This window comes from Dipteris shenzhenensis, chromosome 27, assembly GCF_047967505.1.
Source record: "Dipteris shenzhenensis isolate YYH24624 ecotype China chromosome 27, Dip_SZ_1.0, whole genome shotgun sequence".
Taxonomy (NCBI): domain Eukaryota; kingdom Viridiplantae; phylum Streptophyta; class Polypodiopsida; order Gleicheniales; family Dipteridaceae; genus Dipteris; species Dipteris shenzhenensis.
This window is the reverse complement of record NC_141622.1, coordinates 7,398,096-7,470,184: the sequence shown is the minus strand read 5'-3', so window position 1 is coordinate 7,470,184 and position 72,089 is coordinate 7,398,096. Positions and strand designations below refer to the sequence as shown.

Genomic DNA, 72,089 nt, shown 5'->3' with positions numbered 1-72,089 from the left:
GACAAAGGGAATCCCACTGATGTAGGGATTGATTCCCACTGATGTAGGGACTGATTGCCACTATGTGGGGAAGGTATTACCTTCTCCCCTTTTCTATAAGAGAGAGTCCTCTCTCTCTCACAATCATAATAGAGATTTCATTGTGCTCTCACACCTCTTGCAAGATGCATCTATTCTATCCTATAGGATCCTATAGATATGCTTTTGAATTACACCAGTAAACTTGCAAACCTGTGGAAGATTGAAGCAAAGAATTCATCATCTTTTATTTTTTATTTTGAAGATTCGCATGCCACAAAAACAGTATGCCACATGGTGTCCATATGGCTTCTTGCTCTCTCCTTGTGAGCCATCTCCCCCATAGTCATGAATCTTGTCGATCTTGTCGAGCCAGCTAGCCAGCCATGCATGACAATGCACAATGGCCTCCCTGTACAACTATGCCGTTGTGTTCGAGTGATGATTGTAAGGGGATTCAAATGCTGCCCTACCTTTACAGCCTACTACCTCCCACTTCTCTTCCACCTTTCATTACACCTACATGCCTCCATGGCAACATGAAATCTCTCTCTCCCACAAACACACTCTACTTCTCTTATATATCCCTAAGCTCCTTGCTACTACAGCTTTAGGAAGCTCCTTCCACTTGAATCCTTGCTTTGTGCCATTGGACACCCTTGAGTGTATCTCGCTATAATGGGACACTTTGCTATTTGTCTTTGCTAGATCTGATTTAGGTCACTGTCTCCCCTGGCACTTTTATTAGCTCCTTGTTTCATTCTTCCTAGTAGTGACAATTATTTGTCAAGTGGGCAGTCCGTAATCACAAATTTTATTTCCAAAAATGTATCTCTATGTTTTTGTGGTTGTGCAATTGGCAATCACAGACCAGAATCTCCTTGGCATTATGCAGGGGAGTTGCAGATGAGAGACTTGACACCAAACGATGAAGACAATGCACCAACGTTAACTGTCAGAGTACACATTAGAGGATGGATTGTTTTATCGTCAAACTGCCTTTACCAACACCCTTCCCTCCTGCCTTGCCCAACATGTGACTCCCTCCACTTAAATCCTTGCTTTGTGCCATTTCTTTCATCTCCTTTGCTCAGTAGCTCCATACAGCTCCCTTTATATCATTAAACCCCTCTTGATTTGTTAATATGCTAGCATCCAACTAGTATAGTTGGTGCTCTGTAGCCCTATTGTTGCCTTTGCCATGGTCATAATAATGATCTTCATTGCTATTCTCATGGAGTGCTTAGATCAACCAACTACTCCTGTTAGGCTGACCATTGTATTCAGCTCTCCACACCTGGCATAACTAACATTTACATAATTTGCATGCTAGCCCATGTTGTCATTAATCTACTATCAAGTTTGCTCATTAGAGGGATTTAAGAGCTATGTAAAATTGACTAGGTTGGAAAAATCATTAGCGACCATAATGACATTAGTAGTGGCGGTCCAATTTTGACAATCTCACTAGCATTGTGTTGTATAATTGAGTATTGAGAAGAATATGGCTATGTATTTCTTCAAAGTGCAAAAGATTGTGACTTGATATCCGTTGAAGGAGGGGAGAGTGGAGCACTAGAGAGCCTAGAGTAGGAGGGAGTGGCATGGAAGGGTAGGTGAAGAGGCTAGGGAAAGCAAAGAATGTAGGGTGAGAGCAAGAGAATGAGGTGAAGTGCCAAAAAAGGATCATCTCGACTATTTATGCAAAACACTTTCTATGCAAGCTTTAAATAAAAAAGGGAAAACCTTCTTTTGTTTGTACATATGAGATCATGGGACACACACACGTGCACACATGCACACGCGCACGATCTTTTTATAGTTTTTCCAAAATAAGAAAGTCCCAAGTATTTCACATGTTGTTTTTGCGTAACACTATGTTTAAGATCATAGTATTCTCAAAGCTGGTTGCTTCCATTGTAACATATATTTCTAATGTGTTATGTTATCATAGGTGTTTGAAGGATCCATTACTTGAGTCAACATAATAGATGCCTTTATGCTAACCTATTAGTAGCCATTGCGAGACCATATACTAGATTTGAAGTGTCCAATTTTTGGAGTCATCTTAATAAGGCATTGCTATCAATGGACATGCTTCCTACAATTTTTTGCATGGTGATCAACATGAATGCAAGAAAACTTTGCCCATTTAGCTACTAAAGACTTTTTTGCAATTACTTGGAATGTATGGACACATTATACAAAAGAATTAATTTTGAGTTTCTTGGCCTACTTCCTTAAGTGGAAGGTGATTAAGTATATCTTTCTTTGTAAGGAGAAGTATCTCTCATTTCCATTAAAAATTGATAATGCTAACAACACAAGTGCAATCCACTAGTTTTGGGACATCCATGCATTTACTTCTATAATTCTATGTAGATTCTTTGTTGGAACATGTAAGCTTGTGTAAATTGTCATAGGTAGTATATTTACGAATTGCAAATTGGAAACATTATCTACTAAGGTGGTGTCAAAGGCATATGTTTGGAAATTGGAAACATATTGATTGCATTGTTTGGAAATTGGGCATCCCTAAGTGATATAGATGGTCATTTTGAGTGCCCTAGACATGCATCATCACATACATTTCCTCCTCTTCCAAATACAAGCCAGCATTCTTTCTCCACTATAGGCTATCTAGATGAGTGCTTTGCTTTATGTATGTCCTCCCAATCTACCTACAATGAGTGTGCTAAGGACTATGTTGCCTAGATCTCCTATTTGAGAGACAAAGACTAGGTATGTCAAGCATTTTATCATGAGCTTCTTATGATGCACTACAACCATTTGTAGAGTTTGATAATTATTATTGATGGAAAAAACACATGAATTTTTATTGTAAAAAATTAAAAGTATTGATATAAGCATGGATAAAGCATCACTAGGGAAGACTTAAAAAAGACCATCAATTTAAGTGTTGATATATTAATATATCGATGGTTATACTAATGTTATTATTGGTGCACACAAGACATATAATAGGTATATCCATGCTGACAATTTGCAAAATTTCTTGAAGGGAAAATTAGGGCAAAAATAGCCCCAATTATACATACATACATACATAAATGTGTGTGTGTGTGTGTGTGTGTGTGTGTGTGTGAGAGAGAGAGAGAGAGAGAGAGAGTACAAAGATTCTCAAAGGCACATTCATTAGGGGATTTTTGGGGTCTCCAAAGGGCCCCCAATTAGTGTTTCCTAATTTCAAGGTATTAGTGAGGTATTTGAGGTGTACCAATGGGAGTGCTCCTTTTTTAAGGGCAATGCCATGTTGAGGTGGAGGGTGGCCAGACCTGTAGATAGCCCCTATTGACTACTCCTCTTACATTGGGGACCACTCAAACCACCCCCCCCTCAACCCATGCTTGACCCTCCTCCCATGTGCACCTCCCCCCGAATATCCTACAATGCATTCAAGAGGCTGTGGGATCTTTTGGACGAATTCCCCCCCCCCTCTCAGCTTGTTGCAGGCTTGCCCCCTCCTCTTCTCTGGTCCAGCTCCATTCTCTCTTCATTTTTCAAATGTGAGAACTCATTTGGCAGCTGCTCTTCCCCCTCCTAGTCTGGTCCACTATCTTTCTCCCTCTTCAACACCTCCTATAGTACCTACTCTTTCTCTCTCCATTCCTAGCTACAACACCTCCTGCTGTAGCTGCTCATCCCCTCTATGCTTTCTCCCTCCATTCCTAGCTACAATACCTCCTGCGTGGTTACTCATCCTCTTCTACTATTTCTCCCTCCATTCCTAGCTATAATACCTCCTGTAGTAGCTTCTCATCCCCCTCTACTCTTTTTCCCTCAATTCCTAGCTACAACACCTCTTGGAGCTGCTCTTAGTTGCACCCTCTATACCCACCCCCCCTCTAAGTCTACATTTTGTCTAAGATTTCTAAGTGTAACGAGTCAGCTTGAATTTGTATTTCGAAAAAGCACTTGTGCATAACAGATGTATTTCCTTTAGACTTTAAGGAGTGGGAACTAGTCGAGTGCTTATTAGGTAAGTTGGCTGCTATTCATGAGGATTTAAGAAGGCAAATGCATGCTAGAGAGAATTCCTCTACTTTGAAACATAGAAATATTTATTGGTATAATTCCAAGTACATTACTCCAAGGATGGCATCAAGCTATGGCAATCTTCAATGCATTGCACCACCACAACTTGAAGACATGGACACAAGAACAATGCAATCATACAAGGAAAAGATTGCAAGGATGTGGGCATGGCCATGAAGTTTACATTTCGCCCTAAATGGGTAAGGTTGTCTTGGTTTATGCCTATGCACATTTTTGCTTGTTTTCAAAATATCCAGATGCACAGAAAAAAAACCATGTGGTCATGCAAGCACCTACATGAGAATGCCCTTGAGGAATTGCTTAGGGTGAATTGGGGAAGCAATTCAGGTCAACAAAAGGGTGATCTGTTTCAATTCCATGTATATAAGGACAATGTGGTTGTCAAGTACCACATCTCCCACCAAATGCTATATTTAGCTTTCCAATATAGGCAATGGAAGAAAACAAGTGGCAATTGGCTCCCCCTTGACTCTAACAATGATGATAATATAGGGGTAAGTTTATGTATAGATTCTCATTTAGGAGATGTAAAGAATGTGACCATCACATCACAATGGACTCTCAAGGATGTGCAGGAACACCTATTGGTCATGGAGGATGGCATGTTCAAGTCCTTCCATTTTACCTTAAATGGTGAAAAGGTAGGCAAGCATGCAAAGAAACGCATGCATAGTGCCACGTTTATCCCTCCTGCAATATATATATATATATATATTATTGAATGTAGTATGCTCTTGTATTACTTAAAAGGTCCCAAGGGACATCTCATACAAAACGCTCTATAGGCAGGATCTTACAACCTTATCAGGCCATCATGCAACTAACCAACCAACCTGGGAGGTGATCTCCAAAACATCCTTTCTACATGGTAAATAAAAAATGCTAGGACTAGTAATCGACGCCTCATACCGCACAGTCCAGATCCTGTGTAGGGTAGAGTATTTGATGATATCCCAGAGGACAGACATATCTAAGCCAAGGTCCACTCCAAATATGGCAGCACCTTTGGATATGTATTCCAAAAGATTTTAGTGCACTTCGATCCAATAATCCCCCACAAGTTTTGGACCCAAGGGCAACCCCAAAACAAGTGGGTGAGGGTCTCTGCAGTAGCCTTGCATAGTTTGCAACAACAATCATCCATGTGAAGCCACGGGACATGGCTGCCGATAGGGTAGTGCCCACCCTCAATTCTCTAGAGAAAAAAATTACTTTGTCAAAGGGTGTGGCTTTCCAGACTCGTGATAACCTGCCCCTCCACGTGATTTCTAGGTCATCCCTCAACCATCTCTCATTTAGCCTCAGATGCAAATTCTCCTTGTAGGCTAGCAGCTTGTCGAGCAACTTCACAGTCATCTTGTTCAATGGGATAGAAGTTCCCCATTCCCATTCCTTAGCCACTGAACCTTTTGAGGGATGTGTATCGGTTGGCCAATCTTGTGGGATTCTGAGGATGATTTCTCCCACTAAACGGGCTTCCTCCATGGATATCCTAAATTTTTCCATCAACTGAGGCACCGACAGCCAGTCCTCTGATAATGGATCCCAAATGTCCTCCCATATATGGAGGCCCTTAGCATATAGTTTCCCTGCCAATGCCTCATTTCCAATGGCATAGCAGCCTCCTCCTAGCCATGCCACTTGCCACCATATTGATAGTCTAAGGGAGAAGTCAACATCAGCTGCAAGTCTGCCCTTCCATGCTAGCAATCCAAGACCATCTTTCCATGTAGCCACAAGCCTATTCAAGAAGTTGGATTTCAAAGAGAGGGGGCCCACTAAAAACACTTTGGTCCACATATCCATCCTTTGGAAGTGCCTAACAGCAGCCCTGCGTATAGTATCTTCTAGGAAGCTAGTCCACAGTTCATTAGACACCAAAAATTAGACCTAGATTTTCATAAGGAAAGAGATGGATCGTCTCTTCAGATTTGGGATGTCGAAGCCACCTAGCTTCTTAGGTAGGCATAAAAACTCCCAAAAAGAGCCACTTCCATTTGGTTTTTTTCCATATAAATGCCCTCAGCTCCTTTCCTACCATCAAAAGATGTGTCTTGTAGAATGCACAAACTGACAGGATGTAGAAGGAAGCAGGAGCAAGTATGTGCTTTACCACTGTACACCTTCCCAACATATTCAGTGGGACCTTGGACCAAGCCTCGATCTTAATCTTGAACTTTGCCCACCACCACATGAACCTCTGGTGAATAAAGATTCCGACCTCTATGGGGACCCCAAAGTGCCTAATAATCTGCCCTCTTGAAACCCACTGTAATCCTGTCTCCTTCATCCAATCTGTTGGATCTTTCCTTGAAATGAAAAGTGCCTACGACTTCTCCCACTATATCTTACAGCCTGAGGCTTCACAGTGCAATTCGAACAGGCCCAGAACTAATTTCAGCTGATCAGGACCTGCTTTGAATATGGAATTAGAGTCATCCGCAAATAGCTGAGTGAATAAAGGGGCATTGGATCCCAAGATCCTCATGGGGTAGAGTGAGCCCCTTAAGATTAGTCTTCGGAACATGTCCAGTAGGGGCTCGGTAATGATGGCAAACAATAAAGGAGCTAATGGACATCCCTGTCTAATAGACCTTCTTAGTGGTAGTCATCCCACTTCAGAGCCATTGACCGAAACAACAGCTGAGGCATTTGACAATAGTGCTCTTATTACAGCCAGGAACCTTTCCCCAAAGCCCATGGCCTAAATCACATTAGTTATGTAACCCCATTCCACACTGTAATATGCCTTATTGAAATCAATATTCAGCAAGATGATTTCTTCCTTGTTGGTCCAGGCATGTTCCAAAGTAGAGATGACATTCAGCACATTGTCTTGGATGTGTCTACCCTTGACAAAACCATATTGCTAGCTCGACACTACTTTTGGAAGAATATCGGCAATCCTTGCTGCCACCATCTTGGCTATCAGTTAGTATGACACATTCAATAGAGACAGGGGTTTCCAATCTCCAAACTTATCTGTGGGGAATCTCTTGGGGATCAAATGGATATTCACCCTTGGGGAGATGGATTCCCTCTCCCAAACTGCATTGGCCATCCTTGACGAAGGGTCCTCTGATTGTGTCCCAAAGAGCCAGGTATACTCAAGCTGGCTGACAAACCCATCCGGGCCTGTACTTTGTTCTTCTTCATTTTGATGAGAGTTGCATCTGCCTCTTCAACTGTAAAGGAACACCCAAGTGCCTGCATTTCGTCCTCAGTGATTTTTTGGTCTAGGCAATCAATCAACATTTGCCTCGCCTCCATCTTGCTTCTTGTCTTGGATTCTGCCGCCCCTAGGATAGCCTCAAGGGAGGACGTGATGTGCTACGTAATGTCATCCTGCTCTATGAGCCATCAAACATCCTCGTCTCTGATCCTGCAAATGTTGTCCCTTGCCTTATCTGTTTTCAATGTTTTGAAGAAGAAGGAAGAGGGGGCGTCCCCTAACGCCAACCACCTAGTTGAGGACCGGATCCTCGCACCTTCCACTTTTTGCAATTCCACCTTCTTGAGGGTGGCCTCACAATGCTACATCTCCTTCAACTCCTAAGCATAGTGAGTCCCGCTATCTCAAGGATCTCAGTTTCTCCCTTATAGTCGAGTCCATGGCTCTCACACTCTTGGCCTTAGCTTTTCCTAGCCTTCTCGCTACACGGGCTACTATAGCTATCCCCTTGTCAAAGGCCACAATTGGGCCTAGCTCCCCATCTGCACTCTGTTTCCATGCATCTGCCATGAGTTTGCAGTTTTCTTCATCGAGGAGCAATGCATTGAATTTGAAAATTTGCTTCCCTTTCCTTATTGGTTTGCTGCCAACCACAAAGGAAACTAGACAAGGCATATGATCTGAAATGGTCTGAGACCGATCCACCATTCCCTCCTAAGGCGGGCATACCCAAGTTGCACCACTACTAAACCAACAGAGGTCGAGAAGAGCTGAAAGCACACATAAACCCCTCCTTCTGAACCAAGTCAGTTTGGTGTCGAGCATGCTTGGTGAGCCTCTACCATGGCATTCCACTCCTCCACCGTCGCCTTAGATTTTCTCCAGGATTTGGAGTGATTGAAATCTCCCACAACAACAAGTTGTGCACCAAGGTCCTGTTCGCACATCCATTCCCAGAAGTCATCACATTCCCTTGCATCTGTGGGGGCATACACTGAAACGACATCTAGCTCCACTCGTGATATGCCAGGGTGACCATTGTGCATTTATGTCACCGACTTGTTAGTTGCAAATGCGGTTGGTACACCGCCCATGAATAATAGCTGGATGACAACTATCTTTATGTACTCTAGTTAGTGGCTCAGTTAGTATGCCACCTACATTAGCTGAGTTTGGTTTGAGACCCAGATATAGAGTTCATCTATTCCTTTTGTACTGAGAGAGAGTTCTTTTGGCTTTCACAACTAAGAAGAGGAAAACTGTTTTCAGCCTCCACCTCTATGTGTATTCCCCCATTGTGTATGTGAGAAAGCTGCAAATGAGACTCCTTACTTCTCTCCCACTCTCTTCACATGGTATCAGAGCTTAGTTCATGGTAAGGAGCTCAAGAAAGCAAACCAAGTTCGTGGTGTCTTGGTAAGAGGATTAGTGTTGCTTTCCTTTTTCGAGTTTGGGAGTAAATCTCTACAGGTAGCCACTGTCTCAGATTGGGATGCCCTTCGTGGTGTGGCAAGAGGGAGTAAATTCAAGGCCATTTTGGGGCCCATTTTGGTGGTGGAAGTTTTCCATAAGCACTCAGAAAAGTGCCCTATTTTTGCAGTGCGACCACTATTCTGCAGGTCGGTGAAAAGTTGCCATAGAAATTGCACCGTATGCCTGTGCGTAGAGATATTGGGAGTGACATAATCATTCTTATTTCCTATTGATGCAAACTTGTCACTAGGATGTGACTGTGTGGTCAAACACCACTTTCGTCAGTTTTGCAGATTTGCTCTTGTGAGGCAGATGTAGTGACATAATATTTTTGTAGTGTTCTATAATGGCGTCTGATGCTCTTTGATAGATAGTCACTGAAAATCTTGACAAGAACAACTTCCAAGCATGGAAGTTTAGAATGACAAATTTTCTTAAGAAAAAAGGCTATTGGGAGTTCATTACTGGAGCTAAACAAGAACCAGTTATTCTTAATGTTCCCAATCAACAGGAGTTGCATGCATTTAAAGGCTGGCATGAGAGAGCCAGAAAAGTTATGTACTGGCTATCTATTAGTATTTCAGATTCTATGATTGTGTATATTCAGGATGCAAGCACGCCGAAGGAGGCATGGGATACTTTGATAAAAATGTATAGCACAAATACACAAGCTAGGAAAATGCAGCCTAAGTAGGAGTTGCATAATGTGCAGAGAGAAAATATGAGCATCAATGACTACCACATGAAGGTGAAGAAGATTGCAGATGCACTTGCTTCCATTGGGTCGCCAGTGGAAGATGATGATTTGGTTTCTGTGACCTTGAATGGTCCAGGAAAGGATTATGCACAATTCTGGACATCCATTGCTGTCCGTGAAAAATTTCCTGATTTTGAAGAATTGATTGCTCTTCTAATTTCTGAAGAGCAGAGAAATGGTGGTGCATCTTCTTCAGGAGGAACTTCAAGAGAAGCTGTCTTCTACTCAAATGCTGGAAAAGATAGAGGCAGAGGTAGAGTAGGCCGATCTAGAGGCCATGGCAGAAATCAAAATATGCATCAAATTTAAGAAAACGAGTCCTATGGAGGAGGATGTGGTAACCTTAGAGGCAGGGGGAGCCAAAGAGGTCGTGGTGGATGGCAGAGAGGCCAAAATGTAAACAGTAATGTTGAATGCTACTACTATGGTAAAATGGGTCATATGGCTAAAGATTGCTATAAAAAGCAAAATGACATCATGACTGGAAAATTGCAGCAAGGCAATTATGCATCCTGTAGTAGACAAGGTGATAACAGAAATGAGCATTTGTTTATGGTGCAGCACATGACCAATTGTGTGACAAGTGTAGAAGAAAGCAATGATGTGTGGTATGTTGACTCAGGTGCATCAAACTACATGACAGGTCATGTAGAATAGATGCAAGATGAAAAATGGAAAGACCAGAATTTGTGGAGACTGGTGATGATACTGCACATCCTATTGTGCAGATTGGTAAAATTCCTTTTGTCTATGCAAGATGGGAAAAAGAAATACATGTCTGATGTATTTCATGTCTCGAATATCACCAAGAACCTAGTTTCTCTTGGTCAAATGGTTGAGCAGGGCTTGCAGGTAAGATTTAATCCTCATGGATGCTTTGTTGAGGATATGAAAAATAAAGGTTGCTTGATAGAAAAAGGAAAGAAGAAGGGCAAGATGTTTATGTTGGATGCGGACATGCCTGAATTTAGTGCAGCAATGTTTGCACATGGGACGGGTGTAGTTGCAGATATTGATATCTGGCATAAACGCATTGGTCATGTTAATGTACGATGACTTAAATTAATGCAGGCCCAAAATATTATTGCAGGATTGCTTAAGTTCAAGGTTGCAGAAATGCATAAGGTATGTGAAGCCTATCAATTTGGAAAATAGGCAAGGAAACCGGCAAGGAAACCATTTCCTAGACATGTTCAAGAGAGTAAGAGGCCATTGGAATTAATCCACTCTGATGTGTGGACTACTAAAGCCGCATTTATTGAAGGCTGTCATTATTTTGTCTCTTTTATTGATGACTACAGTAGAAAAGTTTGGGTGTATTTTATGAAAAAGAAAAGTGAAGTGTTTGGGCATTTCAAAGCTTTTAAAGCTATGGTCGAGAAAGAAACAGGCCTACAAATAAAATGCCTAAGGTCAGATGGAGGGGAAGAGTACCTCTCAAATGAGTTTGCAACGTTCCTGCAGGAGCATGGCATAAAGCAGCAATATTCATGCAGTTATATCCCATAGCAAAATGGACTTGCAGAAAGGAAAAACAGGCATATTGGAGAGGCATCTTGTGCCATGCTCAATGAAAAAGACCTACGAGATTATTACTGGGCTGAAGCAGCTGCTACAGCAGTCTACATAATGAACAGGACTCCCACTTTAGCAATACATGGCATGACGCCAGAGGAGAGGTATACTAGTAGGAAACCAGATATTTCTCATTTGAAAGTTTTTGGTTGCATTGCCTATGTTCATGTGCCAGATGAGTTGAGATCCAAGTCGGATCCAAAAGCTGAGAAGTGCATCTTTATTGGCTACTCTACAGCAACAAGGGTATAGATGCTATAACCCTTCTACTCGTAAGTTTATAGTGAGTAGAGATGTTGTTTTTTATGAGATGAGTAGCTGGTATAAACCAGTAAATGTGATTGATGATGTAGATGCACAAAATGGTAATGCTACACAAAATTCACAGCAGCAATTACAAAATATTAGTGGACCTGTAGTGTCTAGCAGTGGCTCACATACTTCGCCATGGACAAGAAGATTGAGATCAAAAGGATCTCCTCAAAGCAATGTAGATCGTGGTATGCAAGTGTCATAAAAAGGAAAAGAGAAAGTAGATCAGACCCCACTTGAATCTGTGATGTCGCTTTCACTTTCACTCTCTTCTTCAGTCCCACTTGAGTTGGCTTCACTGTTTTATTCCCCTTCTTCCTCTTCCTCTAGGAGCTTCCTGTCCACCATGCTGAACTTTTTTGTGAGCCCTTTTTATCTAACAGAGTAAGCGTTCCCTTCCCCCAATCCTAGACTGCTTTCACTAGTCTCAACCATGGCCTACCCAAGATTAGTGGAAAGGCTCCCATCCCAACTAGCATGACATGGCAATCAACTTTCAAATCAATCCCAAAAGCCCTCACATCCATGGCATTTAATATCCCCAAGCATTTCACCTTGGAATGATTTGCCAATCTGATTTTGTACCTTGATACTCCATTTAGTTTGAGGCCTAACCTTTCGACACAAGACTGTGTAATTACGCATACTTGAGCTCCACCATCAATATATGCTTCTCCTATAGATTTTCCCTTATGCCAAGCGTCAATCATACAACAAATATCAGGCAATTCTTCCCTTACCATTTTCTTTCTCCCTTGCTTAGGTGGGTTGACTAGTCACTTCCATTCTCTTCTTAGCCGAGGGCAAATCTCCATCAACTGGCCATATGAAATATCCACTTTCTTACCTATCAAATCCTTCTGAAGAGAGTAATTTTCTTGAGTTCCTCCAAGTGGTAAATCCCCTGTTTGAAAATGTCTTCGTGATCTTCCTTTGTTTCACCTTCTTTGCATCACCGTGTCCATTCTCAGGCTCTTTTTTCTCTTGCTCTTTTAGCCGGCATGAATTCAAGATCCTCTAAGTGTATCAGTGACACATCAAGCTACCTTTCATTTATCTGTCCTTTCCCTTTTTCATCTGGTGTTAACCCACTTGTACCAGGCATCCCCTTTATCTCTATTCCATAATCATTTGCACGATTATTCAAATTGCTCCAGCAAAGGAAACATGTCCCCTCCTCTACGTGGAGGCTTATCATAATTTGGACTGGTGTGACCCCAATCCCCACAATTGTAACAATTATAAGGTTCAAACCTTCTTTGATTAGCTCCTCTACCTGCTCCTGGATCCTGCCTGTTCCCTGGATTTTGATAGAGTGGCTTGGGCCCTCTTTCTTGTCCTCTTCCAGTACCCCCCAAAAGATTGAGACTAAGATTTTTGAACATGTCAACCACTTCATGCATTTCTTTACGCAAATTGTCATTCTCCGTATTCTTTGTTTCTCCTGGTGCAACCAAAGCACTCATAGAATGTTATTCCTCCCTCTTCGGTATTTGCTGTACTCCTGTAATCAGCTGCTCCATTATAATCATCTTCCACTCTTTTGCCTTTGCCAGATCCACAACTTCTTGGAAATTAGCTACCGGCTTCACTTCCAGCTTCATCCTTAAAGGGCCTCTAAGTCCTGAAATAAATTCTCCTTCTTCAACATGGCAGGTGGCTGCTCATTCCCTAGTGACACACCCCAACAGTCCCACAAGCGGCTGAAATCCTGAATATATGCATCAAGGGAACCTTTTTGCACAAAATTTTATATTTCATGCCACAACTTATTTGGATCCTCTACCCTCCTATAATGCTATAAAAAAGCATCTCTTGCCAATTCAAAAGTTACCTCCACTGGTAGATTAATTGCTGCTTGAGCGGCTTCATAAGCATGAAACCATCTCCTTGCTTCATCCTGCACACAATACATGAAGATCCATAACATGAAGGCTGCATCTTGCCGATTCTTGATCAAACAAGTAATTTTAAACTGTTCCATAAACTTCTCAGCATCTCGCCTGGCATCCCATGAAACAATGAGAAGTCTTGAGCCATGATTTATTGATGATCAACCACAAATGATCTCAGTCTTGTAAACTGAAGGTCCGGCCCGATCCTCCGTGGAGGCACCAAAAACATGATGAGACTAGCACAGATACACTCAAATGCCTTTATAGCTAGATGAACAGTCACGTTTGCAAACACACCAAGAGGAAACACAATCCCAAGATGAACTCAAAACACCATGAACTAGGAAAATATTGGAAAATACCATATACTTATAGCCACCAATAACTGTAGAAAATACAAAGATGAAAGGTGTAGAGATCACAACCTCCAAGCAATCATGAACTCATAGATAGAACCCCCTATAGAATCAGATAGAACTTGCTTGCCGAAATGAGCAACTGGATGCCCTGAAGCCTTGGATGGAACCTCGGACCTTGCTATTTAATGCACACTCCTTATCCCCCTTTGCAACCTTTTCCACGGCTTAGAATTCTTGAGTCAACTAAAGAAAACCTTTCTTCACAATTGCTATTGGTTACTATTGTCCATCATCATTCGAGGCCCTGTACCTGTCCAATCACATGCAATCTTCAAATCTGTGTTGTTGTAGGCTTGTAGGAGCCACCACAGAGAGCAACTACTAAGAGGCCGCCCTTGTGTATGTTCAACATCTGTCATTTGGTGGCCTTGATGTTATTTTGGTTGGTGACCTAAGCCAAATCCGTCCTATAAGAGACAAATGGATATTTTGTGAAGCATCAGCTCTCTAACTTGCACAGTTTTGGTAGGATTGCATTTACCAGTATGAGTTAACAGAGCCTATGCACCAAGAAGATCCAAAGTTTGTAACTTGTTTGTAAACATGCTAAACAGGTTCAAAACAGCAATGCAAAGAGATTACGACATCAACAACATAAACAACACTTGTTGCAAGCCTCTCCCACCTAACTCAACAATTCCTCATTTGTTCTATTATGTGAAATCAACCAAACACCACAATGATATCATCCTTAACAAAATAGCAGGAGATTCTTTTACATTTCATGCAACCGATATTATGGTCATCTTGTGCACTTGTGCTTTTGGCATGCTTTTTGCATTCATGCATTGCTTTTCCATTTGTTGCAAAGGTCTTACCATGAGCTTCATTTTGCTTCAATGGTAGTGTCTAATTGCTAACAATGATTCTAACTTGATAGGCACATAGAGCTCGAAATGACGATCACTTTTCCTTTTTGGAGCATGTGCAAATTCTTCTTGGATTGCAAGTTATAGCCTGTCGAAGTTTTTGTGAAGAAGAGGCCTTTGATGATGTGGCACAGGGATTCACATGGAGAACACGAAGTGTGCCTAGCAAGGGTTATGTGCTTAGGTGGCACTATGCCACATGGTAGAACTTAACCAAACCTCAATAAGCTAACCATGGTAAATGTAATCTAACAAGAAACTTAACGCAAGGTCATACTTAACCAAGGTCCAAGTCATTCAACCATGGTTAGTTTCTATCTTTGCCACGTGTCAATCAATGGTGACCTTAGCAAGGAACCTTGAAAACTCTAGGCGAGGTGAAATTTTGAGGTGATGGTGCTACGTGAAATAGAACTCCGGTATGGCAAAGACAGCATAGACAGAATTCACAGAGGTTGATCTTGCGAGCTAAGCTTGTTGAGATAAGGCCAGAGGGAAGAGGGATAGTACTGTGCACACCATCAAAATGATTGGCTCAGACCACCAATCTCCTGAAGGGTTGCAAATGGATACATGAGGTGTTATTGGCTGTGCATGCAGTCATGTAGGAGTCGCCTTGTTGAGATGAGCTAGCGGCCTTTGTGCTTGTAGGTCGTTGCTTGCAGGAGGTGCCTCATGGGTTGTAGGCTCTAAAGATCTCTCTCTTCCTCAAGGAACTCTTTCTTGATATAGAAATCTCTGTTCACTGTCTCAAAATAGAGACATCATGATCCCTCTAAGAACTAGCTCTTTCTCTCAATGCAAACCTTTCTCTCTCACTCAAAGTAATGAAGATGAACAGTCTCTTTCACCATAGATCTCTCAACTCAGAATCTTTCTATGGATGGAATTCCTTTTGCAATGGAAGAATCTCTCCCTAATGGAATGATGAAAATTTCTTTCAAGAATAATGAATAGAATGGAAGGAGATTAACAAAAATTTCTCAAACTCTCATGGATGAAATTTCTTCACTCAATGAATGGAATTTTCTATCAATAGATGGGAGTCTCTCATCGGAAGTGAACTCTCACAAGAACACTCGAGAGAACTCTTAATCACACTCTCTCTCAAGGATTGCAATGCCTCAAAGGAAGGTAAGCAAGAGATACCATGTGAAAGCAAGAGATCAAGGAGGCTCAAAGCATACTGAATAAGACATGAGAGGGAGATAGCAAATGTATATCTCGATTCAACAATACATGATAGGCTTCTTATATAGAGAGAGCCCTTTGAATAGTCAACACCAGTGGGATCCTTTGATCCACATATCTCCTTGTGAATATCCTTGATCCACATCTCCACATGCTACTTTAATTCTTTCCAATACCATACCTTAGCCTCTAATTATGTGCACATGGCACCATATCTCAATAGTGGCATGCTGACTGGGCATGCTGCTTATGTGGCATATGACATGGCACGACCATGTGAGCAGTGAGGTGGTAAATGATGTGTCATGGTGACATGGTTGCTTACGTGGTAGGTGACATGGCACAAGAGTCGATGAGTTGATGTGGCACATGCCAACAAGGATTAACTAATGATGTGGCCAATAGGTAGTCTAGTTTGCCATGTGTCAACTTTTGGTGAAGATAAGCAGGTGCCATGTGGTGATTTTTTGTGTGGTCACGCTCATGTTAGAGCAGCCGCAATCGTTTGACATTCTGGTGGAATCTAAGTAGATTTCATCACAGGTGAGGCATCAAAGGATGAAGCTCATGCATGGCATCATTCCTATGGAGAAGCATCTACATGGCCATTGCCAATGCATTGTTCGTTGGCCTATAGTGGCTATACAAGCATGTAGTTGCCCGTGTAGTTGAGGGGTCGAAGGTCATCGGGGTTGCATTGCTTATGGTTGCCTTAGAGATGCTCAGGTTTGTGTGGAGCTTCGTTGGAGGCGGCTCGATGTGGAGTGCCCATCATAGGAGTTGTTGTTTATCTTGTTTGGCACTGTGGTTGGAGGTGGACGTTACTCTTTGTGACCCATCATAGGAGTTGTTGTTTATCTCGTTTGGCACTGTGGTTGGAGGTGGATGTTACTCTTTGCGACCCACCATAGGAGTTGTTGTTTATCTCATTTGGCACTGTGATTGCAGGCCGGAGGAGGACGTTACTCTTTGCAACGCGTAGAGGTTGTTGGTCTTGGAGTTAGCCAAGTCTCGGTCCGCTTGAGTTGCATGGAGTAGTCACCATGGCCTGCCTTTCGTGATGGAGCCCATTAGGAGTAGTCGAGGCTGAGGACTCGTTTGATCTAAGGGCTTCTAGTTTGTCCTACTTGAAGCATTCAAGACACTAGGACCCACCCTACCGGCTGTTGAAAAAAGATGAATGAACGAAAGTACAAAAGGCTATGCACGTTTGGGACCTGAACCCATGACCTGTCCATAGACATTCGTATGCTCTACCACCTAGGACACACACACGCTTATGCACATAAGTGTCGTATTTTTAATCATATGTTTATAAACACTTATTCTGGTCACGCGAGCACCGTCGAAAAAGAGCTCTGACAACATAGGGGCTTGCTACATCTGCTAGAGACAAAGAAAGGACCCCTAAATTTAATTAGGCCATTTGTCCTTGTGTTTGCATGCTATGGTACAGTTAATGAGCCACGTAGTTGTTGGTCGTGGTGCTCGGTGTAGCCAGAGAGCTACCTTCATGCATGGAGAGCCTTTGTTGGTAATAGGCATCGTTGAAGGGAGACTGATAGTCGCCTCTGCCATTCAAAGTAGCCTTGAGGTGCTCTTTGCTTGGTGTTGTGAGTAGGCTCAGGTCATAGGAGAGCTATTGTCGTTGTAGGGCTGGTTGTTTGGTGCTATGTGGAGGTAGAGCTGCCAGTCATACTATGGTGTTGGAGCTTGTAGGAGGCTTGAAGTCAGGTGTAGTTAGCTGCTGTTGAAGGTTCTAGTGTCGAGCTCACACCTCCGAGTTGAGGTCGTGGAAAACAAGAGCTTTAGGCTCTCTCACAAACTCTTTACCATAAGACTTTGAAGATCTCTCTATCAAGACTATCTCTCTCAAAAACTCATGAAATGGACCCCTCTCTCTTCTATAGAAAACCTCTCAAGGAGGCAACCATACAAAGAGCTCTCAAGAAAGAATCTTAACCAAATGATCATATCGAAACACAAATGATCATATCTCAAGCTGTAGGAAACGGACTCTTGAGCTTTCTAAACTAAAATGGAGAATGAGCTCTACAATGAGAGGTGAAGATGCCTCACAAAGGAGGGCTTGTTGCCTTGACGAAACAAGGTCTTAGACTCTCTCTCAATGGAAATTCTCTCTCAAAGGATGAACTTCTTGAATCTTGCTCTCAAAGAAGGAGGATGCCTCATTGAAGGAGGGCTTGGTCCCTTGATGAGATGCAAGGGTTGGGAGTACTTGGTGCTCTAATACCATGATGAAGTGGGGAGAGAGAGAGAGAGAGAGAGAGGGGGGGGGGGGGGGGCGAAGTGCACACAAGATTGACTAACTATACACTATGTTGTATTGAACATAAATATGAATATACATATATATGTGAACCTCTTAGGGTTAGGGTTAGGATTTGGCCCTAATGCCCTATCTAGATGGTGCAATTTACACCATCCTTAACAACCAAATGAACCCCAACTATGTCAAATTGGTGAAGCCAAAGATTGGCCAAAGTAGGGTTCATCTATCAAGTCAACTTAAGCAGTGGATTGTTTCCAATCATTATTTGTGCCAAAGAAGAATGGCAAGTTGTGAGTTTGTGTTGACTACAAGAAGTTGAATGCAGACAATCAAAGACCCATTACCACTACCATTCACGGAACCATCTAAGATAATGTAGCTAGCTGCAAGATGTATTTGTTCATGGATGGGTAGAATGGGTAGAACCAAATCACACTGGCCAAAGAGGATAAAGAGAAGATAACCTTCATCATCACTGAATGGGGGGCATACTCAAGCAAAGTGATGCCATTTGGGTCGAAGAATAAACTGCAATATTCAGTGCTTCATGATGGTAGAGACCTTCCAGGAGTTCATTGAGAGATTTCTTGAAATATTCCTAGACAACTTCTCAATCTATAACCAGGAGTGAGCACAATTGGAGTACCCGGCATTCCAAAAGTGCACTAAGACCCATATTAGTGTGTGTTTTGTGTGTTCTCATGATTATTATTAAGGCTTACAATCTCCGATGAAGGCATCATCATAACCAAAAGGTCCAAGATAGATGCCATAAAGAAGATGAAAGAGCCAAGCAACATCAAGCAAGTGTGTTTGTTTGTGGGATTCCTCAGCTTCTTTTGATGGATTCATCAAGAACTTTGCAGGCCAATTCATTAGCTGGCAAGAGTAGAAACAAAGTTTGAATTGCAAAGCGAAGCATCCTAGATTATGCAACTAATGGGGATCAAGGCACTGATCCTTCAAAGACTAGATTGGCATTTGATATTCCATGCATGTGTCGATGCTTTAGAAATGGAGATTGGTTTTTTATTGACTCAACATATGCAAGCTAAATGTTCTCATTGGTAGAAATGAACTGCTCAACAACCCAGCTGGAAGTCCTTGGGATTTCGTACAATGTACAAAAATTTATTCTATGTGGTTCATCAAGCATTGTTGCACTTGACCAACAAGACATCCTTAAGCCTCATTTGTTTTTTTGGATGCTATTGCTACTGCTCCAAGAGTGGTCTTTGAGTGCTCATTTCTGAATGTTGCGGTTGTGCCATGTCTCCTTCTGCTCCTCCACCTTCTCTAATGGATTACACCTTGTGTCCACCAGGCTGCCCTCAGTTTGACTTTGTGGATTCTTGGCAATTTTTCGAGTCTATTCACAATGGCTTCTTCTTGGCCATTTGTGTGCTATACAACCACTTGGAACAATGGATTCCACTTGTACGATTGCTAGACTAGGGTATGCTGGTAGAGAATCGACTTTAGGACCTTATTTGTCACTTTGGCATGACCATTCAGACATGGGTACTATGACATCAATTTCTTGTGCTGAATGAGAAATTCCTTTGTCATCACGTGGATGACCGAATTCATGAAATGAACCCCTTGGTCGAACACGGTTTTGATGGGGCACCCAAATTGGTAGACGACGATCTCATACACAAACCATGTTTTGCTATGGGCTGTGTTGTCCCTAAAGTCTTTTGCTTTGGCCCATTTGGCAATATAGTCAATCGCCACCACAATGTACTTCTTGTTGGATGCATTGCTATCTTGTAGTCCAAATCCCCACTTTTGGAATGGCTGCCATGGATAGGTCAATTGCAATGGCATTTGTGTTGGAAGGTTGGCCTCTTGATTTATTGTTATGCATCATAGTTCTTGGGCAATGCTTTGCCATATCGGCATCAAGAGAGCTCCGCCATAATATCTCATTTAGGATTTTCTAAACTCGTGGAAGTGACCACCAACAACCCCTTGATGGGCTTCTTCCACGACGATTGCTCTTTCATGTGATAAGATGCATCACGGAGGATCATGTTTTGCCCTTTCCTATACAAATAGCTGCCTATGAGTGCATATTCCATGCCTTTAGTGCAAGCTTTTATCATTCATACTTCCATGCCTCTTCGAGGAATGTCCACATTTTAAGATATTGGATGATCTCTCTTCATGCTTGTCATTGTACATCAACACTACAAACAAGTTGGCATCAAGAAGACTTTCCTAAATATCTTCACTCAAATTTGTATCTTTTGGTGTGAGACACGTAATCTGCTACACACTATGATGAACCTTGCGTGTGGATTATACTACTCCACAATGGTCTATTGGAGCTGATGAAGGAAGACCTACAACATCTAGAAGGAAACAAATTGCCAACAAATCAATGGAATGAAGATCGAGTGTTTTGTCCATGGTGAAAATCAAAGTTTGCAGGGAAGTCTTGAAGGAACAAATGAAAGTAGTGGACCCAAAGGAGCCATTACACATCAAATCAAGATTAAGGAGCACCAAAATTGGGCTCCTAGAAAAGTACAGCCTTAATGGGTCAAGATCGTGTGTGGGATGGCCTAATTAGAGATCAATGAGGGCATTGTGAGCCCTAGACTCACACATATATAAACCCCTCAAGGCAAGAGAACTCATCTTTTGCAATCCCAAGCCAAGTGAGAGCTTAGTGACAAGTGTCCTTGGTCACGTCCACTTTCTACTACCACAAGCTGCATGACCCGTCTACGATGGAATTAAAGGTTGCCGCCATTAGGTCTGAAGGTTGGGATCTATGGTTGCCTTGAAATCGATCTTAAGGTTGGGACCTAAGGTTATGTTTAATTTCAAGGAACAAAACGAGCTCGACATAGGATCACCAAATGGGTCCAAGCTTTAGAACAGACATCCCCAAGCTTTGGCTTGTTTAATATATCTCTCACATCATAAATCTCCTCTTGGACGAAGACATTGGATCGTGCAAACTTAAGTCGAAGAGCCTTGGTTAGAAAAAGAATCAACTTATAGTTGAATTGAAACATTACAGAGATAACATAATATATGCACATAATTTTAAGGGCAAACAATGACGAACCATACTTATGAATCCTCCAATTTATGAAAGATCTTAAGAGCCATGTTAAGGTATGCATAATCGAAAATTATTAATGGTGACTTGCCTTCCAGCTCTAGTGCACATGCTTCAAGTTGCTTTTGGAAGCTACTCAGGTGATCATTTACCTACGTTCTACTTCCTTCTCAATTCATCCAAGGCCAAACCAAAGTCGTTTCAACCTTGCAACATAGAGCCCTTCCATTAAGTCAATTAAACTATAAGCTTGAGTGGGCTTGCCTCTCATCCTCTCTTGCATGGACTCTTCCCTAATAGTTGCATCTACTTCCCCCTCACTTTTTGTCACTTGCTTGTTTGCCTCCTATCTTCTTGTTCAGTAATAATCTCTAAGTCATTATTGGGATTCTGCTAAGGTCCAAACTTCCTTTTCATGTGCCCTCCACCTTTGTAGGATCTCCTTCCTTCTTTCTTTTGTTCTTTGTCAGTGGCAATCATCCCCTTCACTTACACAACTCCTTCAATCCATGAAAGATCAAGCCCGAGCTTTCATGGCTATCAAAAAGCCTCTATAAAGCTCGGGCATCATTCCAGCAATTAGTAATCATCAGAGATCCTTTTTGGGTAGTTTTGTGAATATCTTATGGCACCTACTTTCGATTATTTCGAAAACTTCCTTGACTTCGACGCCCAATGTTTTGTACCTGCCTCGTCCCATACAAAAACATAACCCCCCCATCTCTCTCTCTCTCTCTATCTTTTGTCTAGCTCCCCCCCTCCCTCTCTCTTTCTCTGTGTCTCTCTGTCTCTATCCTCTCTCTCTAAGGCTCACTCTCTGTCCCCCCTCTCCCCACCTTTCTCTCTCTTTCTCTCTTTCTCTCTCTCGCTCGCTTGCTCCCTGCTCTCTCTCTCTCTCTCCTCCCTCTTTGTCTCTGTCCTCCCTCTCTTTCCCCCTCTCCCCCCCCTTCTCTCTCTCTCTCTTCCCCCTCTCTCTCTCTATCTTTTCTCTAGCTCTCTTTGCTCTCTCTCTCTCTTTACTCTCTTACTCTCTCTACTCTCTCTCTCTACTCTCTCACTCTCTCTACTCCCCCGCCCCCCCTCTCTCTCTCTCTGTGTCCGCATGTTAGACAAATTATCTTGTTATCTTGCAATAGTGCTGTGTCAGGCACGTGTCACTTTGCCCGTGTATCATAGGTCATCATCCACTTGGTATGTGTAGTCCTTTGCTCTGCCACATCATCGTGCATCGTGTTGCTTCTCTTGTGCTTCGACACGTCATCTCTGCTAGTATTGTGTGGGCTGGTTTGTGCTACTGTAGTCTACGTCCCAAGTCTGTGCACCCAAGTCTGTGCTATTGCAGTCACTGTAGTGCACCGAAGTTCGCGTCCCAAGTCTGTGCTACTACACTGCACCCAACTCAAACTTCACTTCACCCCCACAAATCGCAGTGCCATGTGGCAATCCGCATCTTGTGTATAGCGACCCCTGCTATGTCCGCCACGTGCCATCATCGTTGGCTCGGTGCAAGCTTCGTGTTCCCAACCTCGCACGTTGCGTCTGATCGAACGGCCCTAACTCCATCCCGTGCCATCCCGAGCCTCCCCAATCCCTCCCTTAGCCTCGAAGCTCCCCCAAGCTCCCCGCCCGTCGCTCGAGCCTCTGTGAGCCTCCCTGAGCCACCCTTGCCTATTAGAAGCCAACCATCGCTATTTAAGCGGCCGTCCTCATGAGCTAAGAATCTTTGGTTATAGTTGTGAACCGATGGTTACTAGTGTTGTCTCTTGATTCAAATATGTGACGTCAAAAAGCATGTGGGATACACGTGGCGAGTGACGTGGTAAATGATGGTTGCAACAAAGCCCTAAGCCTGCGCGGGAGGAGAAGCGTTCTGATGTCTGTCGATTTTGCTCCTCTCTCCCTCCTCATTTCTACCTCACCGATCTCTCCACCTCGCACGTCAATCAAACTAGTCTCCCCTCGGAGCTTTTCCAGCTCAGGTAGGGGCCGTGGTTCCCTGCGATTTTTCCTTCCACTTTTCAGAAACAAAGAAATAGTCGTTTCCTGTGATTTTTAAGACAAGCATATCATTATGCGGCACGTCTGTTGCTGTTTGTTATAAGAGGGCGCCTAAGCTTATTTCAGCTGCGTCGAGCTCCCATTGTTGTTTTACTCCTTGTTGCCTGCAGGTGATCTTGTCCTTTCTTGCGCTCTCAAATAATGGGTATGGAACTGGGCTTCTTAACCGAGAATTTGAGAGACGACTCGTCGAGCAGACAAGGCATTGTGAGAGCTCTCACTGCTACTTCCCAGGTAGTACATGTCGAACCCTCGGAATGCTTTGATCACTTTGGTTGAGTCGCTCTTTATTTATTCATCTTGTTTAATGGAGTGGCATCTACCAGGATTATGAGGCGTTGCTTCTCCAATTGAGGGATTTGAAATTAGGCGATGCTACGAGCGATAATGTTCTCCAGGTTGGGACACGCACTAAAAAGTTTGAAGCGTTTTCTCATTCTGGGCGTGTCAAAGTCGTGTGGCTGTCTAAGCTTGGGGTTGATGTGTTGGGATTGTGGCAGTCGCGACTTAAGGCAATGTCACAGGCAGTTTCGTTTATTAAAGAGCGCGATCACGAAGTTCTCCTATCTTATGTGAGGCCTTTTCCCGAGCGAACTCTTGTTTTGGCTAAAAGCAGACATTTTCATGTAGAAATGTGTGCTGATCACGAACATTATCCCGATGTTCAGATCCTACGTTTTTAATGGTTCTCATGGATCTTGTAATTCATTTTTAATGGCTCTCATGGATCTTGTAATTCGTTATTTATTATCTCCAGGTTCTGGGCATGAGTTTATGGATGCACAGCCTCGAAGTGGCAGATGCTTTGACAGAATTTGTGATCAACTTGGTAAGTACAGGATGGAGTTTGCTTTGTGGTCTTTTTTTGGTCCAAAAACTTGTGAAAGGCTAGTCACAGCTCCTTGAAGAGTATCTGTTCTCTCTTATGGGAGGTGGGACCTGCGAGTTCTTAATTTCGCTGATTGTGGCAGGCCACTGTGAATGGAGGATGTGTGGTCCAGTGTTTGGATATGCTTGTACGTAATTTCCTGCCCCCATCGTGTGGGCTACCAGTCTTCATAGACTTTTTAAGTAGGAGAGCACTCATGAAGGGGATGTCTAAGGAGATGCTTCTGCAACGAAAAGCTGAGCACATGGAAAGAAAAGGTGATGTTTTGCAGCGTGTTCATTTTGCAATTGGGCGTATTGCAGAGCTTGTGCCGATGACAGCATTGCATCTGCAGCCAATAGTTCTTCAAAGAATGCCTCACAGAATTGTGGATAAGGAGGTATGCTTTTAAATGGATTCCTTCAATTGTGGAATGCTCCTTTGATTGGTTCCATTCATACAATCAAATAGCTATTCCCTGTAATGAAGATCTTTATGTTTCAGAGTTCTTATTGTGTAGCGTCAGATTGGCAAGGCTCATGTAACTTAAGATATTAACAAGGTGGAGGTGATTGCAAACCAGGTCACCGTTTTGGAGTTAGTAATGTTTGCTTTTAATTTATGGTCATGTAAATCAGAGAAAGGGACTCAAGAAACTCTGCATGGAGAAAAGCCTGATTCCTTTGTTTGAGGTGTTTGCACAGTGACCTGTTGGGAGTAGTCAGTGTCCCACCTGTGAGCTCCCATATGAGGATGGGGTAGGGCTTTTGCATGGACTGCGCCATTGATATTGACCAACCAGATTGTAATGGCTCGACCTACTATTGATCGACCCCACTCCCTCGCTGTGCCATGACGAGGAAAATGATTATTTTGTTAATTAATGGGCATTAGAACATTATTACATTATGCACCAACTTGGTGGTATGACAAATGTCTTTATTTATGATGGATACTGACGGAGGTTGTTATGGTGGTGGATTATCGAATTGGAGCCATTTCTTCAAACGACACCAAATTTGGATATGCAACACTTCTCTTAGGCATACACCATATAAAAAGAGTCTTGCATAAGACACCTAGCTAGATAGGTGTTACGCTCTAGCTGAGGTGGCATGACCTCGGAAGAATCAGTCGACATTTCCCTATAGGATCTACGTTTGTAATATATTTGTTTGCGCTTCATGTAAATGATCGGGAGGGAATCAATGTCAAGGTCCTAGGTGAGGGCTGATAGCACCAGACTAGATGGATCTAAGGCTAAGGGCCTAATGCAAGCAATGTGCCTAGGGGCAAAGGAAATTAAAGTATCCAAAGAGAGGGGTGAAAAGATGCATTAGGAAAGGCCCTATGATGATGACATGTGGCATCTAGATCCATCTAGGGAGATGGGGCTTGTTGGAGTTAGTGAGAGAAGGAGAATGGACCTTCACGTATGTTTCAGATGATGATTTTCTCTGTGTGTACTCACGCTCCAGCAAGGTTGGCTGGGAGGATATTTTGTGGTGCTACTCCGGTGATCTGCTATAGTAAGTAGGAAGTTCGTGTCATTTGGTATCAGAGCACGGGGAGGCAAGCTTGGGAAGTGATAGCGTGAGGCTTCACGGTGGCCAGTGTGACGTGACGTGAAGCTCGTGGATGATGTGACGACGTGACTGCATGCAATTGACGCACATTTGCAGATGCGGGAGGCCCGTATCCAAGGCGTAGGTACAATGTAGACATAGCGAATAAGTAGCGTGAAGCGCAGCTGAAGCGGGATTGCGTATATATTTGGTGGTTGAGCAGAACGAGCGGGAATTGACGTGAGGCGTTACGTGGGTCTGATCTAAGTGATCATGAGCGGAGAGCAGGAGCACGAATAGTTCGTGAACGTAGCGCAGTAGGACTGTAGATTGCTCGTTAGGCGGTTCGTGGAGACACGTGATGTGACGCAGCAGACGGGCGGAGAATTGCGTATGTAGAGCGCAGGCTGCCATCAACTGGCAGTGTAATCTGAAGCGATGTGTCATTTGGTGACGAATCGATTTTCGGTGGTCCTCCCGCGGTGGTGATCAGATCTCGGTGATGGTTGACGCATCAAAATCCTGATAGCCAGTGAGAGCTGTGTGCAGAGGCGAATCAACCAGGGAGCTTTCTTTGGCATTCGTCATCAATTCTGTGTTTTTTTTTTTCCCCGACCTTAGTCTTTATTGATGCTCCGCTTGCATGAAGAGGTTATCGTGGAATATTTAGTTTGCATGAAGGTTGGATGCCATAGCAGGGTACATAGCAAACTTGGGATTCTTTTGACTTCTTCAAATTCCTGTGGGCAATCTGAGAGACTATGCTTGTGCATATGCCTTTGTGATAAAACCAGTTTGTTTGCAGGAATCTCCCTAGTTTAGGGAAAGGCGGTATTTGCTTATATGCGTGTGTCAATTACCTAGTCAGTATAGTTGTCAGATTGCAGGTATTCCCTAGTATAGGGAATTGTGTCAGTTTGTAATACAGTGTTCTAGCGGTGTTTATTTATTAAAAAAAAAAAAGCAAAACACCCATTGACCTGAATGGAAGCAGAAGAAGGTGCTTCGAGGATGGACCTTGTAGAGTCAGGAGTCCGGCCGACCCAGCAAGTGTCGCGTCCAGTAGTTTATATCTGGCAGGATTGCATTACTTAAGGATGCCTTGCAACAGTTACAGGCAAATGCAGGGCAGTCTGAACTTAGAAGAGTGATACATAGTATGTCTGCCAGAGCTTCTCGAGATGAGAAAGGAAAGGCTCTGATGGAACCGGATTATGGAACCGGAGTCTAGTGTCCATACGGTCGAGCCTAGGAGGGCTAAAGTATCAGGAGGTGTCGCGTCCAGTAGTTCACACCTTATATCTGGCAGGATTGCATTACTTGAGGATGCCTTGCAACAGCTATTAGTGCAACAGTTACAGGCAAATGCAGGGCAGTCTGAACTTAGAAGAGTGATACATAGTATCTGCCAGACCTTCTCGAGATGAGAAAGGAAAGGCTCCGATGGAACCGGAGTCTAGTGTCCATACGGTCGAGCCTAGGAGGGCTAAAGTATCTAATATTGCCAATAATAGGCCGGAAAAGTATTTTGGTCAGATGAATGAACGTAGTTCCGATATCATTGAGACCTGGTTGCACAAATGGAACGAGGCGTTCGCCATTTGTGAAATCAGAAATGATATCAAGAAAATCCACGAGGCCACCCACATGTTTAGTGAGGCAGCGGATCGGTGGTGGATTAAACAACAGAAAGATGGTATTGCATCCACTACTTGGGAGGGGTTTAAAAGGGAATTTAGGAAACACTTCTTACCTCCTGACGAAGCATCCCGAGCTTGGGATCAGTATAGAAACCTTCGTCAGAGAAAATTGTCAGTGGCAGAATACACTAATAAGTTTCAAGAGAGCGTACTGAAGGTTGATGAACCCCTACCTCAATCAATCGAAGTGAAAGATTTCATATCTGGATTGAATGATCGGATTAAAATGGAAGTTCGGGCTAAGTACGCGAACATGTTGGATGATGCAATAGCCATAGCCCTGCACTATGAAGATGCCAAGGGCAGTAGGCCAAGTGGGTTTGCGCAGGTCGGAACCCAGTATGGGTTCCAGAAGAAATCTGGGTTTAAGAAGAAGTGGATTAGTAAACAGAGTGGTTCTCAGCCGAGTGGTCAAGCCAAGCAGGCAAAACCAGCTGAAACTCCTAAATCAAGTACCACCATTGGAGTGAAGAGGAAAGTAACACTAATGGCGGCCCGGGCTTGGTCAAAGTCTCCCTTAAACCGAGAGCAAAGAGAAAAACTGAGGAGAGAAGGCTTGTGTTTTGGTTGCCTTCAGCCTCATCAGTGGAAAGATTATCCACGAAATAAGGATCGTCGGATGGCCGAGATGGTAATCTCAGAATGCGACGTGGAAATGGAGGGAAGTCCCAGATCTGAACAGATGCAGATTCAGCTAGCGGGATCTTCTCAGAGGTCAGTACCTTGTTTGTTATGTGTGTCTGTTGCTAAGCTAGTAACGAGTGCACATGATAACATCCTATCTAAGCCCGCAGCAACGGGGTATACATCTTTTAATGATACGGAGTTAATTAAGATGAAAGGGTAAGTGGCTGATCATGATGTCATTGTGTTGTTTGACTCGGCATTAACTCACAATGTAATTAACTCCAAGCTGGTGAAAAGGCTGAAGTTAAAGACTAGCCCATCTGACTATGCGTATACAGTCAGGATGGCAGATGGAAGTTCAACTGAAGTATGGGACCAAAGGGTTACCCATTTGGAGCTTCGTATTCAGGACTATGCTGAGAAGCTTGATTTTGAAATGACTAAGCTTGCTCATGTAGATATAGCCCTGGGTAAGGTGTGGCATTCTAGGAAGAATCCAGCCATTGATTGGAAAAAGCACGTATATCAATTCAAGATGAATGATGTGCTGTATGTCTTACGAGATGAGAAAGATGTACCTCAGGGACCGTTGGTTTCCGTGATGGAAATCCGAAAAGCTCAAGAAGAGTTTTTATTCCTTTGTACAGCATCGGTAGAGCCGGTTAATGATTCTTCGACTAGCACTGATGTTGCGCAAAGTGGTGAAATGGCCAAGCTGGTTGATCTTACAACAGAGGAGTTCTCTGACTGTTTTAGGGATGAGCTATCTTATGGGTTACCTCCAGAGCGGAATGTTCAGCATAAGATCAAACTAATCCCGGGGGCAGAACCTGTAAATAGACCTCCCTATCGAATGAGTTTTACCGAAGAAGCGGAGGTGCGAAGGCAACTGGAAGAATACCCCTCAAGTTGGGAGAGATTCAACCAAGTTTTTCACCTTTTGCTTCCCCAGTGATATTAAAGAGGAAGAAAGATGATACTTTTCGCCTCTGTATAGATTACAGAGCATTAAATAATCACACTGTTAAGCACATGTATCCGATGGCTCGGATCGATGATTTGCTAGATGCATTGCATGGGGCCGTAATTTTCAGCAAGATAGATCTTAAGTGTGGCTACCATCAGATCCGTATTAGAGGCGAGGATGTGCATAAAACCGCTTTTAGAAGCAGGTTTGGTCATTATGAGTTTTTGGTAATGCCCTTTGGACTTACCAACGCTCCGGCTATATTCGTCATGCTTATGAACGATTTACTACGTCCGTATATCGGAAAGTTTGTAGTACATTTATTGACGATATTCTGGTAGTTAGTAAAAGTATTACTGAGCATCGCGAACACTTAAGAATGGTGTTCAGTACTTTGAGGAAAGCCAGTAGAAATGGATCCAAAGAAAGTGGCTGCCATACTAACTTGGCTAATCCCTCAGAGTCTGACCGCTTTGCGATCATTCCTGGGATTTGTCCAATTTTATAGAAGGCATATCAAAGGATATTCCGAAATAGTATCGCCATTGACTGATGTGACCTCAGATAAAGTAGCTTTTATATGGGGACAGAATCAACAAGAAAGTTTTAACACCATAAAACAAGCTGTGGTCATAGGACCAGTGTTAAAAATAGTTGATTCCTAGAAACTGCTGTTCTTGGAAACTGATGCAAGTGGCAATGCGGTAGGAGCAGTTCTCCTTCAAGAGGGGAGGCGAGTAGCCTTTGAAAGCAAAAAGCTTTCTCCCTCTCAAAGGAATTGACTAACTCATGAATTAGAGTTGTATGGTGTTGTCCATGCTTTGAAAACATGGCGACATTATTTGTATGGATCAGAGTTTTATGTGGATGTTGATCATGATACTCTGAAACATTTTTGTAAACAACCTGACTTGAGAGGCCGCCAAGCTAGGTGGGCAGAGCTCATGCAGGAGTTTAATTTGATGATTCGGTACCAAAGAGGAAAAGATAATAAAGTTGTTGATGCGTTGTCACGCATTATGCATAACATGAGTTTCACGGTATTAGAGAGTGCTCTAATGACCGAGATTAGAGAAACTCAAAAGGTGGACGAGTTTGTCCAGAGTCTTTGGCCTAAGGCTCATGTGTTAAAACCTGGGGAAAATGGAAAAGATGACCTGGCGTCCAGAAAAGGCCAAACATATGCAAGATATACCATAAGGGATGGTATGCTGAAAAGAAATGGCAAGGTAGTAGTACCTAATTAGAATGATCTCAGGTAGAGAGTCATTCGACAGTGCCACGATAGCCCATGTGCGGGACATTCAGGAGTCGAGAAGACATGTGATCTCGTGAAGCGAGATTTTTTTTGGCGAAAGATGAAAAAGCATATTCATGAATATGTTACACGTTGTTTTTCGTGTCAGGTAAGTAAGGCCGAGCGGGTGAAGCCACCCGGACTTTTACAGCCCTTGGAGATACCACTAAGTGGGAGAGCATTTCCATGGACTTTATTGTAGGTCTGCCTACGACACAAGGTGGATATGATTCTATCCTTGTGGCGGTTGATCGTCTTACCAAGATGGCTCACTTCATTCCAACTAGGGAGTCAGTTAGTGCCCCGCAAGTGGCGGATTTGTTTATTAGACATATATTTCGTCTGCATGGATTACCCAGATCCATAGTGTCAGACAGAGATGTCAATTTTACCGGTCATTTTTGGACTGCGGTATTTGAGACACTAATTGGGAATGAGTAGTGGGGATCATCCAGAAACGGATGGTCAGACAGAAAGAATCAACCAAATTTTAGAGGATATGCTTAGAGCATATGTGTCATTGAGGCAACATACATGGGACAAGTGGTTGCCATTGTTGGAGTTTGCCTACAATGATAGAAAACATTCCTCTACAGGGTTCAATCCATTTGAACTGAACTATGGTTATAGACCAACGAATCCAACTATAGTTGGAGTACCTCAGAAAGTGCCTAGTGCCGCGAACTTTGTGGTTCTGATGCGGGAGATGCTAGCCCTTGCGAGAGCTAATATCCGCCAGGCTATGGATAGAGCCAAGGCGTATGCGGATGAAAACCGATCTATAAGAGAATTTAAGGAAGGAGAAAAAGTTTTTCTCAGAGTTCCTTCGCACTTGAAGTCGTTAACTTCAGGAGAGTGTGCTAAGTTATCACCTCGATATTGTGGGCCGTGGTTAATTCTAAAGAGAATAGGCAAGGTAGCCTATAAATTAGAATTGCCATAGGGTTGCAAGGTGCATCCAGTGTTTCATGTTTCTCGTTTAAAGAAAATTTTGCATACTGGTGACTCACTAATCGAAGGTGTTGTTTTGTCTCAGGAGATAGAGGATAATGCAAGACGCAAACCAACAAGAATCCTGGACCGAGGAACAATGCAAGTGCGAAATCAGAAGATACCCACGGTGTTGGTTACATGGCATGGTAAGCCTCTATCAGAAGCTATTTGGGAATCTGTATACCAGTTGAGGAGAGTGTTCCCAGACTTTATCATCAAGGACGCTGATGTGTGAAGAGGGAAGGAATGTTACGCTCTAGTTGAGGTGGCATGACCTCGGAAGAATCAGTCGACATTTCCCTATAGGATCTACGTTTGTAATATATTTGTTTGCGCTTCATGTAAATGATCGGGAGGGAATTAATGTCAAGGTCCTAGGTGAGGGCTGATAGCACCAGACTAGGTGGATCTAAGGCTAAGGGCCTAATGCAAGCAATGTGCCTAGGGGCAAAGGAAATTAAAGTATCCAAAGAGAGGGGTGAAAAGATGCATTAGGAAAGACCCTATGATGATGACATGTGGCATCTAGATCCATCTAGGGAGATGGGGCTTGGTGGAGTTAGTGAGAGAAGGAGAATGGACCTTCACGTATGTTTTAGATGCTCGTTGGGGAGAGACTAAAATGAAAATGTTTAGACTTCACAAGCAGTTATAGCTTGAATGAAGAGATTTTGGACTACCTTTTGATTAGCCTTCTCCTTTAGTGCTAGCCTTCATCATGGCTGAGTCTGCCCTTCACCTCCGGAGTGCCGACAGAAACTCAGTACGAAGACTTTGTATAACTCGATGCTCAAGTATGTGTGGGTGTGTGGATTTGTATGTGTGAGAGCATATTTTTATACTATGGTCTACACCCACTGTTGGGCGCTGATGACATCAGTGGGGATGTCATAGTAGCTAGTCCCTGCTATGCATGATGGAGTTTATGGTTTTCAACCTTGTGAGTGACTATCATGAGATTGAAACTGCACTATGTTGTGTTTTTAGAGGATGAGTTTGGGAATGTTCCTGGATTCATCTAGGTATATGTTTCAGATGATGATTTTCTCTCTGTGTACTCTCACGCTCCAGCAAGGTTGGCTGGGAGGATATTTTGTGGTGCTACTCCCGTGATCTGCTGTAGTAAGTAGGAAGTTCGTGTCAATAGGGGAGACACAATAGAGTGCACTTATAAGATCCAAGATTTTAAAGGGGAACCTTAGTTATTTAAGTGGGCTAAGCGTATCTCAATTTATAAATGGGGTGGTACCAAGAACGTGAGCGATGTGTCATCGTGTGGCTTCTTGTCCACACTCGCTCACCTTACCTACATTCACTTCATATATGCGCTGCATGTGCTATGTGCTTGAGCAAGAGTCAACATAATATCAATCCAGGGTGCTCTTCCCCATTGGAGCTGTATCTTGTATTACTTTCTCTATCCCCACACTCTTTTCTACTACATCTTATAGGGCTGTGTGCCATGAGCAGGGCAGGTGGTCGGCCCTCTAGGAGCTGCCAGCCATTCCTTTATAGAGGGCAGAGGGGGGTCGGCCCCCTTGAATATGAGTCAGCCAGGGAGAGCAGCTGGTTGGCTCCCCTTCTTGCTGACTGACCAAGGAGAGGCTGGGGCTATTTATAGACACCCCTCCTTCGTGATTCACCATCTCTTGTGGAGCATATCATCACACATTGCAGGGGCTTGGCAGAGGAGTAGAGCCAGCCCAGTCTTGCACCTGAGGAGCAGGGTAATGGAGCAGTTCATCCACTCCCTTGTGCTTTCTTCCGCTTGGTTGTTGAGATGTGTGTTCTTAGCTCTCAAGCAGCCAGTTGTTTATGTGGTTTTCCCCCAGTTGTAGCGGGGTTTTCTCCAGAGATCTCTTGCAGTTCTCTTGTGCTTTCTCTCTCCTTTCTCTCCTAAATCAACTCCCAGCTTCCATCTTGCAGCAATTTTCTTCCCAGCTCTCTGGATGAGTTTCCTATGTGCTATTCGCATTAAATTGCCTTCTTTCCTCAATTGCCAATTGATCTCAGATTGCTGCAAATTGCTCTTCTTTGCTGGGATTCAAATTCCAGCATGCTCAATGCCCTCTTTCCAACATGCAAATTCACCCTGGTGCGGCGATTTAATCACAAGAGCTTAGTTGAAGGTCTTGTTTAAGGTTTTGATGGTATCGGAGCTCAGCCTCGCCACTTTCCTTAGTGACAATGATCCAATAAATACTTAAGACTCATTGATTTGGAGATATTCGGATCGGTAGAGAGATTTTCGAGGCCAAGATCTAGACAAGGAGTCCTTGTTTGATTGCGATTTTGAGCTCCGCCTATTGTGCTCGTGTGTTGCACGTCTTTGGATCTTCGATTCACTATTTGGTTACTATTTCTAGGTCTTGATTCCTCGGACAAGTGGTTGAACCATATAACCAAAAGCCACTCCCACCCTTAACTTCATCGCGCAGCCGGTCGAATCCCATCTTCAACTGTCAAGTGTTGGTCTCCTTATGAGGAGTTATTTTGACTCGGCCAAGCTGTGAATCTGTTAGGGTATGATTTTTCATCTCGTACATCAAGGTTTCGGAACATGGCTGTTCAACCACTAGATAGCCTAGTCATAGGCATCCCATAGGACCCGATGATAATGTAGATGAAGAATTTGTTAAGGCCATAAGCGAGGAGTATCAGTCGTTGAAGTAGATACCTCTATTTCAATACTTATTTGAGGAGATTATGTCCAAGCAAGCTACTTCCCTACCCAAAGAAGTTAACCGAAGGCATTCTTCTACTCCTCTTGCCTCAAAAGAATCCCCAAGAAGAAGGCGTTCCCAAAGCCCCATAGAAGATGGAGTAAGAAGTATGGGCAAAGATCCCCAAGTTTCAGCCTGCCCTAGTCTAACAGTTCTTCTTTTGCTTCTTCTTCTTTCCCTTTCTCTTCCACATTCAAAGCGTGTTCTCCCCATAGATGAAAAAGAAGGAGATCCAAACCCAAAAACAGAGACTTCAAGAAGGTGGTAGGTCCATCAAGTTCACAACTTTTGATGGAAATTATGGAGCAAGTGGACAAGCTTTTGATTCATCCACCAGTTCGACATTGCTCTCAAATCAAGACATTATTGGGAGAAGTTAAAGTGGAAGATTGTAAGTCTACATTCTGCCAGCGCATGATGGGAAGCTCTTTTTGTCGTAGATGGAGCACCAAAGAAGTGGCAAGTTTTTAAGAAATAGTTCTATGAGTAGTTTTCGCCTAAGAATTTATTTGATGATGTCCACACAACTTGGGAAGGGTGAGTATGACAGCTTCAGATATTGTCGAGACGTATAATCAGGAGTTTTGGTTTGCTTATCGTCAGATCACTCCCTTCAAGCATGTCTAAAAAAAGGCAAGCTTCAAAAGTATAGGGTTGGTTTACATCCTAGTATTCGTGCCCAAGTTAAGTATTGAATCCAAAACAAAACTTAGAGATTTGATGCTTTTCAGCTTTAATGATCGAGTTGATGAAAGAAGATTTGTTGCGGATGGTATCAACGTCAAAAGGCAAGGATGGGGACACCTCAAGAAAGATGTTCACTGTGGAGTGACCTACAACATGCGAACAACAGTTTTGGAAGAATGTTATGCCATCTATATGTAGGTCATCGTGGTATTTCTTCTAACGACACAAGCTATTGAGAGGTACTTCTTTTGGTTAGGCATACAGAAAGATATCCACGTGTATTGAATGCCTTCCATGCCAAAAGGTTAAGTACGATAGACAAAAGACTCCAGGACTCCTAATGTCGTTTGCGGTACCACAGAGGTCATGGGAGAGTATTGCTATCAATTTTATATTTGATCTTCCGCAATCAAAGAAGAGGAACTAGAATGCTTGGCCAGTTGCTAAGAATATTGTAAGTAACTAATAATAGGCCAGTTGATCTAACGGCTTAGAATGTGCCACATGGCTTCATTGGACTTTAGAGTTTCATAAAACGCTCTAGTGCTGGCCAAGTAATGATGGGATAAGGACCATAATCGATAGGTTTAGCAAGCAAGCCCACTTCATTCCAGTCACGATGACTATTAAATTACACCATATGGCCAAGTTGTTTATGGCACAGATCTTCAAGTACCATGGGATGTCCAAGTCGATAGTAAGTGACGAAGACTCAAGAATGACCATTTTATTATGAAGAGCACTTTTTGATGATATGGGTATGAAATTGGAGTTCTCATCTTCATTTTACCCTCATTTTACCCTCATATAGACAGCTAGGGAGAGAATGCTAATTCCATGGTGCTAGACCTTTTAAAGTGTTATGTATTGGAACAAATTTTTTTAGAACGAGGAACGGAAGGAGAGAGAAGCAATCACATGATCCACTAGATAGAGGCACAAATTGATGTGATCGACGAGGGTAATTAGCAAGTACAATAGAGGCTTCATTTATCGCCTAGTCTAGGCCTTATCTTCTGCACACGAACATCTCATAGGTGAGGTCACATAGGATCATATCTAATCTAAGACTTAGTCTACTTGAACAAGTGGTCCACTTGCTCAAGGATTCTTTACACCTACAAATCTCTAGGACTCTCATACATAGGCTTCGATATCCTACACCCCCCTTCGAAGCCAAAGTGCTTACTAAAATGCGTCAAATAAACAGAAGAGAAAGAAAACAAGAAATAAAGAAGAAAGGAAGCAGGCAACCAAGCAAAAATAAACAAGCAAGTCAAGAAACAAAATCTTCCAAAAAACTAGAATATCGCTCTCTCACTCTCACTCTCACCCTCACTCTCACTCTTATTTAAAACATAAACAGCTAAATGGTCCTTTACACTTATGTATTGTTTCCTACAAAGAGTCAAAAAAACATTTCTAACTTAGAAAGCATAAGCATACGCAAACAAACTCTCTTTTGAAACTAAAAGAAAAACGGGCTATTTTTGTTTTCAGCTTATGTTCAATCATTCTAAACATACCTAAGGCCGATACACCATAGATAAAAGACTAGAGGCAAGAGGGATTTTGTCCACAAGGGTGTGTTATGTGTTATGATGATCTTCACTGCCACCTGTGTCTTTGAATGGACCAATGTATAGGTATGAAGATCAAGCCTCTTATCAAGCTTGCCCTAGTGAGGAGAAGTAGTGGGTTCATACTTTCAACCTTATGGTCTCTTCCTAGTCCTTCTCTGCCCAAGAGACTCCGCGGGTCTTTAGAAACCTAGTATAGCTGCTTATGCTTGGGCACTGATGATGACATATGTGTTGCTTTGCTTGCTAAGTATGTCTTCCTTTTGTTTTTCTTAAAAGTTTTTGTTTGCCTCTTTTTTCTTCTCTTTCATATTCTCTTTTATTTTCTCTTTTATTTTCTGTGTAGATTTTTGATCTTTAGAACAACAAAAAATCTAAATTTGTATGATTGGACTTATTCTAGTCTTACAAAGGTATATATAGAAGATGTCATGAAGCGTTTAGAGGAAAAGGCATACACACAATCATTTTGGGAGAGGATCCATTATTGACTTAACAACATAAAACTAGAAAGCCCAAAAAGTCAGGGCTATCTTCCCCAATAGAAAGATCTGCCATGACAGTGAGAGCATTGTCTGTTGGGTTGTCAATGTTTTGGTTTGACTCTACCTCCACAAGATTCGCTTCTTCTTCTTCAAGCTTTTAAAGTTATCTAAAGCGTCCATTGGTCGTATGGCCAATTTTCTTAGCTTCATTAATACATCAACCATTTCTTCATATTTCATTGCACGAGCAACTCGAAGAACACCAAGGATATTTGCGTAGCTGGGGAGATTGATAATAAGCCCGTGAATTGAAAGTGTCACCAAGTTGTAAATACTCCAAAGTCAAAGTTTTAATTGATCATTTATTTGATCATAATTAAAGAGTCTCTCGTTTATTAAATTATGTTCAAAAAGTGATCGTTTATTGGTCAAAGTATTGACTTCGGTCAAAGATACTTAACCTTGGTTAACTATACTTAACCACAGTTAGTAAGACTTGGGGTATGCCAAGGGGGTTAACTCCGGTTAACCAAAGAACCTTTGACTCCGGTAAAAAAGAGTTGACTTCAGCCAAAGCAAGTGAACCTAGATAATTTCCGACTCCGATCGGAGAGTTCTAGCATTAATTAAGGTGCTTTGACCCTGGTCAAAGTCCTTAAGTACGGCTAGAAGGGTTGGCTTCGGTCAACCACAGAGTTAGTTATTTTATGTGCACATGTTTGCTTGGTGGGGATGCCCACAGTGACTAGGATTAGTCCACAGATTATTATTTGCATGCAAAGCACTGACCATTAATGGGTGCCATGGTTGTGCACTTTAGTTAATGATTGTAGGTACCAAGAGGGATTAAAGGCCCAAGGGATATGGAGCCTAGCAGGTGACCATGAGTTGCTCGCATGACCTAGTTCTATGAAGACCCCATAATTTGCCCTTTGAGGCATGTAATTTAAGTTAGTCTAGATTTTGGACAAGTGGCATGTTGCCAAGAAAGTTTGAGCTGGTGGGCTCTTTGTTAAAAAAAACCTATTAACGTATGTTTTTCAACCAAGCAGCCCGTGAGCTGAATTGTACCTTGTACTCATGATTTTCTGAATGAACAAAAGCCTTCAGGGGGATCCAGCCCGACATGTTGTCCTGGGCCCTAGTGCTGTGTATGAGAGAGAGAGAGAGAGAGAGAGAGAGAGAGAGAGAGAGAGGGAGAGAGAGTGATTTTCTCAGCAAAAGTTGCTCAGCCAGCAAGTAAAAGGTTTTGGTGACGCTGTTTTTACAAAGGTCTTGTTGGTTTGAGGTTTCAGAGAGCGTCTTCCTCAGCATCCGATGGGCTAGTGGTGGATGAGAGTGCACTCATAGATCACGAATAAAGTCGGGAGTAGGCATGAATATTACTTACACAAGAATTAGGAATGAGTTACATATGAGTCCATCTTTCTCGACATAAAGTCATAAGAAGGATAATTTTGAGAGGTACTTCCGTTGGCCTAAGCTTCTCAAGGAAGTTTCAGCCTTCGTTCAACAATGTCATGTGTGCCAATGCATTGAATTTAATACATGCAAGACTGTTGGACTTTTGCAACCTTTATCTATTCCCTCTGAAAGGTGGGAATATGTCACAATGGAATATGTATGAAGATTCCCCAAGGTTGGTCAGTTTGAGAAAATTCTCACTTTTAAAGATAGGTTTAGTAAGCAATCCTATTTAACCCTCTTGTAAAAAGGAGTTATCTGCTCCTGAGACAGCAAAGCTATCCATTAGGAAATTCTTTAGTCTATTGCCAAAATCTATTACTTGTGATGACGATGGCCGTTTCATTAGTAACTTTTGGACAACCTTATTTGGAAACCTTGGAACCAAACTCAAATTTGCTACAACCTTCCATGTTCAAATAGATGGTCAAAGTGAAATAGCCAATCAAACCATAACCACCTTCCTTTGAGCTTAAGTCTATGACTAACCTAGAAGATGGCCGGAACTGAGAAGTCTTACCCATGCTAGAGTTCGCTCATAATAACACTATACATACTTCCACTAAGAAAGCTCCACGCGAAATCTTTTATGTTTACCCACGCCAATAACACATTTGGGAGATAGGATTTTGGTTGCTGACCAATTTGGCGAGGATATGTTACAGGTTATTGAGCAGGTAAAAAGAAGGCCCCGGTTCAACAATCCAATAAGAAGAGGAAAATAAGTTTACTATGGCAAGAGATGATTGGGTCTTGTTGAAGATTGACAAAAGAAGCATCAAGTTAGTGAAGGGAAGTACGAGACATGTCAAGCTAGCATTGAAGTTTTACGGTCCTTTTCAGATTTCAGCAGTATTGTATCCAAAAGAGGAATCCCGAGCATATGAGTTGAGAATACTAGTTCACTAGCACATGATATTGTATTTCATGCTAGCAATTTGAAGAGATACCATAGTGATAATCAGATTAACCATTTTTAATAGCTTTTCTAGTGGAGATCATTGAGTTTGAGTATACCATCTCCAAATCTCAATCTATTCTTTTGCACCGACCGATAATATAGTGAAGAAGGTAAGTTGAAAGGTCATCTTCAGCTTATTAATGCGCACGTTATTCTTTTTTTTCCTAGTACACAGGTTCATTAGGGAATGCAACCATTGCACATCATTTTATTTGACACCTGCAATTCAGAGGCTGTTACCCTATTGATCTTTTTGCTTTATGCCACAAATGCCCTCAACTGGCTTAATTTTGCAATTTGTAATACGTAGATTAAGGGGGTACGGTAGTCATTTAAATTGGGCTAAGCGTAATTGAGTAAATGGGGTGGTATGAATAGGCGTGAGCCTATTCATGTCTCACCTCTCACGTGATGCACATTCACTTCATATACACGTTGCATCTGCTGTGTGCTTTAAGCAAGAGTCAACATAATATCAGTCCGGAGCGCTCTTTCCCATTGGAGGCCATATCTCTGCATTACTTTCTCTATCCCTACATTCTTGTCTGCTGCATAACATCAGAAAAGGAACAGATCAAGAAAGAGAGAGAGCTTTGCATTTCGGCCGCACCATCCAGCCCTCTAGCTGGCCGGATTGCTGCTCAGACTGATCAGACTTGGCCTTTGGGCATATAAAAGACCAGTTAGCCCTCAGGTGGGGTCTTAAACTCTGCCACGGGATTGTACTTTGCCCCTAGGATTGGCTCCATCAAGCTCATAGAGTCTTCTCTGGTGGGCCAACTGTGCAGCCCCATACACAAATCCGCCCATGCCCATGTGGCAACATACAATGTGACCACATGGCATGGCATCCTGTCACTAGTATGTATGTATATAGATATAGGTATATAGACAAGAATATAAATTAAAGAAAGCATAAAGATATACATGCGTGCATGCTTAGAGCTGTGGAAAATTGGTGCTGTTTTCAGTTTTTTGAAGAATTGTTGTCTTATGTAAAGTGAAAGAGGGATGAAGACATTGAGATGCTGGAACTAGACTTAGCTAAATTTTATGCCTTTCTGGGTTTATACATGATTTCTAGCTAATCGTTGTATTTTTGGGCAGTGGAATGTACTATACTTGGAGAACATGCTCCGTCTTGAACAAAAATCTACGGGGGAGTTTATCAGGAACAAAATGCTAATGGCAGTTGTGGACAGGTTGATTGAAATTGATGTGAGTTCTTTTACTTTTTACTTTTCATTCACCATTTTTATGCCATGTATTGATAAATCTTAGTACAAATTTGAAATCCTTTAGTTTTTATAATTAGAGTGAATGGCAAACCGAACTTACATACGGCTTTTTTTTGGGGTGGGGTGGGGTTGGGTGTGGTGGACATTTCTGTCGAATGAAGCATCTTTTTTGTAAGATTAGTCATAAATGCCGGTCGCTACCCACCAGGCCCCAAAAGTGGAGGACATGGTGGCAGTGCACCTGGGTAGGGGTAGGTAGGGTAGGAATGGGGTGTGGAGATCGCTACTGTTTGTAGGTGGCAGGTCTGTAGATCAGATGATGGCTGGAAAGAGGCTGTTTTGGCGGGCCTATTGCAGTATTACTGCAGCCGGTTTTGACTGCAATCAGAGGGCATATATATAGGGATAGCCGGAAACCCTCTTGGGGCCTAGATCCAGGCAGAGTTTTTCAGCCATCAGATCAGATCTGTCACATTGCTCAGTTGGTGAAAAGTTGAGCCTGCAGTGTGTAGGATTCCAGTTGGGCAGGTTTTGGGGGGTTTCCCCCTATAAATAGAGGTCTTTGAGGCCTGCTTCACTATCCCATTAAAGCCCTTAGCATAAAGCAACACATGTGTCGAGTCCTTGCATGTGTTGAGTGAGTATTCCTGCTGAGTCTCTTTTTCCTTTTGTTTGTTTGGTTTTACTTGTTAAGCAACTAGCAATCCCCAATTTCTGGGGCAAACATACCAGTTTGCAGGCCAGCCAAAAGGTCAGCCAGCAGGGGTCTGGCCGACCAAGAACTGGCCGACCAGCTGGCCGACCAGCTAGGTCAGGCCTATAAAGGCACTAGCCCCCACACTCTCAGGATAGGACAGGACCTGCAGCTGCTCCTCATCTCCTCCATCCTTTGCTGCAGCCCCGCCTGCTCCAGTTCTGCTTTCTGTCATCTTCTTCTACCTCAGGACAGGACCTGCAGATGCTCCTCATCTCCTCCATCCTTTGCTGCAGCCCCGCCTGCTCCAGTTCAGCTTTCTGTCATCTTCTTCTACCTCTGAACAGGACCTGCAGCTGCTCTACACCTCCTCCATCCTTTGCTGCAGTCCCTTCTGCTCCAGATCTGCCCCCCTTGCTCCAGATCTGTCTCTTCTGCTCCTCTGCTCCAGATCTGTCCCCTCTTGCTCCATATCTGTCTCTTCTGCTCCCCTGCTCCAGATCTGTCTCTTCTGCTTCTCTGCTCCAGATCTGTCCCCTCCTGCTCCAGATCTGCCCCTTCTGCCCCAGATCTGCTCCTTATCTTCATCATCATCGAGCTACACGGAGGACTGCGTTACGCTTCCTCTGCTGCTATCTTTTCTACTCTACATGGAATCATCTTTCTGATTCACCTTAGCCACGTAGTGCTTGCAATAGAAGAAGTGACTAATACAAGAAGTGGGATGGGTTTTGTCTAAGTGACAAAACCTTATTCTTCACTAACCGTAGTTAGTGAACTAACTGTGGTTAGGGGGAAAAACCTCTAAAAGAGGGAAAAGTGCCCCTAACCTACTTATTACATTACATTGGTCACTGCTAAATTATAATAATAATTCTAACACCCCCGTGCAGTGCCAATGTCATGTACAAGGAAATGATCAATCACCAAAAGGAGATAAGTTAAGGGCATTGTGAAATGCCTCAAACTTTTCACGTGGAAGTGCTTTGGTGAAGATGTCTGCAACATTGTCATGTGTTGACACATAGATCATACTGATCTCTCTTGCAGCCCAATCTAAGTCACTGTAAGCATGCATCTGCAAGTCACCTCCCCTGGGAAACATCAGGCCAAAAGACTTTGTACCTTGCAAGTAACGAAAGATGCGTTTTACAGCCTGCCAATGCATAATCTTTGGGCTGTGCATATACCTGCTCACCTAAGAAACTGAAAACTGAATATCAGGTCGTGTATTGCAGAGATAAATGAGGCATCCAACGGCCTGACTATAGAGTGTGACATCAATTGATTCACCCGCATCATGCATTGTAAGCTTCAGCCCCGGCTCCATGGGAGTGGACATAGGCTTGCAATCATGCATGTTGAATCTGTCCAAGAGCTTTTGAACATACTTGGACTCAGACATAACAATGCCACGTTTCTCTTGAATAAACTGGATCCCCAAAAAGAAATGTAACAAGCCCAAGTTTGACATATCAAATGTAGCTTTCAATTGGGCCTTGAAATCTGCAATTACTTCCTCATTTGATCCAGTGAGCAGCATGTCATCTACATAAAGAATGATGACCAAAATATCCCCCCCATCCTTCTTGTTGTAGAGGGTGCTCTCAGTTGGACTATTGTGCAACCCCTTGCTGGTTAGAAAAGCATCAATTTTGGCATACCATGCCCGTGGGCTTGTTTCAGCCCATACAAAGCTTTATTCAGCTTGCATACCTGAAGTGCTTTTCTTGAAATTTCAAAGCCCGGAGGTTGTTTGACATAAACCTCTTCCAACAAGTCTCCATTAAGGAAAGCTGTTTTAATGTCCAACTGATGAACATTCCATTCAAAATTTGTAGCCATGGCTATAACTGACCTGATGGTGGTCATCGTGGATGTAGGAGCAATAGTCTCCTCATAATCTATGCCTTTTTTCTGAGCATATCCTTTTGCAACCAGCCTTGCCTTCCTGATCAATGGATCCATCTAGCTTTCTTTTGACTTTGAAAACCCACCGTGTACCTATGGCATTCTTACCTGGTGGCAAATCCACAACATCCCAAGTCTGATTTTTATGAATGGACTGCAACTCATCGTGCAGGGCATTCATCCAATGCACATTATCTTTTGCTTGTTCAAATGTCTCAAAGCTCCTCCTCATCAAGAAGAGTACGTGCATAAGCTGATTTAATTGAATGAGCTCCCCCCATGTGCCTTACTGCACTACGAGTTCTGCCAGGCAATGGAGCTTCAAGCCTACGCTCCCTGGGAGTCTGAAGCAACCAATGCGGGACTGTTTTGGCTGCATGTATCTCTTGAATTTCTTGCCTGACAACTTCATTCACACCCTGAGGTTGTACTAATTCAGCTGGGGGCTGAATTTGTACTTGTGGAGCTGGCGGAGGTTGTTGTAAATTCTGAGTTTCAGCGGGGGAACCAAATGCTATAGGAAGCATCCCCTCAAACACATCATCTGAAGAGGCCGGAATCTGAAATTCAGCATTTATATGTGCAGAATTTTCAGAGAATATGACATCTCTACTAACAAAAATCTTGCGTGTAGCAGGATTGTAGAGACAATAGCCTTTGCTTTGTGAACTATATCCCACAAAAATGCATTTTAGTGCCTTATCTGACAACTTGTGTCCGAACTCCACAGGCACGTGGGCATATGCTACACAACGAAAAACTCTGAAATGGTCCAGTGAAGGCTCTCCCCCATGCCATGCCTCATAGGGAGTGATAGTCTTCAAAGCAGAGTTACGGGAAACGGGGAAACGGAAACAGGAAACGGAAACGGAAACGGAAACGTTTCAGGATTTTTGAGAGGGGGTGAAACGGGAAAACGCCACGTCATCAAGGGGGTTTACAAAAGGGGGTTTAGAGTAATGCATACACACATTTAGAGTGCTCTACCTTCAAAAAAAGTGCACAATAAGCTATAGCTCCACCTAGTACCATTAATATTGATTGTAACTTTGAACTTTGGAGATTCAAGTTTCATTGTTCAACCAGTTACCAATCACACAATGCAAACAATTATGCAAGGTGGGGTAATTTATAAATCCCTATAACAAGTTACAAAATGGAAAAATGATTCATGATTCATGATATTTAAGAAACCAATCATGATTCATAAATGGTAATTCAGCTTTCAAAGCCCAAATGTCATAGTAACAAAAAGAAAGCTGAAACCCGAAAAAGGCTACATTGAGGATGATATCATATATGATCAAATAATAAGCTCATCCTCATCCTGAGACTCAACCTTTGCCTCCTCATATCATTCTCCTCTACTAACAAATCATCATCATCAGGTGAGTGGGCATCATCTGGGCTATGAAATCCAATATATTTGTCATGCGTATACTCGTGTCTCATCTTGTTAAGCAAACACAAGTTTACATTAACAAAGACAAGATCATTGGCCCGTTGCGTTCGCAGACGATTTCTCTTCTTTGTGTGGATATGGGCAAAGCTACTCCACAAACGCTCACAAGAAGAGGAGGTGCAAGCTTGGCTTAGAATGCGGATGGCAAGCTTTTGCAACTCGGGGGAATCAGCTCCGTAATCCTCCCACCATGTAACAGCCCCAACTCGAAATCTGAAATTCCAAAACTCATAAATTTCAGATTTCTACATCTGGCCATCCATACATGCCTTCCTTATTGCGATAATTGGCAAGCTGGTCTTTTATCCTCCGCCGTCCATCAGGAGTTGGCACCATCTTTTGAAGAGTGAGGTCGCAACCACGAACAACCTCTGCATCACTCTGTTGTGCACTTGCCTTGTGTTGAAACTCCGGGTCCAACACAAAGGCAGTTGCATGCATGGGAGAGTAATATTGATTCCATCTGCTCACAGCCAACTCTTCCAATTCTCTCAACCTTTGGGAATCCTTTTCTATTTCTCTGATATTCTCAATCATCCGATCCATCCCCTCATCCACCTTACCAAGAAAAGGCATATCTCCATCAACTTCGTTAAGCAGCTTCACAATAGGCACACATAGATGAACAATGTGAGATGCATCAGCCCAAAATTCATCACTGCCTATGCACAAGTCATAACAATAAATTCCAAGAGCTTGCCTAGAAATGGGCCATGCATCCCACTCTGGGCTTGCCACAACTAGTTTCAGTGCAGGTCTCATTTCAAGGAGCCTGCGAAGCATCAATAAGTTGTATGCAAATCTTGTCTTTGCATACTTCAAAAGCTCCTTGTTGGCAAATTTACGGTACAAAGCAAGAGAAAAATTTTGTCGTGTGATGAAGTTAACCACTCTTTTCCATTGTCAATAACATTCTTGACCCAATCCAATTTGCCAATGTCTTTCAATAAATTATTCAAGCAATGTGCTACACAAGCACTCCACTGGATATGAGGATACTTTTGCTCCAATAATGCACCTGCTCCCTTATTGGTATTTTTCCCATCTGAAACAAGTTGCAAAACATTAGACGGCCCTACATATTCCACTGCATTTGCCCAACATTTGCATCAATACAGATGCTGTTTTTTGTTGCACTCCACACTCTATGGAGTGTATGTAGAGTGCAAATCCCCTACAATATGCAAGGATATCCTCTAGTGAGTGACTTCGCACATCACTCCATCCATCTGCAACCAAACTTACCCCATACTTTACCCATTTCTCTTTCACAGGTTTAATAGCTTGCTTAACTGCCACCACCTCATCCTCTAGAAGCTTGCCCCTCAAAGCGTCAAATGTGGGAGGGGTATATGTGGATCCAAATGTTTTGATTTCTAACACCATCTCTTTGAAGTAGGGTGATCTAGCAACATTGAAGCTAATCCCATTGGAGTAAAAAAATCGGGCCACAGCTGCATCTACTTGTGCCTTCCTTTGCGGATGCCATGATGTGTAAAGACTGCTCTGCCTATGTGAAGTAGACCGAGATGTAGCAGGAATATTAGCAGGAGCTCCATGTGCACTCGTAGAAGAAGAAGTCGTAGTAGCAGAGGGAAGAGGACTTTGAAATGCAGTGGCCTACTGAACACGTGTTGCATGAGCACCTGAAGAATCTCCTACACCAGTGGAAGCCATTGTCTTTGCTCTTTTTGTAGTGGGCAATACTTCAACCTCTCTTTGCAACCTTTCTTTCTCTTGTGGTGAGATTACGGAGCATAGCCCAATCCCCCCATCCTTAATGCCAAGAAGATGACATTTGACCCTATCAGGGTTCCCTCGCTCCAATCCACACCATCTGCATCTAAACTTGCGAGCTTCTCCTGTCTTGGAGTCATGCTTGCCTACCAAATCAACTTGGCTCCACCAATAATCCGATTGGGTGAACTCCTTCTCTTGCTGAGGGACAACGCTTTGTGAAGCCATATCCATGAGCAAAAAGAGCACTTGTACAAGCTGCAATAGATCAAATTTCAAAGGGAGAAGCCAAGAATCAATGGTTGCAGCCAAAAAACAGCAAGATGTTTGTGGCAAGAGAAGCATAGAGATTCGAGAAAGGAAATGTGCTCACCAGTGACCAAAGCCGAGTGTCCAAAAGAGCAGCCACTCGTAGGGTTGGGACTCGAGACTCGGGAGAGAACAGGCGGGCAAGAAATCGGGGGGGGAGAGTAGCAGGCAGAAGGGCAAAAACACGCGACGGCACGGGCGGCATTTTTATTGTTTTGTCCTCTTTTTAGGTCACGCTCGAAACGACACCCGAAACGGTGCATTTCGGGTCTGCAATGACGTTTTTGATCGTCGTTTCAGCCTGCGTTTCGGGTTTCGGGGCCGTTTTGAGTTTCGGGGGGTCTGGCACGGGGGAAACGGTGTTTCGGACCTTTGTTGCGCCGTTTCGGCGTTTCAGCGTAACTATGCTTCAAAGCCTTTGTAGGAGCCCGATTTAAAATATAGTTGGCACACATGAGGCCTTTAGCCAAAACCTATGAGGTAACTTCTTACTTGTGAGCATGCATCTATCCATTTCCATGGCGGTGTGATTCTTCCGCTGAGCTTTGCCATTCTGTTGAGGTGTAAGCCTCACTGTAAGCTGATGCATAATGCCTTTTTCTTTCAGAAATGTCTCAAATTCATGAGACATATATTCCCTCCCTCGATCTGTGCGAAGTGTCTGCACCTTGAGTCTTGTCTCATTTTCAACCATAGCCACAAAGTGTTTGAAATGCATAAACACTTCTGATTTCGCCTTGAGACCATAGACCCAAGTGTAGTTGGCAAAGTCATCTATGAATGTAACAAAATAGAGATAACCCCCAAAAGCAGGTGTCCTCATGGGACCTCAGACATCACTGTGAATAAGCTGCAATTTTCTTGTAGCTTTCATTGCACCATCCTCCTTGAAGGGAAGCCTATACATTTTGCCAAGAATGCAACCTTCACATGCATGAGGAGGAGGCGACTTCAAAGGAGGTAATGCATCAACCATATAATGTCTCCGAAGTGTCATTAAGCTGCCATAGCTCATGTGCCCATACCTGGCATGCCATAACTCCGCATTCTGCATCGCAGCAGTGGGAGTGCTAACTGATAATGCAAGATGGGATCTTTTTTCATATAAATCAAGCTGAAAAAGACCTCGATACAAAGTGCCAGACAATCTCAAAGCATATTCATTTTCTTTGTCTCTGACTGCACACTTGTCATCATCAAAAACAACCTGAAATCCTCCTCTATTGAGTGAGGACACTGAAAGCAAATTCTTCTTTATGTCTGGCCTATAGAGTACATCTGAAATTCTGAAATTTGTGCCATCAGTGGATGTGAGAATAATGTCTCCCACTCCACACACTGAATAAGAAGAATTATTTGCACAAGTTACCTTCTTCTTGGTGGGTGAAGAATGCCGAGTTACAAACAGATTTTTCTTGGAAGTGATGTGCTTTGAAGCACCACCATCAAAATACCAAGTATGTAGTGTCTCATCAACGCTGAAAGAGCATTCATTCTTTGAAGGATCGTAACTGCAAGTCAAAAAAGCATATGGGTCATCATCATTAGTGGCTGTAGTATCTGAACTACCCACTGAAAAATTTGAAGTGCAAGACAAAAAGGCATAGTGCTCTTCAACTAAGTTGGCTGCAACATCTCCTCCATCATGGCAATGTGGACCTGATGCATCTAATACAGTCGTACCGGAATCCCTTTTCTTTTCTTTGGCTATGCGCTTCTTGCACTCTCCAATATAATGACCTGGCTTCTTGCAATAATGACAGATGCCCTTCTTTTTCTGCTTGTTTGTATCACTCTGTGCCTTATAAGAAGGCTGTCCAGAATCAGCTTTATGCTGATGTGTGGGCTGATGGGCATGTGGTTTTTGCTGCCCTTTACCCTTGGGCTTGGACTTAGAGAGCATAGCATGCTCGCCAGCCCGGGTTGCCATATTTTTGCGTGTTTGTTCCTCTTGCAACAGAAGTCCTACCAACTCGTGAAAGGAGAGAGGATTGCTGCCCTTCGTCAATGACAAATTCAGCGAGGTGTGGAAACCGAGATAGGACTCAGGAAGAGAGTTCAAAGTGGTGGAGATCTTCTCTGAATCCGGAATGACTTCATCAATGTTCAGCAATTGTTCCCTGAGATCCTGAAGCTTTGTGAGGTGAGAATTCATGGAATCTCCCTCCTCCATATATGTATGGGAAAGTTCTCGCTTCAGAAAGGAAACCCTGGCATCGTTCCTTGCTGCAAACATACTTTCAAGTATTACCCAAGCTGCCATAGATGTCTTGCATGACCGAATATGAGGTATAATGAACCTCTTGACAGAAAGAGAAATTACTGAAAGAGCTTGTGCATCTCTAGAGTCCTATCTTTTTTGCTCTGTTGTGGGAGCTCCTAGAGCGGTTGCTCCAATCACTTGCGCTGTATTTGTACCTCTACCCCTGCCTCCAGCTGTAGGACTGACAGGTATAGGCATTGTATCTGGTCTTTCTTCATCTCCATTGACATAATCCCAAAGATTTCTGCCAACCAAGATATTGCGAACCATGAAACTCTAGAAGGAGTAGTTGGTGCCATCCAACTTATCCTCCTGTGTGAGAACCCCGAACACCTCATTTGAGTTGTTTTGAGCCCATTTTCATCAGATAATCTCAGAAAAAATACAGCAGACAGACCAGGTGAAATCCCTTCCTGGGATATAAAATGCACAAGTAAAGTCTGCAAAGAATAATATGCCCACAGTGACAAATACTGTCATAGCCTATCAAAGGCTCAAAATGCACCACACTGCTCTGCTCAATGCCACAAAAATCTGCAAATAGAATCTGCAAAAAGTGGCAAAAGTCTGCAATTTGACTCGTATTGAGTCCAAAACTGTTTGCAAACTTCCAAAATGCTCGTTTATTTGCAAAATTGCAACTCAAATGCAGAAGCCCCAATTTCTTGTGGGAAATTGCATACAAAAGAGGGAAAAAGGTTTGAAAGCCCCAAATGTTGCACAAATTGCACTTTGCCTGCAAAAGCCCCAAATTTCACTGCAAAATTGCAATGTAATTGCAAAAGCCCCAATTTCTTGGACAACCTGCAACCCAACTGCAATGTCTGACCACAAATATAGAATGCCCCAAATTTTTTCAAGATAAGCCAAACAATGGCTATCTGCATATAATGTCTGCGAGAAAACAACTGCTCCAGTACCTGAACAGAAATGCAGATGCCAACCAAAAGTACACGAGCTGCAAAATGTATGGAAATCCGTACGTACGGTGTACAGTGTACAGAACTTCGGAGAGCTATACGGAAGAAGTACGGTCACACGTGCGAAACAGATATGGATTGTGTATTTGTACGGAACCAGTCCGTACGATTGTACGGAATGTACGGTGATAGTGTACGACAACGGTATGGTGCTATACGTAAGGTGTATGTTAAGTCTACGGAAGCAGTACGGCAGTCCACACGTGCAAGTACGGTCGTCGTACGACAAATGTACAGAATTAGTACATTGTACGGTGACTGTACGGCAGATGTATGGATTGCGGGAGCTTCGTAAGCTTGTACGGCTGTATGGACCTGATGGCGTTGCAAGTACGTACGACGCAGGGTGTACGGCACCTCGAGAACTGAAGCGTGGGCTGCTGTACGGAATCAGTCCGTACAAAATTGTACGGACGAGAGCAGGGAGCTTGGAGCAAGAAGGTCTTGCGAGCAAGGAACGGGGAGTTGGGAGCAGGGAGCAGGGAGCTTGCGGGCTAGGATGCAAAGAGCAGGATCTTGCTCTGATACCAAATGTTAGACAAGAGAGTGTGAGAGCAAAAGAGCTGAACGTGGTGCTTGCAATAGAAGAAGTGACTAATACAAGAAGTGGGATGGGTTTTGTCTAAGTGACAAAACCTTATCCTTCACTAACCGTAGTTAGTGAACTAAGTGTGGTTAGGGGGAAAAACCTCTAAAAGAGGGAAAAGTGCCCCTAACCTACTTATTGCATTACATTGGTCACTGCTAAATTATAATCTAGAGTTGATTTCTTAGCTAGATCCTATTTGAATAAACTTCACAATTGTGGGTAAAGGTCTATCAATTGGTCTAACTTTAAGTCGATATTGGTTAGTACATAGTATACAAATAACAATATAAGTTCCTCAATAAATTAAGACGCCTTAGGAGTAAATGTCTTTGCAGCCCTCAAAACCTCAGTTCTATTCGTAATACCCAAGTAATCTATGCTATAGCTCATATACCCTAGATACGATGGATGATATGTGCCTCATGCCTTGTCATTTCATTTAGGAATCATGCATTAACCGCTGTCAGTTCTTTGACTTTAGAATGTGTGTTTTTTTAAAACTGGCTATTTCGCTAACATAGTTTTTAATTACTGTAAAGGTTGAAATAAGATGGGAAGACATAGTGCGGGAGGATGACAGCAACAAAATATTTGTATTTGATATGGATCTTGATGATATTTTTGAAGAAAGTGAAACAGGTTTCCTGGGTCCTGGAAGTGAGGTACGTTCCGAACAGGCAGACGATCCTTTATCTGTGGGATTATTGAAGCTCTTGTTTGGAGTTAAGCGATAAATATATTCTTTAATCGTGTTGGATCTTGTTGCAACATCAGGTTGGCGCTTTTTCCAATGTGAGCGGGGAGAGGAAACAAAGCCTTTCTGCTGTTGGAGACAAGATGGATATACTTATGGATATGACTCTCCAGCATTTACAGAATTGTGCAAACAGAGGCGAAGTTGAACAGGTCATTTTTCTGCTGTTCATGGTGTAATATGTTTCTTTGAATACAAGCTAGGAGTCTGCTTATTGAAGTGTTTGGGTTTAGGATGTCACCAGTTTGACTGAATTTGAATAATGCTACAGGTATTCGATGTTCTAATGAGCTCTTTTCAGTCAACTATCCTGGATACATATAAGTCAAAATTTACGCAGGTTAGCTGGGTGGCCTTAACTGAATGTAAATATTATCAAAAGTGAAGCTTCCTTTGATACAGCTGATATATTGACGTTGGACTCACTATTCCTTGGGACAATCTTTGTTGCTGCAGTTCCTGATTTTTTATCTTTGCTCTCTGGCTCCTACTACCTGTGGTGCCAAGTTTGCCTCCGTGCTGTATGATATTTTAATTTCAACTCACCGTGCTCCAAATACAAGGTATTGAAGCATGCTCTGCTATAGTGTGACCTTTTGAGATGAATTATAGATGGTCTGAAAGTGTGTCTTTTTCAATAATCAAGGTTCTTTTTGGGCAATGTAATTCTTCCAACTGCATGCTGAAAGAGGCTTTTATTTAGGCAAACTTTCTGTCTTATTCTAGTCTTACAAAGGTATATTTCATTTAGGCGATGTAGGGGTGACAGACTAAAATGATTGCTATTTGTTTGAGTTGTGACTGAAATAGGAGCGATTTTGTCTTCATGCTTTGAAATTGGTTTAAAAGAATTGTCTTGCAAAGGAAGCACGCCCTGGTCAGTCGTGCTTAAGTCTTGTGACGATACACACAAATATAGACAAATTTTGAGAATCGCAAAGGTTGCATAACTTGCAATGAAGTTGGGTCTTATTAGCATTGAGGATCTTGTCCTAAGGTTGGCTTTCATATCCCAAGGGGGCCCCAGGATTAAGGGAAGCAAACTACCGTGGGACTGGAGGATTTGAACATTAACAAAGGGCTAGTTGGCTATATGTAGCCAAGACGCGTTCCATAAGGTGAACTGCAAATACTTTATGGGGACACCTCTGTCCTCCATAGAGCCAAAGCCTGCATGAACCCAAGGGAATGTGATCTGGGTTAGGGTCTAGATACCATCCTGAAGCGAAGAAACACTGCTCCACATGACCTACAACCCTGACTGGCTGAAATGGAAATGCATGAGTATATCTTCCGTAGACCTAGACAGCCTACCCCTAGAATGTACATCAAAGACCAAGGCATCCCTGTTTGGTCTTCAAAATCCTATGACCTGAATTGGGATCCCTGATCTCGTAAAGGTCCTTTTAGGGTTATATTCTAGTGGGGATGCAAGAGTTGGTATCAAAGCAGCCCTCGACATAGTGAATCGATGCAATGTATTGCAGTTCGAATGGTGCCAGGTATGTATTGTGGTAGTGGGTGTGTTTCTGTAAGTTGCTGAAGTGTTATGAGGTACGAGGCATTGCGATCTGTAAAGTATGGTGTTGGGAACAATTCACAGTAAACTTTTTGTGCAAGAAGTCCAAAGGGTTTGAAACCTGCAAGGGGATTACACAAACAAAGTTGATTGAAATTTGAGTGCTGATTGTAAGGAAAGAGGGAAGAAACCTGCTGTAATAGATTCGGAGGTACATGGAAGAGAGCCCGTCAGTGTTTCCTCTTGAAGAAATAGGTCACAGATTTGTTAATTGATGAAGTTGTGTCCATATAAGCTTATCGCAGCGTGCGATGGCGAGACCAATGTTAATTGCGAATAATTCTGCTATGAGAGCTCACCCTGGTCATGGCCAGACCAATGTTGAGGGGGATGCTACTGCTGTGCAGTAATTGCTGTGGCTGTCTCCAGAGGTCAGAATGTTGCTGCTAGGTCGATTATTGTAGGTGTGATTGGTTGCTGAGAGCCTGGACACTGGTCATGGCCAGACCAATATTGAGGGGGATGCTACTGCTGTGAAGTAATTGCTGTGGCTGTCTCCAGGAAGTCAAGGTCAGAATGTTGCTGCTAGGTCGATTACTGTAGGTGTGATTGGTTGCTGAGAGCCTGGACAGGCTGTGCAATCTGCAAAAGGACAATCTTAGTTGCTGCGAATGGATGGGTACTGGTGTCACAGAATAGACTCAAACCTCACATGCAGCGGAATGAACTGATGAACTCTTTCCAAGCACTCTAGATGGACTCACTAAAGACATTTAGAATAACACGAGCCTTCTTCAATATATTTCTGGTACTGAGGGGTTTTATAGTGGTGAAGAGCTGCCCAGAGTTCATCCATCAAGGAATCCATCTCTCGTAGCAGGTCATGAGGTCTACGAGGAATAATCTTCGAACAGTAATCAAGCGAAGGTGTCTGATTACTTTGATGTCCTTCCATGGCTGGGAAACAAGTCGCACAGGAGAGGGACTAGAAGAAAAGCAGTTGCGTCCAAACTTGTGCTCCTCGCGTGGGCAAGAGAGAATCTGGTGCTGCGTGGAATCAAGGAAGAAGGCGGGTAGAGGACAGCAGAAGGGCCATCAAAGGCTAGGTGAATTCAGGGTGGGTGCTTGATTTAGAGCAAGTGCTTTCCTTGCTAGAGAAAAACAAAAAAGCAACCTGCTTTTTGACCAAAAAAATAGTCTCGCTTTTAGCGCCTGCCCCAATCTCATCGCCCTTGTTCCTGGGGCCCGAATCTACTAGACAAGCCACTCTTTGGACTTACGAACTGCCCGAGTGGGAGTGGGAGTGGGAGTGGGGGTGGGAGTGGGAGTCTGAGCCTGAGCCTGAGCCTGAGCCTGAGCCTGAGCCTGAGCCTGAGCCTGAGCCTGAGCCTGAGCCTGAGCCTGAGCCTGAGCCTGAGCCTGAGCCTGAGCCTGAGCCTGAGCCTGAGAGTGAGAGTGTGAGAGGTAGAGAGTTAGAGTTAGAGTGTTAGAGAGCTAGAGCTAGAGCTAGAGCTAGAGCTAGAGTTAGAGAGCTAGAGTCAGAGTTAGAGAGAGAGAGAGAGAGAGAGAGAGAGAGAGGTAGAGAGTTAGAGTTACAGTTAGAGTTGTTGCTGCTGTTCTCGTGTTTGCCGTCTAAAATGCATTCTTATCAGGTACATGCCTCTTTTCCAAAACTTGGGATAATTGGACAGCTTGGGACAAAAAACAAGTGTTTGAAATCCCAAATATTTTTTGGATAGATTTTCAAATTAAGGACATTGTGTGCTTAAGTCTCTTTTTGTTTAGACAAGCCCGTTTGCAGTTGGATGCTGAAAAATAGTCCTCGTGCAGGTTGATGACAAAGAAACCGAGGCTCGCATTAGCTTTCAAGCCCTTAAATGCCCCATCAATTGGATCGACCATGCCTTATGTTGATGATTCCTTCTTCACTCCAAAGAATACTGAGAAGGATCTTTCGCAACTCATGAGTGCTTTATCCTTGGATGGATTGGTTGTTGGCTTGCAAGTCAACTTTCAAAAATTAAAGCTTTTGTGTTTGCATGTTAAAGCTTGGCATTGCTCTCTGTGGCCTAGAGAAAATGTGTTGCCCAATCAGCTTGTTAGTTATCTTGGTTATTCCTTGGGATGGATAGTCACTTGCCACCAGCAAACAGATTGTGCGCTTACAAACCTTAAAAAGAAATTGGAATATTGGAAGTTAGCTACTTGGCCATTTCATGTTTGACTCCGTATTGTGCAATCAATCTTGGTTGCTTACATTCAGTTCTTCTTGCCTTTGCTGGTGTTTGATTATAAGGATATTACATCTTTCATGTCGATTCTCGTGGAGACTTTTTGGCGCTTGAAGCATGGCCGTAAGAGCATTAGATTACTCTCTATGGAGCACCTCTGTACGCCTAAGATGCATGGCGGTTCAAATATTTTGAATATTCATATTCATATTTTGGCACATAAGGGGAAGATGATGCTGGAATTTCTGTAGGGTGACCAGCTTTGGGTTCCTATGATGTGTCACTTACTTTCTCAGTTGACTACTCATGCTTTGGGCTCCTATGATGTGTCACTTACTTTCTCAGTTGACTACTCATGCTTTTCAAGGTCGGCAATGGGATTTCATTCATGGGGTATATTGATGGCAGAGTTAAGGGTTGCCCTCTTTCGGATTATAAAGAAAATCTTTCTCATGTCAAATGGCATGGTCGCAACTTTCTCGATGTAAATTCCTTGTGAGCCAAGAGCATGCATTGGTCAAAGTGCGTGATCGTCCCCTTGCCTTGCAATAACCACAATGCTCTTATTTTATTTCATCCAAAGGGATTTGGTTGGTAGGTGATGTGCTTCATGCAGATGGTATATCATTACCATTTCCATCAACAGCCAAGCAGTATTGTTTGGGGATGTATTATCAACTCTTTCGGCATTATCTTTTTGAGATGCTTCAAATTTCTTATTGGTACCAAAGCTAAAGCTTACTTATTGTCTTAGTGATTATTGGGCTCTATACTGCCAAGGTTCTTGCTCTCATCTATTACGGTTGGCTATGGATTGTAATGCCAAGTGGTGGCATAAAAGATTGCAATAGATGTGGTCCTGCAAATTTCCTCATTGTCAATAGGTTTTTCTATGGCTGGTGATGCTTGGGGTCATTCTATTTGGCCAACTCCTAGCATGTAGACATATTGCTCTTGCTGTTTGTCACGGATGTCTAGCTCCAAAGGAATCCTTGCTCCACCTTTTCTAGCATTGCCCTATGGCTCTTCACTTTCTGCTTTTTCTAGAGCAGCGTCTTCCAGTTTGGTTTCCTACTACTGCTTGCTTGGCAAGCTTTTTTGGCTTTCGGGATTTACCCACGGAGACACGAGTGGGTTTGACATTGGGGACTCTGGGCTTTGTGGAAATATAGAAATCACAGTGTCTTTGGAGATTTGATATTTGCCAAGTTTCACTACTTTTTGATGTCACTCAAGCAATCTTTTTATGATTGTCTGTGTGTGCATCAGATAGATTACTCTGTTTACTTGTCTTACACTGAAATTTTGTATATTGTAATTGCATGTCTTCTCTTTGGGGATGGCTTCCTACATACATGGATGTTTCACCCCAAAAAAATGTGTGCGTTTGTGTGCACGCGCGCACGTGAAGACCCTGCCATTAGAGGAAGGATGTTTAGACCATTACTTTTGGTAAAATATATTTGCTAAATCGGCAAAAGGAGTTTTCGGTGGAAGAGTTATTCTTTTAAAGCCCGGAAGGGATAGGACTAGCAATAAACATGGCTACTAAATCTCAAGAAGGAAGGTGTGCACGCATGCGTGTGTAGAGAGAGAGAAAGAAAAGAAAGAAAAGAAAGAAATTTTATTAGAGTCTTCGGAAGACCGATGGGTCTATGAGACTGAAAGAAAAGCTGATATAAATCACAGTAAGGGTGGAGCTACTGAAACGAGCATCATCACCCGTGAATCCTAAGTTTGATCATACATAATCAAATACATCTGGATGTAACAATGAAAAGAAAAGGACTGGAGCGGAGCGTAATCCTCCGTATGTCATGTCTCCGTGGCTGGTGCATAGCTGGCAATGGGACGTTGGTGCCCGTCAAGGGGTGCCGTGTGTCTCGGTCTCCTGGACGAGGCTCGACGTAAGACCAGAGCCACCGTGACCCCCGTGGGATGTATCCCGGGTCTAAACAATGACGGGAGTATTATGTATGATTTGCACTCTATTGATAATTATATTATGTATAAAAAATAAATTTTTATACATAAATTGTATCATATTGCCGTTTCTTCTGTTTCCGTTCTGGCGGGGGGCCGCAAACTCCGTTTCTTCTGTTTCGGCTGGTAACTATGCGCGTGATCCCTCGTATCCAGATGTTGAGGGCCTTCGAAGCCCTCTGTTGCTGCTCCTGTATGGCGGCTGAAACTGTTATGCTCTAGCCGAGATAGCATGACCTCGGATAGATGGGTGGGCATTTTCTCTTAGATGACCAACTTTTGGAATAGTTAATGTGCGTAATTGAAATGGTCAAGAGAAGTAACTGCCAAGGTCCTAGGTGAGGGTGGAATGGCATTGACTAGGTAGTTCTGAGTGCTAAGGCCTAGGTGCACCTAAATGTGCAATAATGCCAAGGGACAAGTGGTTTTTAATGTGCCCCAAGAGAGGGGTAAAAAGGTGCATCAACTGGAGAGGCTAAAATGATGACATTTGGCAAGGAGAACTATCTAGGGAAATGAGGGTCTCATGGATAAGCATGAAAATAACGAAGGAATGAATTGAATCTGACGATCTGCGATCCACGAGAGTAGGCTGGGTGGAACAACTAAATGCCATCGCCCGTGAGCTGAGTGAATGGAGCAATAGAAATTCAGGCTAGAGATAAAGTCGTTGACAGTTGGTATCAGAGCCACAGAGGAATAACTTGGGACGGATGGTCGCTGGGAAAAAAACGTAGGCGCAGATTTAAATTCCAGATTGTGCGCTGTCTTATGGGATTAAGCCGTCGCTGGTGATTGTTGGGGCAAGTCGGCAGTGCATAGATATTAAACGGCTGCGCACGTATTTGTTATCTGAAGCACCCGTTTTATATCTAGATGGAGGATCACGCTCCTACAGCGAAGCAGCAGGAGACCAAAGGCAGCCATTGAAGACATACCAGGACACTTTTCGAGGAACATACAGTTTCATTCGTTCTGAAGAAGACGATTCGAAATCTCGATTGGTCAAAGTAACGCTTTGCTAGTCTTTGTTCCCATGAAGATTCCGAAATACGTGACGAAGATTATACGGGACGTGATCCTGAGTAATCGATGGGGTAACAAGAAAAACAGGGAGAGTCGTCATCGACATTATCTGCCAGTCTGTTGTACTTAACTGATATTACAGGCCTAGAAGGTAGCAGGTGGACGGACGCCCATTAGGAGCGCCTTGGTATCTTAACGGTGGATGAAAGGAGGACCAAACGATATTTCGAGGAGAAATCAGGGAGCCCTTCTTTCCATACAATTTTTTTTCCATATGGTCCTGTTATCTGTGCACCGAAAAAAAATAAGGGACGTTCAGAGTGTTTTATAACTGAAAGTTTAGGACGCAGGAGGGAAAAAAAAAAACCATCTTCCATTGTGAAACTATGGAGGCAGAAGGGCAGAATTCTGGGGTGAATCCTAGTGAGTCTAGAGTGCAGTCTACACAACAGAGGTCACATCATGCAGCACCTACTTTGATCGGTAGGATTTCGATATTAGAGGATGCTTTACAACAGATTATGAACCAGCAGCTTCAAGTGAATGCTGGTCAAAATGAGATCAGGGAGATGGTGCAAGCCTTGTCGGCTAGACCATCTAGAATTGATAAGGGCAAAGCTCCAGCAGAGCCAGAGCCCAGTATACATTCCTTAGAGCGCGCAAGGGTCAAAGTGCCTAATATCGCTAATTATAGACCGGAGAAGTACGCTGGTTGGATGACTGAGCGTAGCTCTGATGTGATCGAGGTTTGGTTACACAAGTGGGAAGAAGCCTTCGCCATTTGTGAAATTAGATCCGATCTAAAGAAAATCCGCGAGGCCACACACTTGATTATTGAGGCAGCGGGCAGATGGTGGATAAAGCAACAGAAGGATCAAGTTGCTCCAACCACCTGGGAAGGGTTTAAAGTTGAATTCAAGAAACACTTTCTCCCACCTGATGAAGAATCCTGAGCTTGGGATGCTTATAGAAATCTTCGTCAGAGGAGTCTGTCAGTGGCAGAGTACACTGACAAATTCAGGGAATGTGTTATGAAAATAACAGACCCTCTCCCTATGTCGGTTCAGTTAAAGGACTATATCTATGGACTGAACGACAAGATCAAAATGGAAGTTCAGGCTAAATATGTGACTACATTAGATGAATCTATTGCAGTAGCCCTGAACTATGAGGATGCCAGAGGCAGATCTGGTGGATTTGTGCAGGTAGGGACTCAGTATGAGTACCTGAAAAAAGCGGGATTTTCGAGGAAATGGGTTTCAAAGACAAGTGTCTCGCAGCCAAGTGGCCAAACCAAGCAGGTGAAGCCGGTTGAGGGACCAGTAAAAACAAGTACCACCGTTGGGGTGAAAAGGAAAATAACTCCAATGGCAGCCCGGGCTTGGTCAAAGTCCTCGTTGACCCCTGAACAAAAAGAGAAATCTAGGAAAGAAGGATTGTGCTTCGGCTGCCTTCAGCGACATCAGTGGAAGGATTGTCCACCGAATAAAGACCGTCGCACGGCTAATATGATAATATCTGAATGCGACGTGGAAATGCAGGAGAGTCCCAATGCGGAACATATGCAGATGCAACTGGCGGGACCTTCTCAGAGGTTAGTACCTTGTTTGTTATGTGTATCCGTTGCTAAGTTAGTGACGAGTGCACCTGATAACATCCTATCTAAGCCCGCAGCAACGGGGTATACAGCCTTCAATGATACGGAGTTAATTAAAATGAAAGGGCAAGTGGCCAGTCATGATGTCATTGTGTTGTTTGACTCGGCGTCAACTCACAATGTGATTAACTCCAAGCTCGTGAAGAGGCTGAAATTAAAGACAAGTCCATTTGACTATGCGTATACAGTCAGGATGAAAGATGGAAGTTCAACTGAAGTATGGGACCAAAGGGTTACTCAGTTGGAGCTTCGGATTCAGGACTATGCTGAGAAGCTTGATTTTGAAATGACCAAGCTTGCTCATGCAGATATAGCCCTGGGTATGGCGTGGCATTCTAGAAAGAATCCAGCCATCGATTGGAAAAAGCACGTATATCAATTCAAGATGAATGATGTGCTTTATGTCTTCCGAGGTGAAAAAGATATACCTCAGGGACCGTTGGTTTCCGTGCTAGAAATCAGAAAAGCTCAAGTAGAGTTTTTATTGCTTTGCACGGCATCGGTAGAGCCGGTGGATGATTCTTCGGCTAGCACTGATGTTACGCAAAGTGGTGAGATGGCCAAGCTGGCTAATCTTATAACAGAGGAGTTCTCTGAGTGTTTTAGGGATGAACTACCTTATGGGTTACCTCCAGAGTGGAAAGTTCAACATAAGATTGAACTGATCCCAGGGGCAGAACCTGTAAATAGACCTCCCTATAGAATGAGTTTTGCTGAGGAGGCGGAGGTGCGTAGACAACTGGAAGAATATCTCAAGTTGGGGCAAATTCAACCAAGTTTCTCACCTTTTGCTTTGCCAGTGATATTAAAGAAGAAAAAGGATGATACGTTTCGCTTCTGTATAGATTATAGAGCATTGAATAATATCACTGTTAAGCACAGGTATCCGATGGCTCGGATTGATGATTTGCTAGATGCATTACATGGAGCCGTGATTTTCAGCAAAATAGATCTTAAGTGTGGCTACCATCAAATCCGGATTAGAGCCGAGGATGTGCATAAAACCGCTTTCAGAAGCAGGTTTGGTCATTATGAGTTTTTGGTAATGCCCTTCGGACTTACCAATGCTCCAGCGACATTCGTCATGCTTATGAACGATTTACTACGTCCGTATATCGAAAAGTTCGTAGTACATTTTATTGACGATATCTTGATATTCAGTAAGAGTGTTATTGAGCATCGTGAACACTTAAGGATAGTGTTCAGTACTTTGAGGAAAGCGAGTCTTTATGTGAATAAGAAGAAAACTATACTATGTATGGTTAGGCTTGAATATTTAGGGTTCGTAATTATTCCACAGGGGGTAGAAATGGATCCAAAAAAAGTGGTTGCGATACTAACTTGGCCAATCCCTCAGAGTCTGACCGCGTTGCAATCATTCTTGGGATTTATCCAGTTTTATAGAAGGCATATCTAAGGATATTCCAGAATAGTATCGCCATTGACTGATCTGACCTCAGATAAAGTACCTTTTATTTGGGGATAGAATCAACAAGAAAGTTTTAACACGATAAAACAAGCTGTGGTCTCAGGACCGGTGTTAAAAATAGTTGATTCCCAGAAACCATTGTTCCTAGAAACCGATGCAAGTGGCATTGCGGTAGGAGCAGTTCTCCTTCAAGAGGGAAGGCCAGTAGCCTTTGAGAGCAAGAAGCTTTCTCCCTCTCAAAGGAATTGGCCAACTCATGAATTGGAGTTGTATGCTGTTATCCATGCTTTGAAAACATGGAGACATTATCTGTATGGTTCAGAGTTTTATGTGGATGTAGATCATGATACTCTGAAACATTTTTGTAAACAGCCTGACTTGAGGGGCCGCCAAGCTAGGTGGGCAGAGCTCATGCAGGAGTTTAATTTGACGATTCGGTACCGAAGAGGAAAAGATAATAAGGTGGCTGATGCGTTGTCTCGCATTATGCACAACTTGAGTTTCACGGTATTAGAGAGTGCTCTAATGACTGAGATCAGAGAAACTCAAAAGGTGGACGAGTTTGTCCAGAGCTTGTGGCCTAAAGCTCATGTGTTAAAACGCGGGGAAAATGAAAAGGATGACCTGACATCCAGAAAAGGCCAAACTTATGCAAGATATACCATAAGGGATGGTATGCTAGTTAGAAATGGCAAGGTTACTAGGTGGAATTGACTTACATGCACAGTGGCATGTCCATCTCATAAGTGCTTGATCGGATAACATGAGGGGAGGGGGGTGGGAGAGAGAGAGAGGGAGAGAGAGAGAGGGAGAGAGAGAGAGAGAGGGGGGGGGAAGAGAGAGAGCATTTCCATGGACTTTATAGTGGGACTGCCTACGACACAAGGAGGATATAATTCTATCCTTGTGGTGGTTGATCGTCTAACCAAGATGGCTCACTTCATTCCGACTAGAGAGTCTGTTAGTGCCCCGCAAGTGGTGGATTTGTTCATTAGACATATATTTCGTCTGCATGGATTGCCTAGATCCATAGTGTCAGACAGAGATTTCAGATTTACTGGTCATTTTTGGACAGCGGTATTTGAGACACTAAGGACTGAGTTGGGAATGAGTAGTGGGGATCATCCTGAGACGGATGGTCAGACGGAGAGAGTCAACCAGACTTTAGAGAATATGCTGAGGGCATATGTGTCATTGAGGCAACATACATGGGACAAGTGGTTGCCATTGTTGGAGTTTGCCTACAATGATAGAAAACATTCATCTATCGGGTTCAGTCCGTTTCAACTGAACTATGGTTATAGACCAGCCAATCCGACTATAGTTGGAGTACCTCAGAAAGTGCTTAGTGCCGCGAACTTTGTAGTTCAGATGCGGGAGATGCTAGCACTCGCGAGAGCTAATATCCGTTAGGCTATGGATAGAGCCAAGGTGTATGCGGATGAAAATCGGTCTATAAGAGTATTTAAGGAAGGAGAAAAAGTTTTTCTCAGAGTTCCTTCGCACTCGAAGTCGTTGACTTCAGGAGAGTGTGCTAAATTATCACCTCGATACTGTGGGCCGTGGTTAATTCTAAAGAGAATAGGCAGTGTAGCCTATAAATTAGAATTGCCACACAGGGGTGTAAGGTGCACCCGGTTTTTCATGTTTCGCGCTTAAAGAAATTTTTGCATACAGGTGACTCACTAATCGAAGGTGTGGTTTTGTTTCAGGAGATAGAGGATATTGCAAGGCGCAAGCCAGCAAGAATCCTGGACCGAGGAACAATGCAAATACAAAATCGGAAGATACCCACGGTGTTGGTTGCATGGCATGGTCAGCCTCTATCGGAAGCTACCTGGGAATCCGTATACCAGTTACGGAGAGTGTTCCCAGATTTCATCATCGAGGACGCTGATGCTTGAAGAGGGAAGGAATGTTATGCTCTAGCCGAGATAGCAGACCTCGGATAGATGGGTGGGCATTTTCTCTTAGATGGCCAACTTTTGTAATAGTTAATATGCGTAATTGAAATGGTCAAGAGAAGTAACTGCCAAGGTCCTAGGTGAGGGTGGAATGGCATTGACTAGGTAGTTCTGAGTGCTAAGGCCTAGGTGCACCTAAATGTGCAATAATGCCAAGGGGCAAGTGGTTTTTAATGTGCCCCAAGAGAGGGGTAAAAAGGTGCATCAAGTGGAGAGGCTAAAATGATGACATTTGGCAAGGAGAACTATCTAGGGAAATGAGGGTCTCATGGATAAGCATGAAAATAACGAAGGAATGAATTGAATCTGACGATCTGCGACCCACGAGAGTAGGCTGGGTGGAACAACTAAATGCCATTGCTCGTGAGCTGAGTGAATGGAGCAATAGAAATTCAGGCTAGAGATAAAGTCGTTGACAGAAAGGGTTGCCTTTGCGGGCTCCCGTTTTGCCACGTCCACCCATCTAGTCGTCTCTGCTATAGCCGACTGTATCATGGCTATCTGTGCCCCCATCTTTGTGACTAGGGTCCCTCCAGGCGTTGCTCTGAGGGTCCCGAGCTCCTCTTGAAGCTGTGTAATGTCGTGTCAGAGTCCCTGGATAAGGGTGCCCTGCTTGGTATAATGCAGGCCTGCTCCTAGGTGTATCGGGCCTGCTCTTGGGTGTAATGTGTCAGCTCTGCCGGACAGGCCCGGATGCTGTGTATCTCAGCCAATAGGGAGTCCCAAGCATCTGGCGGGGGCCTAATGTCTTGGAATTGGATCTCGAGAGGGGTTGGAATGAAGGTGGGCTATTGAGGTTGTACTGAGGGTGGGGACAGTATGATCTGGGCGGGGGAGTGATGTAGGAGTAGCGAGGTTGGACGAGGTAATGAAGGGTGGTTGACTGAGAGGTAGAGGTGATACGAGGGGAAAGTACTGTGGAGCCGTGGCTGGTGAGGCCAGTGGTGAGGCTACTGGAGAGGAGACCTGTGATGATGATGCAGGAGAGGGGGAGGAGAGAGGTGGCGTAGATGATGAGGCGGATGATGGTGGTGAAATAGTGGTGGTAACCATAGAGGTCGAGGATGTGGTGAGCGGCATGGGCTCTGGGTTGGGCCCTTTCTTCTAGGCCGTGGTGCTGTCAACTATCAAACCGCTCCGGTTGCTGCGTTTGTTGAAGTCCTCCAGATTGAGTTGCTTTTGTGTTTTCGCCTTGTCACCGTTCCCCTTCCCCATCTCCATGCGTATGCAGATTTGGATCGAGGGGTCTCCTGCCTAGTCTCTTGTCCTCATCCCCCTGTTCCCTTCATTATGGGGGTAAAGAAGGGACTGCAGGAGGTCGAAGCTGCTGTTCCCCCCCCCCCCTTCCCCTTGGAGGAATTTAAAAAAAAAAAAGGGGGGGGGTACGGAGGGGGTAGCGAGAGGGGTAGCAGGGGGTAGGGGGGGGGTAGCAGGGGGTAGCGGGGGGGGTTAGCGAGATAGCGGGTGGATAGCGAGGTAGCGGGGGGGTTAGTGAGAAGGGTAGTAGGGGGTAGCGAGGTAGCGGGGGGTTAGCGGAGGAGGTAGGGGGGGTAGCGGAGGGGGTTAGCGAGGGCGTGGCAGGGGGTAGCAAGGGTAGCAGAGGGGGTAGCGGGGGGGCTAGCAGAGGTAGCGGGGGGGTAGTAGAGGTAGCGAGGGGGTACGGAGGGGGTAGCGCAGGGAGAGAGCAGGGGTAGCGCAGAGAGAGAGAGAGAGAGAGAGAGAGAGAGAGAGAGAGAGAGAGAGACGCAGGGTACTGTATGCAACAGTATGAACAATCGGGAGTTGTGCCAAGTTTCATTGATCTACATTCATACTACTACCACTGCCATATACCCCCAATCCAGTGGCAGTATGTTCTTCATCATCACTTGTAGTTGCATATTTTGATCCATTCTGAGATCAGTTTATTCTTGAAGTTCATGCACTAGTACTATGCTTGGCTGGAAGACAAGTGTTTATTTGATTGTAGAAGATTTATTTGGTTTGTGTTTTAGATAAGGCACACATGAATGTACTGATTACTTTCATTGGAACATCAATTATATGTGTACTTGCTTATTGTATGTGTTGCATAATTTGAAACTCGGTATGAAGACCTTTGTATAAATGGATGCTTAAGCATGTGTGGGTGTGTGGATTTGTATGTGTGAGAGCATGTGTTTATACTATGGTCTACACCCACTGTTGGGCACTGATGACGCCACCATAGTAGCTAGTCCCTGCTATGCATGATGGAGTTTATGGTTTTCAACCTTATGAGTGACTATCATGAGATTGAAATCGCACTATGTGTTGTAATTCTTAGAGGATGAGTTTGGGCATGTTCCTGGATTCATCTAGATATATGTATAGTTCGAAATTCAAAAATTCAGTTTGATTGATCAGTATTCTTATGCTCTGCATGCTACATTCAGGCCGGCATCTGAGTCGGTATCATTTCTGCAGTTTTTTTCTTTTTGTAGGAGAATTACATTCAGGGTTTTGCTGTTTGACAATATCAGATGTTCCTATCTGGAACAATTTTGAAACCCAGATGGCTGGGTAGTGATGAGCACGTAAGCGTAGTACTAGTTTTTAATTATTATTATCATTATTATATCCTTTACTCATAATGTTGTTTAAAATCACTCTCAAACTACCTCTCTCCTTTGTTTCATTTGCTTGTTTTACAAAAAAATTAATTTCTTAGATTGGATGTATTTTAGTGTAATGAATGTACATATGTACAATCTCTGCATGTGCGGGGGAAGGGGGGGTGGATCTTGGAGTTTTTTGAAGCATTTTAAAAGTAGAATTATGTACGGGACAATAATTATGTTTTTGTCTTTTCGGTGGTGCAAACAGAATGTCTTCTGCAGCCTACCTTGCAAGCTATCTAGCTCGTGCAAAATATTTACCTTTGGGTGTTATTTCAACATCATTGAAAAGGTCTATCTGAGTGTTGTTGTTTAGTTTAGTTCTGGTTCCATAATTAGCTTTTAATACATGACGTGGTTAACAAGAGTATCAATCCTTGTACTTGATTTCAGTAGTAGCTTGGTGGTGTGAAAACTGTGTGACCAATTGATAATAAAAGTGGTGTAACTGCATCCTTGGCTAGCAGATTAGTAGATTGGTGCGTGAAATACACCGCACGACCAAATGAAAAGAAAGGTGGCTTAACTGTAGACTCTGGAGTTCATGGTGTGTTCTATTCTGCTTGTCAGGTAGATCATCTCTGCAATACTTAACAATTATAATTGTATTATTTGTTTTTTCTCTTGTCAGACCTTAAAAGTATTATCTTCCCTTACATGTTTTCATGTATGACAGGCTCTTTCTTTAGAATTTCACTGAAACTTAGACTGGATTGCACTATTTGGCCCATTCCCTAGTACAAGAGCAAATAATGATTTAGTCAAAGAATGAAAAGTTGCGTGCTTGCGAGTTATCTGATGTACTGCCATCCTGCCTGTCACCTGATGGCCTGGCAGGCTGTTATGTATGTGCTTTGTTTCAGGATGAAAAAACTGATGGACGATCCAGAGCAGCGCCTCGTTCTGTACAGTCTACCCATCAAACAATTGCTAAGACATCAATTGAATCCACTAAAGGTAGATTCAATGCTTTGTAGGTTTCCATCTGCGGGCCATTTTGAGCGCATAATCTTACTCAGGTTTGGTCAATGTGCATGGATGCAGTTATGTTTGCCAACTGTGGTTGAGGAATTTATGAGGCAGGCGATGGCAGCAGAGCTAGTGGACAATGGTGTGTTGTTGGAAGTACACAGGAACATTGAATCCCTTGCCTCTAGTACGTTTGGTGGCATCAATCGACTTGACATGTTTTTCCCATTTGATCCCTACCTACTGAAGCAGTCAGACAGGTTGGGCCTCATCCGTTGTCTTTCTGTGTGCAGAGAACTATCATATTGTTTATTTGTTCATTTACTCCAGTCTTTTTTTGGGGGATGGGGGCATGTGTTGTTGCTTCATGTCTTACTAGCATCTTTCCCTTCTGTCTAATCAAGCTTCAAGGACCTTGTAGTGGACATTGGTCACGTAATGGGAGACTTTGGTGGGGAAAAATCCTTGTAATAAGTGGGAATTTGTCTTTATATCTGTGATGAACTTTAGTCGAAAAGGTGTCGAACCTGGATTAGTGAGTTCCCTGAATGGTCACGCAGAAAAAGTTAGTCCAGGGCTGTGTCATTTAGGGCAGGTGTCCCTATGGACTTACCCTCATTGCAGGCTAATTTTTTTGAGAATTACAGAAGCAAGTGGCCAGCATTGACAGGGACATCTTCAGCGTAAGACTTGAAGAGCCCTATGGTCTTGAAGTGAGTGAATGGAGACTTGGCCTTAGTTATTACAAGAACAACAGTCAATGAGTATATCAAGTGTAGAAAATTTGTGATTAAAATTTGTGTTGAGGAATCAGTGTTAATACATAAACAATTTTATGGGTTCCTGGGTGAGTTTGGTAGAGCGGTGAGTGGCACAGCAACTTTTTTGCTTCCCCTCTTGGTCTGTGTTAATCATAGTACTATAGTAGCGCATCTGGGGTTAATTGCAAAATGATCACAGAGGCTGGCGCCCTGTCTTGAGAGAGATGCCAAAAGGAGGCCAGGTACAATTAACGGTCGTCACAGTTCAATTTAGATTTTCTGAGAGAGTTGACAAGTTCTATTGTCTGGAAGAGGAATTAGCTGATGCTCAGGCAGACTAAGTTTGAGCACTAAAAAGTTGACGGCTTTGTTGTTGTAATACTTTACTGTAAGGCAAATGATTGTACGCCGGAACATCCTCGCTGTTATGTCTTTTTTGCTGCTAGTGGGAAAAACGGCAGGATCCTTGTTGTGAAAGATTGTCCTATGCTGGTCACAATGTAACGTGAGCCTAGTCCCCTCCCGCCTCCAATTGAATGGTAGGCGCAAGGTTTATTAAGCTCATTGAACTCACATGTGATACATGCTTTCAATGGCAGGTGCACACAGAGATCACTACTAGCTGAAGTATTGAAGAGTTTATGGTCAGAGACAGACATTGTGGAAAATCACGGTTGTCATCTGCAAATGAGTGTTTGAGATTGAAACTGCACTATGTTGTTTTTAGAGGATGAGTTTGGGCATGTTGCTGGATTCATCTAGAGATATATATCTATGCTAAACTGGGCTTCTTTCCTAAAGTTACACAATAATGTGTAACTTTAGTAAATTTGGTTGTTTTGTGTGTATACCAGGCGTGCATTGATTTTGGAGAAATATGGTGGTTTTACAAAGAGAAGGCAATTCAATGATTAATTGTATAGAATAAGATGACTGTATTTGGCTAAAATTTGTCATTGGATTTGCGTTTAATAGACAGAAGCATTCAATGGCAGCACAAATGTGTTTTTAGTAGAAATCACTGTTAGTTGAAGTACTTGAGAGTTTACACTTAAAGACAGACATCGAGAGAATCAGTTAAAGACAGACATTCGATTTTATGGCTTAGAATTAACGATTCCAAGCGACAAGGATAGCTCAAGAATTGGGGGGCAATTTGCTCAAGAACAGCTGCTTTGATTAGAGGATCGGTTATGATGCAATGAAAGGGTATGATTGCACATAAGGGGCACAAAGAGCTTAGAAGAGTGATACTTGGCACTGTTAAGAGATCTCAAAGTATTTTTCGAAGTAGATTCAGGGAAAATACTGTCTTTGATATATAGGGGGCTAACCTCAAAGTAGACTTCAAGGGTCAATCAGCTAAGGACATTTCAAGGACATCTATGCTAAACTGGGTGTTCTTGTTTCATTGTGCATTGATAGTTGTTTCTATGTATACCGGCAAGCAATGATTGCTTTCATGTGGAGAGCCGTAGTTAAACATTTGGAGAAATGTGGTTGTTTTTCGTATGAGAAACTAACCTTGAGTTTCTGTTTTTGTATGGATGTTATGGCAAGTACTGCAGGTATATACGGCCAAATTTTATCTTTTGGTCTATGGTGCAGTCCCAAGAGAATGAGGACATTTCGGATATTGAGTTTGAAGGTAATGACAACGGTTTGGTTAATTCAACTTGTGGCCGACACTTTCCAAAGGAAGCTATGAAGAAACACAGGGAATTCGGCGAAGAACATGGGAGTGCTAGTGAAGATGAAGCAGATATTGATGCGTTTGAGCTCTCAATGAATCGTATGTCTTTGACTCCTGGGGATGCTTTGCCGATGCCACTTTCAAAGCCTCCAAAACTACCGGCAAAGCCTCTTCCTTTACCTGCCAAGTTATCTTCAGAACTTTCTTTTCACTATTCTAGAGCATTATTGTGAGAACTCGTGTGTAGTTGAGAGGTCTTCACATTCAACTGAGTCTCATTCATGGTGTCAAAATACACCCTTGCACTTTGAAAGCCAAGAGCAGGTGATCTTCTAACAAAAGATGCTGCTGCTGGACTAAAGCTTTGATGGTGCCAAAAGAATGGAAAGTACAAGCAATAATGGAGGCACATGGTATGCTAGTGGAGAAAAAGGATGCCCCACTATAGCAAGAGATGATTTAATGGGCAGGATAAAGGGACAAGATGTGAATTCAGCCTCTACGAGGTGATGGGAAAGAAGCTCTACTGGGCAGTTTGGGCTCTGCAGGTTTCTGGATTGAAATGAGTCAAGTTTCGTAATAGTGTGCTGAGAATGCTGCACTATCTTTACTGATCGGAGGCTTTTTATATGGATACTGGATTGCCCAAAGATAGAACGGAGAAAAGCGTATACTCTCAGAGATGGAAGGTTTTCTTGTTTACTATTGGTTGTAACATCATGAAAAATGCTTCTTCAGTTTATAGAGGTCTTGGGAAGAGACAAATTACGTCCCTTGCCCACTTAATGCAATGGAGTATTTAGTTTGGTTTCTTTTTCTCGTCATTCAAAAAACTGCAGGCAGACTTCGAAAAATTTTGGATTTTTTGAATTCTGGTTGAGCCACGTGTCCTAAGTGTAGACCATTGATATGGGTTGATCTTAACCGTCTATTTAAAGCTTTTGAAGCTTTTTAGCTTTACATAATTGTGGACGAAATAATAAATTTCTTGCACCTTCTCAAACAAACCCACTACATCTCTGCTTGAAGAACAAGAGCCTGCTAGAGATCATTTACAGATAACTGGCGACGGCTTTGGCCTTAGAGGAGAGCTTATGATGCAAATTAGGATCTGCGAAGCAGGGGTAAAGCGCCTGCGAAAGCCAGGCCTGTGGAACCTCTGGCTCGCAGAGAGGAATTCCTCGGTCAGAATGGTATATTATGGTCGATCTTCCGTCTATCACCTGCAAGAAGAGAGTATCAGTTGGGAGAAAGTAAAATAGGATCGCGCTACAAAGCTCAGGAACATGTCGAAGCAAGCCACTCACATATGCTTTGAATCCTCTGTTTGATTTTTTGCCGAGACCGATCGCTGTTGGTGGTGCGGAAATAGAATTCTAGAATTGTTTCTAGGGCGATTGTGCTGTAATCCTGTAATCCAGTGGCTATTATGCATGAATCCCTCGATCGTTCAGAGACAACGGTGATCACTTTCATCATGAACCACTCGAAAGTTACAAGAAGATGGATCCTTTAATCTTTTCCTTTCACGATTTTAGATTTTGATCGTTGAGGAACAACACTGATCAGCTACCACGTTGATTCTCACAAACATGTTCTCAATGGCCGGCGCAAGAAATCAATCTGATGCTCCTCTTCTAGAACTATTGACGTCTTCGAGCAACTCTGGATTTTAGATTTTGATAGTTGAGGAACAACGCTGATCAGCTCCCATGCTGATTATCACAAACGAGTTCTCAATGGCCGGCACAAGAAATCGATCTGATGCTCTTCTTCTGGAACCACTGACGTCTTCGAGCAACTCTGGTAACTTAGCGCATTATGCGTGACTGAGGAGGTTTGCCCTCATCATTCACCGTCCCATTTGTGCCGCCACGACATGGCTGATCCGACCCAATATGCAATCCGCCTTGATCCTTGTGTTGTGCTCCCAGTTAAAGTTGGAGAAGGATCTCATGAAACTATATATCGAAGGTGATGTAAAATCTTGCAACGAAATCCATGGAAGAGATAGACAGCCCAAAAGAAGGGAAGGATGACATTGATTCGGTAACCTCTACTTCAGTGCCTCGCCATGGATTACTGCTTTGCCTGAGCTGCAACGATTCCTTGTCCCTAAGTCCTTTTGTTCAAAAGTAGATGCAGCAACAGGAGCAGGGAGGAGCAAGAGCACCACACGAATCAACTGGTAGGCCTAGGATACCTCTTGATGATAACGTTTTCTCGGTCCAATTTGTGCCTTTTGGATTCGATTTCCTCACGCCATGCGCTTGTCGAAGGCCGTTTCACGCTAGGCGTCCATAGCGGGCCTTTCGTCGTGCACGGAAATGAGCAAAGACGACCTCCATATAACTGAGGCGAAGACCGTCACGTTCAAGAATTTATCCTATTAGCATCAACCAAAACTAGACTGATGCGAGTTCCATGACCTTGCAACTTGCAGCGCCTTTCTTAGCCGTCCGAGGAACCTATCTATGTGCAGCTTTGGCGACAAAATCATGACTGGGTGCAATTGATGGAACACTGAGGTATGTCGGGTGAAACTTGCATCATAGTAGTGAACAGAGGCATCACCTCAAGGATTTCGTGTCCAAAATGATGCAGTTTTACAACGTGCTTGGGACTCGATTATCAACTACCGGACAAGGATTTGGATGCCCTTATCTGAGTCTCTTGTGATCACGACTTGCAAATCATGATGGAGGAATATGACAGGCTTGAATTCGGTGGTTGGCTCTTTTCCTCCTCTCTTCACGAGGCTTCTTAGCTTGGCTTGAAAGATGAAGCTGATTGTTGCACCAATCCAGACGAGCATTTAATGGTATGTACAATGGGATGCGCTTACATCAGCCTTTTCGCATCACATAATCGTCATCCTTTCAACTTGGGAAATTGGACAATAGTATCCCTTGGATTGTAGATGAGATCAATGGCTAGGAGTTAAGATCAAGGTCTAAACCATGGGTGAGATGTCTACCCACCCATAAATGCTCAACATGGCCTTTTGTACACATCAACATACCATTGCCTTACACAAAGGAGCACTCTCATTGGTACACCTCAAATCTCTCTCTAACCCCTTGAAATTAGGAAAGATTGATAAGAGGTCCTTTTGAGATCCCATTTCTCCCCTAATAGCTAGGGGCAATAAGATAAGGGTAAGAGTGCTAAAGATCTTGCAC

General features: G+C 43.2%; 1 protein-coding gene across 1 annotated transcript; it reads left to right on the top strand.

Annotated features, from left to right (window-relative positions):
* Positions 1–22,996: 22,996 nt before the first annotated feature.
* Positions 22,997–69,717, top strand: LOC147883813 (uncharacterized). The gene is made up of 16 exons (XM_087398115.1): positions 22,997–23,106; positions 23,296–23,419; positions 23,512–23,583; positions 23,686–23,757; positions 23,943–24,014; positions 24,157–24,453; positions 40,210–40,320; positions 50,825–50,947; positions 51,060–51,191; positions 51,311–51,379; positions 51,496–51,602; positions 65,693–65,776; positions 65,952–66,054; positions 66,322–66,441; positions 66,529–66,713; positions 68,783–69,717. Exons 2-16 carry the CDS (start codon positions 23,327–23,329, stop codon positions 69,138–69,140), a joined length of 1,998 nt encoding a protein of 665 aa, XP_087254241.1. The 5' UTR covers positions 22,997–23,106; positions 23,296–23,326; the 3' UTR covers positions 69,141–69,717.
* The last annotated feature ends 2,372 nt before the right edge of the window (positions 69,718–72,089 follow it).

Bases quoted from the DNA above. Each gene is read 5' to 3' on its own strand.
- LOC147883813 (XM_087398115.1), top strand. From the start codon at position 23,327: ATGGGTATGGAACTGGGCTTCTTAACCGAGAATTTGAGAGACGACTCG. The intron at 23,584-23,685 runs GTTGGGACACGC...GGATTGTGGCAG, and splicing joins CGAGCGATAATGTTCTCCAG to TCGCGACTTAAGGCAATGTC. The intron at 66,442-66,528 runs GTAGATTCAATG...GCATGGATGCAG, and splicing joins ATCAATTGAATCCACTAAAG to TTATGTTTGCCAACTGTGGT.